Source organism: Peromyscus leucopus, chromosome 11 (assembly GCF_004664715.2).
Source record: "Peromyscus leucopus breed LL Stock chromosome 11, UCI_PerLeu_2.1, whole genome shotgun sequence".
Taxonomy (NCBI): domain Eukaryota; kingdom Metazoa; phylum Chordata; class Mammalia; order Rodentia; family Cricetidae; genus Peromyscus; species Peromyscus leucopus.
In genome coordinates, this window is record NC_051072.1 from 55,351,498 (window position 1) to 55,423,586 (window position 72,089).

The 72,089-nt window shown below is 47.9% G+C and overlaps 1 protein-coding gene across 1 annotated transcript; it reads left to right on the forward strand.

Annotated features, from left to right (window-relative positions):
* Positions 1-7,831: 7,831 nt before the first annotated feature.
* Thbs4 (thrombospondin 4) lies at positions 7,832-54,940 on the forward strand. The gene is given in 25 exon segments (XM_028892871.2): positions 7,832-8,048; positions 12,144-12,347; positions 25,481-25,728; positions 27,892-28,000; positions 28,603-28,685; positions 29,002-29,065; positions 29,300-29,493; positions 30,873-31,010; positions 33,829-33,897; positions 36,624-36,776; positions 40,872-40,976; positions 41,699-41,806; positions 42,059-42,218; positions 43,906-44,024; positions 45,564-45,616; positions 48,260-48,453; positions 49,379-49,557; positions 50,746-50,794; positions 50,876-51,064; positions 51,604-51,749; positions 52,124-52,198; positions 52,463-52,569; positions 54,033-54,172; positions 54,704-54,729; positions 54,731-54,940. Coding segments are annotated over 25 exon segments (3,036 nt in total). The 5' UTR covers positions 7,832-7,960; the 3' UTR covers positions 54,767-54,940.
* The last annotated feature ends 17,149 nt before the right edge of the window (positions 54,941-72,089 follow it).

Here is a 72,089-nt window from a genome sequence, read left to right on the forward strand (position 1 = left end):
TTCTCAAGCCTCCCATCTGTGTTTTATGACACTATAAACCTCTAAGGAAAATAAAGACCATTTGCCAGAGATCCACCTGGATGTGCCAGCAGTGGCTGTGGAGGCTGGCAGCTTCTGGCTGATGTGTTAACACAGTCTGTTTCCTTCTCCCTTCCCAATGGACTCCACCTCGTATAACAGGGAATATAAACCCGGGAGTGTCACTTTCTCCTTTTGTGGAAGAAAAGTCATGAATGTGACGATGAATCCCTGCTAGAAAATACGGCCTGTGTGGAAATCTCAATAGCTCATCCTGACCTATAACACTGTGTAATGGCTGGAGCATTTCTGGGTCTTCCTCTGGACTTCCCAATGATGGAGATAATGAACTCCCAGGTGGGGACTGCTACAGTCTGCTACACAGACAGCCGTCACTCACGTGCAGTTGACATTGCACAGGGATGACAGGCACCATGACATTTTTTTCATTATAAGAAAACATAAATATCAAATTTCTTAGGCCACCCAATGCTGCTGATCGTACTTTTAGCATCCCTTGATGGAGAGGCACCTCGTGTGAGCTGCCCCCTCTCGAAGTTCTACTCCACCTATATCGACATTGTCATCCGTCTTTCAGTCCCTGCCCCAGAGCCTCGGTCCACCTCAAAGGCTAGCCTCCGGACAGACAGTGGCCCTGGCTGCCCCCACTTCTGACTCTTCATCCTCAGTTCTCACACAGCAGATCTCTGCCCCTCCCCACCTCCCCGCCTCACAGTATGCCATCAAGCTGTTTTTTACAACCGAAAAATTAATTCAGTTTTAATTTTTATTCATTGTTTGTTTGTTTGGTGCTAGGGGTGGAGCCTGGGGCCTCATGCATGCCGAGCGTACACGCCTCTGTGACCTAGCTTTCCCCCAGCCCTACCCAGAAATATGTGTACTCCATCTCTTGCTTGACTACTCTACGGTACCTCCCTGACACAACTTTCCAGCTTTCTCTTGCAGTTTTTGTTACACTTGCTGCTTCTTTTCCAGATCTTATGGTGTTGGGGAATCTGCAGCATCCCCCGTAATCCTAATCTTGATTTACACACTCATCTTAAGTGATCTTATCCATACTTACAGCTTTAATGGCTGTCTGTAAATTACTGAGACCCAAACCTACAACCTCCCTCCTTAGTCACAGACCCACGGCACTGAACGCCTTCATAGACACCGCCTCATGAGCATGGTAAGAATTCCTTAAGCTCAACATGGCAAAGTCCAATTACCTCCCTGGCTTAGTGAATGGCACCCAGGCCAGAAACCCAGACAGTTTCTACACATCTCCCTCCATGGTCTTTATGTGACAAGCATTCCCTTTGCTTACAAGGGTCTCCCCTACTTTGTGGCCTGGAGGATGCATCCTTCATAGGAAAAGTCAACTCTTTGGGGGAATACTTTCCCAACTCTCTCCATCTACAGGTTGCCTTCTCCCAGGTCCCTCCTTGTTTCTTATGACACATCTCCCCTGTAGCCCGTGTATTCTTTGTATCACCTGTTTACCTGAATAGGCCATGAGCTACAGAATGGAGATTGTGCCCCATTCATCATTGAGTGTCTGTTGTCTCACAGTGTTTGGCACATTCTTAAAGAATGTTGACGTAAGTTGAGTGAATTACTGAATAGACACACAGTAATTATTTTCTGGGTAATTGATTACGTTAGCATTAATGAAAATAAGTTAGCATTCCATGCTCAATTGGCAAACACTCATTTGAACACAATACTTTCATCAATTACAGGGTAGCAAAATGCATGTAACTTTCAATGTAGAGTTAGAAAAATACTTATGTCCTCTAGAGCTATAGAGTGGCCATTTGTAGATAGCAGCACCAATCTTCCTATTGACAGTTAGCTCCTAAAATCTCTCATGTGTTAGTTCCTTTAGTTAGGCTAAAAATATCCATAAAAACTCATGTTGACAATCGACGTAATACAATACAATACAACTTCTACCCTAGTTGAACCTCAACACAATCACAACAAATGATACCAAATTCTGGACTCCTCTACTTCCATTGATGCATATTTGAGCCGAGTGTGGTAGTACACACCTGTAATCCTAACACTTGAGGGGAGGAGACAAAAGGATCTAGTGTAGGAGCATCCTCAGCTCCTAACAAACCAGGACCATCCTAAGCTACATGATCCTGTCTCAAAGTTTGAGCCGACTATCATTTCACTCCCTACTGCCATTCCCTGACACATTTCTTAACAAAAATATTCAGAAACCTGGCACTGAACTTGGGCTTTCCTTGCACTGTTTATTGCTACCATTAGATCCTGCAGAACTCACCACATGGATGGATTCATGGTGGTCTAATGAGGGAGAGAACTAATTTAAGAAATGTTAGTTGTCAAAACTCTCCGGACTTTGAGTTCAGTGAGCATATTTATTAACTGAATAGATGTGCTCACAGTGGCATCGTAGGCTATTTTTCTAAGGCGTTTTACACACAATTTAGTAAAGCATATTAAAGAAGCTTAATGACAAGCTTTTGTAGAGTCCACCAAGACCCCCAGTGAGATTGAAAATGAGTGATTTTACACTCTTCTGTCCATGTTTCCCTAATCTTCAGTGCTTAATTGCTATAACAAAGCATCTTCTAAATTTTGGAGAAAAAAAAAATCCATGTTTAATTGCATACTAATCAAAAGCTCTCTCCTTCATTTGATGGACCATTATTTGTGCTAAATAGTTTCTAGAAAAGCTATTTTCCCATCATTTCATCAAGGCCCCTCCTTTAACATTCAACTGAACAGGAGTTCGGCATCCACACACCCCAGAGCTGTGGTATGAATGTCAGGTTGTAGCAGAATGTAAACCGTATTAGATTTTATCCATTTTTGCATTAGTAACTCCCATTTATAATCCATTCAAGAATTCAAGTAGAAATCTGCATGAGTAACGGTAACTTTCTACATACATCCATGAACAAATGTGTATAAAACATATGCTTAGCTGTGTCAAACAGTGAAACAGAGTAATCTTCCCTCTTCTGAAGCAGTGTAGCTACCCTACGGGAGAAGGCTTTCATCCCCATGTCAATGTCAAGGTCAACGCTGATGCCACATAACTTTGGCTGAGATGTGTGGGGAGCAGAGAAAGTCCTGAGTAAACGTATGTTATTGACAAGGACCCCAATGCCTCAGACCCATGAGGATTGACAAAGCTTTCCTCTGTTCCATATGCCAATGTTGACTGAGTGTACAGAGCATCAACCACACCTTCCTCCTCCAGAATGTTTACAGCCTGAGACTAGACTCTTACAGAGATCTCCTATGAGATTACATAACCCCTCCTCCTCCTGTGCTGAGGTCCCCAATCGTTGCATAGTAGGTGGCCTCCATCATACTGAGCACGGCCCACACACTCCCAGTCCCCACCCCCCACCTTGCGCACACATGTTCGTGTGTGTGTGTGTGTGTGTGTGTGTGTGTGTGTGTGTGTGTGTTACCCCAGTCAGATTTTCAGGACCAAGCTATGCAGGATACAATGGAAATGTTTATAGCTCGCTTGGTGAGGTTTTCAGGAAGAGCAGCATGGGCTCCCTTGCTGGTCTAGAAGTAATTCAAGTAGGCAGGAAAGGGAGAACAGCTGTGGGGATATTTGGTGACGAGGCGAATGATCTTTAGGATGGGTTCCCATATCTGGGCCTGCACTGCGCACACCTGGAACCTCTATCACTGAAGGGTGGATCACTTTTTTATGAATCTGCCTAGATGCAGAGCTAAATGAAGGGAAGTTGTAGAGTTAGAAGCTGTCAGTGAACATCAAAACTGAGTCGTGTGCATCATAGCATACTGTGGGGAAGGAAAGAAGTGTACACCAGTGATCCTTTGCCATGGTAGCCCTGAATAACAACCTACTCACCATCGACGGCTGGTAAAGATAAGTGGTTGGTACTCACTTGTGGGGTTGGCTGGACAGCTGTGCTGACTTTGCCTGAACCCATTCATCTGTCTGAGTCAGCACTCAGCAGATCTTGGCTAGCTCAGCCTAACGTGATGCCACCCCATGTCACTCATCCTCTACAAGGCTGGTGCAGGTAAAAGCCGAGGTGCTGGAGCGAGCAAACACAACCATGCAGCACTCTGTGGGCCTCACTGCAGGGCTTTTGCTAAAGTCCTACCGACAAGCCAGCCATTTCTCTAAACGACTGCGCACACACATGGAAGGCTAGCAACGCCATAGCTGTTGTCCAAGGTTACAGTGTTTGGAAAGAGAAATCAATGCAAGGATCTATCATCATTAAGTATAGGACACTGTAATTGGAACCGTGCTTTCAAAAATAATGAGATGACCCTCAGGAGCTCAGAGCCTGATGTTGGGGAAATTAAACAAATAAATCCAGACGCTATTAAAATAATAGGATAAAACTCAGTGTAAGTACAACCACAGATTTACACACACACACACACACACACACACACACACACACACACACACAACTTTAAATGTAGGCACTGCATGTAAGAGAAAACAAGTACTAATTTCCAGTTGTATCCATTTTCCTGAATTTCATTATTTCATTTTCCTTTCTAGATGAGTAAGACCCCATTGTGTATATGTAGCCCGCCCGCTTCCTGTTGTTGGGTGTCTAGTCTGGTTCCATTCTGGCGATGGTGAACAGCGCATTGGCAAACACAGAGGCATAGGCTTCCACCTTCCCCACATCCTCAGAAGCCTTCGTTGTCAAATCTTCTTGATGACGGCCTTTCTGACTAGGGTGAGATGGAGTCTAAAGACATTTTTAATCTGTGTTTCTGTGAGGATTAAGAATATTAAACGCTTTTTCAATCATCTATTGGCCATGTATGCTTTTTCTTTCAAGTTGTCTGTTCAGTTTATTGGCCTATTTATTGATTGGGTGATGATGATGATGATGATGATGTGTGTGTGTGTGAGTGAAAGAGAGGGGGAGAGAGAGAGAGAGAGAGAGAGAGAGAGAGAGAGAGAGAGAGAGAGAGAGAGAATATATTTAATTCTTACAGTTCTCTTTATATCCTAGATATTAGCCCCTGTTGATGTGCGGTTGACCAACATTCGCCCCATTTTGTAATCTGTTTCTTCACTCCGGTGGTTGTGTCCTTTGCTGGGTGGTAGCTTTTGAATTCCATGTCATCCCCTTTGTCCATTCTCTGGGCTGTGCCATAGAGTCCTTTTCACCAAGTCCCTGCCCGTGCCTCTATTCCAAAGAGATTTTATTGATATTCTTCTCCGGCAGTTTCTAGCCTTACACTGAGGTCTCCAGTCCACTTTGGGACCACAAGTATTTTAACAAAGAGACACAGGCGTGAAACTGATTCACTCTTTTGCCTCCCTTACCATAGATTTTTTAATTTGACACATTTTGTTATAATCAAACTTCCTTTTGATTATGACAGCATGAAGAGAAACTTCCCAAGACCCCTCAGTGCTTAGCTTCCTGGAGGTGCAGGCTCTCTAGAAGCAAACTTAGATTATTTTGTTTGGCTAGTAGGAAGTCCTTTGAGTCTTTCATTTCTCCATTGTCTCTACAGTCAAGTTCAATCAAAATGTATTGTGTGCTCACATGCGCAAGCTGTTTTCCGAGGAACTTGCTAGGAATAGATTTCTAAAAGACAGCTCAACACACTGAGAAACACTATCAACATTCTAATAAATTACGGTTTAGTAATTCTTACTCTCGTGAGAAAAGCAGAGAGTGCTCCAAATGTTTCAACAGGACAGACTTAGTTTAGGGAAACGGCTAATGAAGGAAGGACTGAGATGCCGAACAGGGACCCACGGGCAGTGGCTGCGGAGAGAATTGCCACAGGACATAATCCAGGTCTTGGGTGGATCTGATCTACAAGAACCGCAGTGAAGGTGCAGTCATTGTGTCGGAGAGATGGAAACTCTCTTGGTTCTACCTCCACCTTCTTATTGCTCTCTAGCTTCCCATCTTCCCCAGACTCTGCCCAGCCTGCAGAGGAACGGCATTTGATGTGACCGGAGACATGTGACACACTGAATGAAAACTCACAGGGGAGTCTGTGACCCTTGCTCCTCCTTGACTCACTTAGGGAGTGGTCCTGTTTTGTATCAGAACAAGTTATGATGCTATATACTATAATAATTGTTCCTTTCGCTGCTTTTTTTTTTGAGGCAGTCTATTATTATATAGTTCATGCTAGCCTTGCTCAGTCTGATTTCAAACTTATGATTCTCCTGTCTCAGCCCTCTGAGTCCCTGGAATTACAGTACCATTATAAGCTTTGTTACTTATGATTTGGGTGCCCTGAAGCCACCTAATTTGTGTATGTGTGTGTGTGTGTGTGTGTGTGTGTGTGTGTGTGTGTGTAAACCTCCTAAAGGAGATTGTACTACACTCAACAAGCTGAAAGCCACTGAATATTGACTTTTAAACTTGTAAATATTCATACACTTGCTTCAGGAAGACTTACTCTGAACTCATTGTATAAAGCACATAAAAGCACAGGTGTTTTGTTTAAAGCATAGGCTGGAGCCCTGGTCCCCCTCTAACCTTGAGGCGCAGTTTGGAGACCTGAAAATCCAAAATCCGATCCATCTCATCATTTAGAGTCACGTTGCTTAGGAACACATGAACACCCCTTTTGTGTGTCTTCAGTTCTAATTGGTAGGCATATGGTGACCCATTCCACCTGGTACCACTAGATAATACAGCATTAAAGGAAGCCCAGACAGACCGCTAGTAGACCCCAAAGAGAAGGCTGCTAGAAGGAGAGCTCAGATCTCCGGGTTATTGGCTGTAAACACAATCAGAAGTGGTGAGGGATTACTCTGGCAAGTTTGGGAATAGAATGGTGGGTTAACCACCCAGTTGGTGGTAGATAACTTCTACAAATGGAGTTCTTGGAAACAAATGAGCTAGGACTGGAAATACTCTGCAGGGCCCTCTGCATTGGTGGGGATTGTTACATGGGGAATATTTTTACCACCGCTTTTCAAATGTTTTTCCCTTTAGTTAATCCATGTCATCCTCTGAAGGCTCTGCCTGGGCAGAAAAGGGGCTGTTCAGTTGTCCGTCCTCCGACCCCCACACCTTCAAGTGGAAACGGAGGGGGGTACTGCGCTGCCGGAGGTGGGTGTGCAGCCCCTTTACAGAGTGGCCTGAAGTAAATCATCCCGGAGCACAAAACCACCATCCTAGGCATAGCTGTCGGCACGGATGCCTTGAGATTTGTTTATTTCCAGCCACCACCACCACCCAAAAAAAACACTTTCCACCGGTCACTCTTTGTGTCTCAAAACTTGATGGGGGGAAAACATCCATCATTTCAAGTACTCAAGAAAAGACTGTAGAAATGCACAAATCCATCGCTCTCCGGACCACGGGATGCAGGATTGTGGGGGATTCAGCGGACAAGATCAGTTGGAAAAGCAATCAGACTTTAGACACAAGTCCAAGTGATGTTTCTCTAGAAAATCATAAAAAAGTAAGGGAGGAAAGAGTCGAGGTGCCCAAGGCTAGGGGACCAGGGGACCCTCCTCCTCCGTTTTGTCCCTCTCTGCCCACCCTCTGCACCCTATCCTCTCCTTCGCAGCCCCCCCCCCTTTCTCAGTACGACCCAGTGTCCACCCACCCCTTTCCACTGTCCACCTCACTCCACCAGCCTTTCCCTCTGTGGCCCCCGCTCCCGGTTCCCGCCGCCCCCGCTCTTCCCGGCAAATGGGGGATCCTGGCCAAGGGGGCCGCCCTGACTCGGTCCTCCCCCGCCCTCCCCTCCCCACCCCCCCTCGGGCGGACGGCTGGACCATAAAGCGCGGGCTGCGGCCAGCGGAGTCCAGCAGCCAGCGCCCCACCGACGGCTGCGCACCGCCCCGCCCGCCACCTGCGCCGCTCGCCGCCCCTGGCCCCGCGGACAGCACCCTGCCCCGGGCAGAGCCACGCCGCTGTCGCCCGCACAGCCCTCGGGGAGCAGAAGAGTCACCATGCCGGCCCCACGCGCCGCCGCCTTCCTCCTGCTGCACCTGGTCCTGCAGCCGTGGCAGCGGGCGGGCGCCCAGGCCACCCCCCAGGGTAAGTGGCCTCCCCGGGTCCCCCTCTGCACCTAGCCCGCCGCCGTCCCGAGATCGCCTAGGGGGCCCGGTTTTGCGTGCGCTGCTCTGTCTGCCTGGGCGCTCCTGCGGCCTCGCCCAGCACCCCGCAGTAACTCTTGGGCCCCGAATGGAAGTACATCGTGATTGGAAGGGATGATGAAAGTCTAGAATTTTCTCCAATTCCATTACCCAGCCATGGGTCTAATTAAACTTAAGTTGGGAGGATGCAAACTTATTTTCATCATTTACTGCAGAATGTGCCACACGGTCCTTGGTCCTCTGGCGGGGCATGAAATCCTAAGTTGTCTGCAGACCAGCGTCTGTCCCCTGCGGCCTCTTCTCTCCAGTGAGCCCCGGCACTAAGTGACCCCCTGAGCAAAGTGGCTTTGATCCACTGCTGTGCTTACTCCTTACACTCAAAGGCGAACTTTCCCCCAGGGGGTAGTGTGATTTCTTGAGTCTTTCCAGAAATTGGTCTTTTTCTATGAAGAGGTAAAAAAAAAAAATTCAAGAATTTGACAGGGAGTAGAAATAGCTTTCATGCAGAAAGCACTTAAGCTTAAGCAAATTATCTTGTAAAGACCACAAGGAAGAGATTACTCCCGACAGGAAGGATCCCGGGACTCTGACGGTCTATGCCTTCTTCTTGGCACTAGGCGCCCGGGTGGTTTCACTATGTATGGACCGAGAAGGAGGAAAGCTGGGAGGAACGCACAGGTGGAGTGAAAATTATCCTTCCCGAAGCTGAGCGAAGCTGCCTGTGCAGGCAATCTGTGCTCCCCACCACAGCAGCCACCCGGTTTACCGAGTAGTCCAACCAGAATCACCCTACTATTTTTAGTTTGGGTTGGAATATCGGGATCCTATGGCCTCAGTACACATGGTGGCCTGTTTCTAGGAAGATGGAAAAGGGCGTTTAAAAAAAAAAAAACTATTCGAAAGTTTTATTTTGAGAGGGAGGTTATTTTTCTGTTATATAATATTCTGTTATATAAATTCTTGACACTGTTCACACTGCTTGGTGGTGTGCCCCTTAGCCCTGGCAGTTCTGTGGAGACTGAGCTGAGGCGCTATGACCTAAATTATCAGGTTAACTTAGTTGCCGTAGAGGATCTGATTAAGTCAAGTTTCTGGTAGATTCTTTTATAGAGTTATCAAGTCGGCAATCATCAGCTCAACTGGATAATTCACTTATCTCCGTTTCCCTCTCAGCTGGGCTGCTAGAACTAAATTAGCAGGTTTTCAATTTCCACGCTCATTGGGAAGCAGTCGTTTCCCCTCCAACGGTAGAGGCTTATGATTGGATCCTGGTACTTTTACTCAAGTGTAATAGCATTAATAGGAAATGGTAGCATCTCATTTCCTTCTCAAAATACTCCGAAGTCGTTACTAACTCACCCCAGCTCAGCCTCTGGAGAGAGCCGTGAATGAACCACACAGATTGAAGCACTCAAGTCCAGAGCCAGTTAAATCACAGGCGTGATCAAACTCGAAGCCAGGATCGAGCACCAGGTGTTTAGTTTGGAATACAGTTCTCATACTTTGAGTGTATGTGTCTTTCTTGAAGATGCCTTATCTAAAATGGAGTTTTCAAACACATTACTTTATTTCAACCTTACCCCCACCCCATTGGTGGGAAGGATACGTTTTCAGTTCTTCAGAAATTAAAAACCGTGATTTCCCTTTTGAAATATATACTCAGCAATTGTTTTCATAGTTTGGGCCACTGTAAGGATACATTAGATATTTTACTTTTCAACACATCTAGTATTAAATTCGCTATTACATGAGGTCTTCTGGGGAAGAGAAACAGCATCGATCCGGGCTGGAGAGACGGCTCAGCGGTTAAAGAGCACTGACTGCTCTTCCAGAGGTCCTGAGTTCGATTCCCAGTAACCACATGGTGGCTCTCAACCATCTATAGTGGGATCTGATGCCCTCTTCCGCCATAAAGGTGCACATGCAGATAGAGCAGTCATATATACAAAATAAATATATAAAATATTTTTTAAAAAAAAAACAAACAGCATAGATCCATCTTGGAAACAGATTATTAAAAAGAATAGACATTCTTGAGTAGCTAGGGTTTTTCCTGTTTGTCTTAGAAATTTTATTCATTTTTTAGTACAAAGCAATACTTGTTCATTATAAAAAATGATTTACCAGAATTGCAAGAAAATAAAGAAACAAAAAAGCCTTTTACAACCTAGAAATAGCTAGTTTTAATGTAAAGATTTTGTTGAATCATCCTTTGTTTCAAATCTTTGTCTAAACAAATAAATTACTAAAAATAGCATGTTGTACACACACACACACACACATATAATTTTGTGACTTTTTAAACTTTATCATAAACATTTCTCTATATCTTCATGAATTTAGATACATTTCAAAAATATGGACCAAAATGAATTTAGTCGGTTTTGTAATATAGGACGCTAACGCTGTCTCTGGTATTTTGATATCATACTTAGTATCCTATTGGACAGTTGAAGTGGTGTGGTTGGCTTGGATTGGCACCAGCCATTGCTCTAACAATGAAGTCCATGAACATTTGAGGTGCCGTGGCAAAGCGCTCAGCCAGGAGGGCTTCAGTATTGCCAACCTGTTCTTTCTAGTTTCACCTAATTTCTCCCACAGCAGAAGCTGGAGAATCACCACTGATGGGAACTGTCATGGTACCGAAGTCCTTTACTGTCTTATCTATTATTCCATTCCAATAAATTCCAGTAAGTAGAATTGCTAGGTCAAGGGATATTTGGGTTTCAGAGTCTTGGATATTGTTATTTAAACTTCCTTCAGAACGCTTCTACTAATTTGGCCTGAAGGTATGGCTCACAGAGCTTGGCTACCATGTACAAGGCCATGGGTTTTTACTGATTTAAACCTTAATGAGCAGACCATGAAAGAACTCCCTGACCGCTCACCCACAGTGTTAGGTATTACTGTATTCTTAATTTGTCCAATTTGATAGTAAAGTAGTATTATTTAAATTAGCAATTCTTTCATCACTAAATGAGCACATGGACACTTATCTATATACCTGTCAGCCATTTGTGATTCTTTTTCTGTAAATTGCATGGTTTCCTGTTAGGATGCTTATCATCTTGCAGATTCGTAAGATCTCTTTATAAGTCATCAATGTGACCTTTTTAGCAATCAGATTATTGTAACCCAGAGATAGCTCCAGGTGCTGAAGTTCCCAGCCAGCCAGGGAATTGTTCAAGCATTATTTGTGCAAACCAGTAAACATTCAGTGTGAGTACCAGTATCGCCCACCATCAGCTTCGCACTGGACAGTCGTGGCTCTGGACACACCCTCTCACACTTCACTGAGTCCCAGGAAGCTTTTCCGGAAAGCGCTGCCTACTGAGGAAGAAGCCATTTACGGTTGTACAAATGCAGATTTTTACTTTGTAGACCAACTCCATCCCTCTGCATGCTGTCCAGTCAAATAAACCACACACATCACTTTTTTGCTTCCTCGATGGGATGATTTTTTTTTTAACAGAAATCTTAGAGAACTGTACAGGCTCTCACAAAAGTGTCGGGTTGTGTTGTGATTGGCACTCTCTCTACTACGGCACACGTGCATTCTGCCTCTTCCCCTGTCATTTGTCACGGACCCGGAAAACGCACTTAGCTCTGGCCCAACAGGTGCGTCAAGGACCCTGTAAGTGCAATTCACTGCTCGAGGATGTGACCAAAGCATTGAGCGGCCGCTCTCATCCATCCCGGCTTGTGCTTTAAGCCTTTAGTACTTTTCCTCCTAGTGATCGTCTTCAGAGCCACTTGCTCAGCCAAATCCAATTTTGTGTTTGCAAATCTAGTCTTCTCTTTAGGGCTATACCAAGTTAAGTCATAAATCCTGTGCTGTATTTCTTCTGCTCCAAATGTCCGGCCACTATGAAAGTCAAGGAAGAACTGATGAATTTGACCATGTAGGGGGAAAAGGCAGCAAGATCACGTCCCATGATTTGGTAGCTTATTGTCAAACGCCCCTCCTCAACAATAGGAGGCATTGGCCCCACAGTCAGCCTTTCAGTGACCACCAGCTTCCCTCTCCTCTCTCCAGTCTTGGACCTTCTGCCGTCCCCCGGTCAGAGACTGAACCCAGGTGCCCTGCAGCCAGTCCTGACAGATCCCACCCTGCACGAGATCTACCTGATCTCCACCTTCAAGCTGCAGAGTAAGAGCTCGGCCACCATCTTTGGCCTTTACTCCTCCAGTGACAACAGCAAATACTTCGAATTCACTGTGATGGGACGCTTGAACAAAGGTAAGCCAACTCACGGGGTGTTCGCCAAGTGCCCCTTCTAGCCTAGGATTTGGGGTCTACTTCAGGTGGCTCCTGTTGCTTGCTTCCTTTCTGATGCCCTAGTCTTATGGGGCACTCACCTGCATGATGGTGGCTGAGAGAGGAAAAGGAAGAATTGCTTGTGACCAATATACCCCTTTTGTTACTGTATTACTTGCACAGTAGGTTTCATCCTGGCATTAACATACATGTATGGAATGTGTTTTCACTGACGTCACCGCCACATTGCCCTCTCTTGACCCCCACCGTTCCCCCTTCCTCTTGCCAACGAGTCCTCCTGCTTCCATGTTTTGAGGGGTTTGTTTGTTGTAAGTCATTAGAATTAGTTACAGGAACCTGGGTGATGGGGTTATGTAGAGGAGCATGGGCCACTTGCCTGTGGCTACACCCTGAAGAACTGTCTCCCCCTCCCCCAGCCACCATTAGCTCTGACCACCTACAGATCCTCGGGGAAGTGTTGGGTCTTTGGGAACCCTTCTCCAGCCTATGGCAGAGTGTTGATAGGCTCAGTCTTATGCAGATCTTATTAAAGGAATCACAGTTCCTGGGAGTGTGAAAGTGCAGTGACCCAGCCGTGCCTGGGGGGTAGCACTCCACAGCACCCCGCCCCTTCCTGCGACTCTCGCATTATTTCTGTTTCGTGTCCAAGATGCCTTCTGACATGGTTCCCTCCTCACGTTATTCTGAATCCAGTTCAGAAATGGATGAGACCAGGACAATGACACATGGCTCTTATCATCCTCGGCTATCACTAGTGTGTAGAGTAGGTAGCTTAAACGGCAGGCATTTATTTCTCATAGTTGTAGAGACTGGGAAGTCTGAAGTCAAATTCCAGGCAGGTGTGCTTGTCTTACACAATCATCTTTTCACTGTGTCTTCACAAGGCGGAGACAGGGCAAGCTCTCCTCTGTCTCTTCTTGTAACTGCATGAATCCTCCAATGAGGGTCCCACCCTCAGGACCTGATCTCAGCTTACTAACTCCCCAAGTCTCCACCTCCAAATGCCGTCGTATTGGAGATTAAGACTTCAGTGGATTAAGGTGAGACCACCTCACTCTTCCTGGGTTCGCTCGGATGCCATGGCTGAGGAGACGGAACTCCCAGCTGGGGGAGGGGGTGTTTTGCTGGTCTTACAGGAGCCCCGCACACCTCAAGTGACAGGGAAGAATGAACAATTTTCAGCCTGATTCACCTCAGTGCGCACATGTATCTCACTGCGGTCTGGCATGTTTCCCTGTCAAAGGGAGTTTCTATTGACACTGAGAAAGGTCTCCCAGAGGAAAAGGTTGTGGATTTTCACCCTCTTCCTTTTCACCCAAGCCCCGGGGACAACACCTGGTCCTGTTTATTAAGGAATGTGACAGACACATATTTTGCTGGCTGCTTTGTGCATTTCTAAACAAAAGGGACTGGGTTTTATATTTGTTTCAGCTTGCTTTATGAGTAGACCCTTCTTAGTGTTTCAGAGTGTCTCTTAGTTGTATTCATGCTTGAACTCTTAAAACTGAGGGCTAAGGAAAGTCTTTGCTTGCACAGACTGGGAGAGTTTAAGCAGAAAGGGGTGGGCTGTAACCCTTTTTTTAAAGCTAACTTTTTGCTCCTCTCTTCCCTTCTCCCACACACCCTTCCATGGGCTTCCTTGGTCTGCCCCTGGGTGAGTTTCAGGGTGATGTGAGATTTCAGGTAACGGAGTCTGGGACATGATAAGCAGATAGGTCAGCCCTTCCTGCCCTTTTTCCCTGTTCCCTTCCACGCTAAGAGGTAACTTAGCCCACCTCTTTGCCTCCCATGAGCCAGCTCCATTAGCCTCACATCAACAACTGAACTTGTTGCTGGCTTTGCAGCTATTTCGGGAAAGACCTTTCTTCCTGCTCAGTTCAGCAGAACGAAAGGTGCTCTTAGCTTTCCCTACACCCGCATCTCTCCCGCTGCTTCTAAGATGGCCAGGCTGTGTGGATCATCATGCCAGGGGACACAGGAAGCCACCCCTCCAGAACTGACTCTTCCCATTTACTCTCAAAGCCAAAGAAACACTAGATCCATGGCACAGACAGAAATGAGTGGAGGGCTTGTTACTGTTTCCTCTGAAGAGACACCAGCGATACCATGCAGCTGTAAGTTCCAGATGGTCAAACGTTTTAGCGAAAAGACGAGGTAGCTGATTAAAACCTCCTCTTATTCGTTTTCCAGTGTGGCAGATTGAACCTAAGGTCTCACGTGTGTTAAGCAAGCACCGTGCCAATAAGCTCCATTCCAGCCCTCCTCTTACGGTGTGGACGTTAAATGTTCCTTAGAGGCTCACGTGCTAAAGCGTGTGTCACTGGAAGAGTATTACATGGGGCTGAGGAAGTCGGGTCACTGGGGGCGTTCCCTGGAAGGGGACATGGGGACTCCGGGACTTCTGTTTTTCTCTCTTTTATGGCTGCCACAAAGGGATTAATTTTTGCCCCACCGTGTGCTGCCCATAACGGTGTTGTGCCCATGGACCTCTACAGCTGTGAGCCAAAATAGATGTTCTTCTTTTGAGTTGTTGACTTCAGGAATTTTGTCACAGCAAAGGAAAGCTGACTGGCACACCTCCTCACCCTCCTGCCTGTTAAAAAAAGATAAGTGATTCTTAGAAAAATATGAGCAAAAACAACAACAACAAAAAAGTTCTGAGAGAATCCAGAAATGAGAACTCTCAGAAAGCAAAGAGGTATTATATGAGTATTAAAGCTTGGAGAGTTAAAGGACGCATCTAGAATTGTTTCTCTAGAACAACGGGGAAAGTGCACATATTTTCCATCACTGCCAAAGTGATGCAAAGTTCTGGGAAGGAGCAGCCGTCGTAATGAACTGCACAGTAGAGGAGAATCAGTGAGTCCCTCCAGTCCAAGGAGAAGAGGTGGCGTGTGGCTGTGACCTCTCAGTGGGCAGTGTGATGGTAGCCTTGCGGACATAGTTTATGGATGCACGGGAGAATGATCTCCCTGCGTGGTGATCTCCAGGCATACCTCAGCTGGCTGAGGCTCAGCTGGCCTCCTTTTCTGTTAGTTTGCAAAGCAAACAGTGCCATGCTCGGAAGAAATTGAAATGCATTTCTACTGACTTAAAACACCTGAGTAGGAAATGAAACCCCCCTCCTCCTCCAGTGGACCTGAGTGAGTTTTAGCCAGGTATGGAAACAACTGCTCAGATGGTATTGAGGAACAGGACTAGGTCCTCTTCCTAGATGAACTCCTGGACTAACCCGAAGTTCGTGTGACTAAGGATGACTGCAGAAGAGCTCGTCAGTGAGCCCTTCACCCCAGTTCTCTCCCTCTCCAAATCACCCCACCCACTGCCATTTCACTACTGCTCACAAAGTAGTTTGGGTCAAGGTACACCCAACCACAGAGACCTGTAGTGGCCCCCACTCCAAAATGAATAAGGTGGAATTGTCTTGCCTTTCCAGGCTCTACACTGTAGGGTCTAAACACAACCCTCAACTACACTCCCCAATTTGTGCCTCACTGCGGGATTCTCTGCAGCCTGTGCTTCAGCTGGAAAGAGCAGCCATCACACTCGGGGCCCTCTCTTGCTGTCTTTCTTTCTCTGTTCTTCTGCCCTCTGCTCTTCCCACTACATGTCCTGCACCATCTCCCCATCCCAAAATCTTATACATTGAAGACCCTTCTAAAAACCATCTCATGGGTTCCTTTATATGACTTTATGCTTTCCGACCAACAGAGGTACTGATTGTACACTGCTTAGTACTGCTTAGTACTTTAATTGCTCGCAAGTCTCTCCAGTAGGTTATGAGCTCTTTCTCGGCAGAGCTAAGACACCCCTTCCCTGTTTTTGTACTAACATGTCCCTTTGTATATATTACAGCAGGACTGGGAAGGTAAAACTGATTCCATATGTGCAAGCTGAATAAAATAAATGGTGACACACCATTTTGTGGAAATTATGGAATTACAGTGTCTGGTACATGTAAATTGCTTGAAACAAATATTTAATGATTGCACGTGGGAGAACTTTTGCATACAAGAAGATACAGGTAGTGTTTCTGGTACAAATGACCTGTCAAGTTCTTAGTCACACAGGTGGTGAGATCTTTCTATAAATGAGTATTTTATAGAAACCATGTGCTTGGATATATTGAAGCCATTCTGGTATCTGACATGGAGACAATTTTCTTGTTAGCATCCCAGATTTGGGTCCTGGTTAAAATCCTGCCAACTGGTCACCATGGCATCTGTGTAACCGTCAGCACAGTTATCATCTTCTACAGCAAGGGTGATAATAGTCATCTCAGAATGACCCCCAAAATGGAAGTGTGTGCTGAACCCCATTAGCCTATGGGGTTCAATAAAAAAAAGCTTCAGGTTCTTAAATAGGGATGGATGGGTGGGTGGATGGATGGGTGGATGGATGGATGGGTGGATGGGTGGATGGGTGGATGGGTGGGTGGGTGGATGGATGGATGGGTGGATGGGTGGATGGATGGATGGGTAGATGGGTGGATGGGTGGATGGATGGATGGGTGGATGGGTGGATGGATGGATGGTGGATGGGTGGGTGGATGGATGGATGGATGGATGGATGGTGGATGGGTGGGTGGATGGATGGGGGAATGAATGAATGGTTGGGACAGATGTCTGCTATTTAGCCAACCATCTTCCAAAGACAACATCTTGCCTTGCTGAAACCTTTCCTGTGAGAGAAAGACAATGGAAAGAATCGTTCCCTTGGTCTTCATTTGGCTTCACCCAGAGCAACTTGATGGTGTTGAAATGAAAGGTACCCCGGGAAGCTGCTACCGTGACTAGAGTCAATCATACTCCTCAGCCTAAGGATAGGAAGGATCCAGTGGCTCAGGGTAGAAGTTCTGAAACCTGCAGGCTAAAGACAAGTCCAGCATGAGGGAGGGAGGAAGAGAACTTTAGAAAGCAGCATTCCAGACCCAGGAATGAATGGGGGGAAATGGGAGGTTTTAAATGCTAGTGATAACTGCCCTGGACTTGTCACAATATGCCAAGACTGGAAAAGGCCTAACACTCATTGTCCCTTTTACATTTCAAAACATGTCTGAGTTCAGTTTTAGCATGGCCACATGCAAAAGGTAGAAGATTTAAGAGGAAAAAAAAAAACCTTTACAAAACTAAAATAATTAGAAAAGGCTAAAATTTAACTGGGTTGATATTATTGATTTGCACATTGAATCGAAAGGCAGTATTTGTGCTATGTTCAGAACAAAGAAGAAGAAGGAAGGGATAAGCCCAATGTCAGGAAACATTATTCAAGATTAACAGATGTCTGAGATCAGCTGAAGTTGGCTTTTTTGCTTCTGTCTTACTCAGCAGAAATGTTCTTCAAACAGTCGAGAATGGTTAAAACTGATTTAAACAAACAAAACACACACACACACACACACACACACACACACACCATCCATCCTGGACATGCGGGCGCATGCCAACCATACCAGCTCTTCTGTAAGCTGAGACAGGAGGATCAAAAATGAGTTCAAAGCCAGCATGGGCTACAGAGTGAGTCACAGGCTAGCCTGGGCTCTTTAGTGAAACCCTGTCTCAAAATAAAAAGTAGAAACGAGGGCTGGAGATGAAGCTCATGGTGGGATGCTTTCCTAGCCTGGGCTCAGCTCCCAGCACCACCAACAAACGACTCTGAGAAAGGGGGAGTCGTTGCTCCCATTGCTGTGCTCCCATTGCTGTGCTCCCATGGCTGTGCTCCCATGGCTGTGCTCCCATGGCTGTGCTCCCGTCGCTGTGCTCCCATGGCTGTGCTCCCGTCGCTGTGCTCCCATTGCTGTGCGCCCCCTGGTGGCCCTGCCAGCATCCAGTGTGTAGTTCTAATCCAATGGTCACACAGCCAGCCAGCCCTGTTTAAACTGAATGAGTCACAAAACAAAACCGAAACTCCTGACTCTGGAAAAGGGACCGGCGGTAACAAGGGAAGTTGACAGGTGGGAGGTGGGACAGGCAGTAATCAGAATACATGGGTGCACTGAGTCCTGAGCAGAATAACAGTCCCCTCAACAAACTTAGTTGTCCATATCCAGGCTGGCTACATATTGGGGTATTCAGTAAAGAAAGTGGTAGCGTAGCCACTGTTGCTAATGTTTAGACATCACAGGAAGCAGACTGGAGTATGCTCTTCCTTTTACAAAAAAGATCCTAAAAGCCTCAGACTGATGAGCTTTAGAACAATCCTTGACATTTTCTATTATTATTATTCATGTACTTTAGGGTTGCCTAGAAAACAAATCTGGGGTTTTAAAACACAAAACAGGGCTGGCAAGGATAAGACATGGTGAGCTTTCTCTTTTTTACAACAATTTCCAAGGTGAGAGCTCAAATAGGCATTGTGAGGATGCCATAGCTTGACTTTAGAAGAAAAATTCATAAAGTCTCTCATTTGCTTTTCCAAACGATATAAAAAGGAATATGCCAGAAGACAACTGGGTTAGATAAACCACCTTACAGCCAAGAATCAACACAGTGCCTTAAGTAACAATAGTACTTTATTGCATAAAGCAGGGAAGCAGAATTGAATACATTGAATGCCATCAACATTTGCCAGACGGCACAGTGGCCACGGTCAATCAGATTAAATTGAATAAGTACAAGCGTAAATCTGTTCTCTGGGAGTGAAAAGTGAATTGTCGACTGCAGAATTTGAGAGAGCTGACCAAAGCGTCCTCCTCGACATCACTGGATGCTGAGCACCACACTGGATACATAATAGAGGTGCAAAACATTTGCTGAATGAAGGATCTGTCAGATACTGTGATGCAACTTTTTAAAATTTTCTTTCTTTATTATTTTATGCATATGAATGTTTTGCTTGCATGCATGTCTATGCACCATGTATGTACACGTCCATGCACAATTTGCATGCCTGGTGCCCGTGGAGGCCAAAAGAGGGAGTTGGATTCTCTGGAACTAAAATTACAGACAGTTGTGACCCAACATGTGGGTGCTAGGAATTGAACCCAGGTCCTCTGGAAGGGCAGCCATTGTTCTGAGCCATCTCTCTAGACCTGTAACTATTTTTAAAAGGCTTTTAAGACTTTGGTTTTCCAGCTGGGCAGTGGTGGTGGACACCTTTAATCCCAGCACTTGGGAGGCAGAGGCAGGCAGATCTCTGTGAGTTCAAGGCCAACCTGGGCTACAGAGTGAGTTCCAGGAAAGGCGCAAAGCTACACAGAGAAACCCTGTCTCAAAAAAAACAAAAAACAAAACAAAACAAAAAAAAACTTTGGTTTTCCTTAATGTATATTTGTGGCTGGACTACTTGAATTAATAGAGCCACATCCATGCTGCTGCATTTCATCTTGGACACTGTCCAATCAGAGCCTCCCTCAAGAAGAGAAGCATCTGTTTAGGACACACACACACACACACACACACACACACACACACACACACACACACACTTTTTTAAAATCATGTCCAAGTTGAAAAGTTAAAGGAAATAGAAAAATAAAGGAGCCAGACAGAAGACAGGAGAGATGTGAAAATGTTTGAAGAAAATTGTTTGACATGGGGATCAGACTAAACTTGTTCTGGCCCTGAAAAATAAGATTAGAACCCACCGGGTGGGACTTACTCGCTCTGTACTAGGAAAATTGTGGCGAGCTATCCAAAAGCTACGTGCATTTCTCTGGGAAGTAATGAGTTCCCTGTGGCCAGAACTGTACCAGTGGCAGCTGCACTTTTATTGAAGGGATTTGTCAAGAGAGAGATGAAGTGGATGAGTTGTCCTGTTAATATTCTGAGATTGTGCAGATCTAGGAAGGGCCGCAGGCTGCTGAAGCCATTGCTTTGTAACTGTCCTAGAGCACGACCTTTGGGCTCTGTGCCCCTCACAACTTTGTCACTGACGAGTACTATCATGACTCTCATAACCTTTCAGAATAACTCCCTCCTCCGGCACTTTGCATAATCGCCGGGCCTCCCTCTCCCTAGTGGTTTCTCTGTCTTCCCTCTACCCACCCTCTGTAAACCTTACATATGTGAAAACTGATCTAAAGAGCCTTTTGAAACAGGGCTGCATTTGCCATGGTCACACAGAGAATTGTTAGGAAAAAGTTACTTGGTGTAGCTGAAGATTTCTCTGGTCCTGCCCAGCCCCACAGACCCCGCAGCTGCTTATAAAATAATCACTCAAAAGCTTGTATTAATTAGCCGGGCGGTGATGGAGCACGCCTTTAATCTCAGCACTGGGAGGCAGAGGCAGGCAGATCTCTGTGAGTTCGAGGCCAGCCTGGTCTACCAAGTGAGTTCCAGGAAAGGCGCAAAGCTACACAGAGAAACCCTGTCTTGAAAAACCAAAAAAAAAAAAAAAAAAAAAAAAAAAAAGCTTGTATTAATTAAAACTGCTTGATCATTAGCTCAGGCTAACTACTGTCTAGCTCTTACACTTAAACTCAGCCCATTTCTGTTCATCTATATGTCGCCACGTTTTCCATGGCTTTACCTGTGTGCCATTACATGCTGCTCCCTGGATGGCAGGCTGGTGTCTACTGACTCAGCCTTCCACTTTCCACAATTCTCCTTGTCTGTTTATCCTACCTATACTTCCTGCCTGGCTACTGGCCAGTCAGCATTTTATTTATCAACCAATCAGAGCGACACAATCACAGCCTACAGAAAGACATTCCCCATCAATTTGGTGATTTCCTTTTGTATGGAACGCCAAAGTATAGAAGTTACCATGACCGTTACATAGCCCGTTAAAAATAAATCAGCAAAGACAAACAGGAGTTCTACCATGGAGGACGATGATAGCGAGGAGCCGTCTTTAAAATGTGTAATGACTTTAAAAGATGACCCAAGCTGCCAACGATGGTTTTCATCTGAGACTTCAAAGTACTGAGGAGTAAGGTCATTTGCTGTTTATGCTGCCTCCCCGAGCGCCTGCAGACCAGGTCGCTCTCGACTCCTCTGCCCAGGCCCACAAGATCCTATCATGTCTAGGTTTTTAAAGCTGGCACTCAGCCTCATTACTTTAAAAGTCGGTAAGCGACAGCATTTTTTACTACAAGGTCCATTTCTTCAAAAGCACTTTTTTGAACAATTCCTTCCCAAATGTAGCAGAACTTCAAATCCTTCTCTCTTAGGCTTGGTTCGATGGTTTTGTTTTCCTTACAAGCCACAGAAATGGCATCTCATCAGGCTGTGTCACCTGGTACACAGGCAAGCAAACATAAGCTCGTGTCGTCAGATCAGGCCCCAGACTGTGACGGTCACAAACAGACTAAGCTTAGACAGCAGAGTCCTCCACATTTTTTAGGAGGTGTGATTGTGGGTGACAGCAAACAGCTGTCCGGATCCTTTCAGATACGGAGAATATGAAGAAGAAATAGACTTGGCCGTGTGGAAAGAAATTAAGGTGATGGTCAGACTGGGGCCTGTCCTGGGATAAGGAGTTTAGAATTAACCAGAAACCACTAGGCAGCTATTGGAGGGCTTCATCTGCTCATCACTGTGCTTGCTTTAGAAAGGCAAGACCTGGGCTGGAGAGGTGGCTCAGTGGTTATGAGCACTTATTCTCACAGAGGCCCTGGATTCTGTTCTCAGCATCCAACTGGCAGCTCTCAACTGTCCCTAGCTCGAGTTTGAGGCCATCTGACACCCTCTTCTGACCTCTGCCTACACCACACACAAATGTAACACACATAACATACATCCCTGCAAAGCCTTCATACAAATATATATAAAAATTATTAAACATACAAATAGGCAAGAATTCTGATCAGAAGGATCAGAAAACGCAGGCTTCCCATCCCCAAACTGTTCAAAATGGACCAATGCTGAGGGGGTGAGGCAGAGGTCTCACAGAGGAACTCAGAGAAACAGCAGATAGCGGCGGCAGAGGCCACTTGCCACAGGGGCATCTGTCGGCCTCCTTCCAGGCCAGCCTCGCGGTGTCCTTTGCATCAGACCACACGATTAGTGAACACCAGGCTGGCTTGCTGGGCCTGGGAGCTGCTGGAGCTGCAGCTGGAGAAACAGAACTGGACCCAGGAAACATTCCCCAGAGCACTGACCGGGCAGAGGTGTGGTGTTCTGGGGTCAGGGGCTGGCTTCCGGATGCCGGGAGCGCTGAGAAGAGGGAGCATCTGTGTTCTCTGCCTCCGGGGATGTCAGGAGGCACCCACCCAGAGGCTGCAGGGTCTCTGGGGACAAAACTCACGACTGCTTTGAGGGTCTCTGTGACTGATGAGGACAAGATGGCTTTCTCAGCACACATCTGATTGCCTTCTGGGGTGGGCTAAGGGCTCAGAAGATATGATATAAAAGTATGGAGGCAGGGAAGTGAGGAGGGAAGTGAGGAATTTGCCATAAAAGAGAAAAATGAAAAATGAAAGTCATAAGAAACAAAAATTATTGGATCAGAATGAAGAATGGTAAATGTCAAGGCACTCGATTTTTCTAACAGACACTGTGAAAGTTTCAACACACACACACACACACATACACACACACATACACACACATACACACACACATACACATACACACACATAAACACACACACATACACACACATACACACACATACACATACACACACACATAAACACACACACATACACACACATACACATACACACACATACACACACACATACACACACACATACACACACACATAAACACACACACATACACACACACATACACACACACACATACACACACACATACACACACACACATACACACACACATACACACACACACACACACACACACACACACAGCCTCCTCTCCCCCTTCATCACAAGTCCTAGGCACTTGGGGAAATATGTCATTTGTGAGACGTTGGTGCATAGGCACAGAAAACACAAGACTTCGGAATACAGCGCTCGTTCAGGAGGGTCTGAGCACACAGGCAGGGTTTGCTGTGGGCTAGGACTGGGAAGGGCCACTCTGCCAGCTTTTATGTGGAAAGCTTTAAATGAAGTCATTTAATTGTTCTTTGAAAGTTCGTATTCACAGCATCTACCCCACGGGGTACTGTTTATAAAACCCATCTCAGCCAGTCAGTTGTGAAAATAAACCATGACCCGTGTGCGCTGCAGGGATCTGTGAAAAGTGGCATTGTGCCCAAATGATGTTCCCTTTGAAATCCAGAGAAATCTTAGTTTGGGGAGGAAAGTCAAGAGTATTGGTTTTAACTCTGTGTTTGAAACGAATGACTATCTTCTTAAGCCGTGAATACAGGGAGACGTGTTGGTTTTAACTCGAGTGATGGTGTGTTGGCTAAAAGTGTGTATGACCTAATTCAAGTTTAATAGACAGATGGTATTTTTATTGGCTTGTAAAATGCCAGGTAGTTGCAAACTGTTCTAAGTAGTAAAGTAATTGGGGTTTAAAAAAAATTGAAGAGGTGCTTACGTTTGCTCTTAATTTCTTCCTCTCTTAGTTACTGTATATAGCTCCAGCTCCCAGCCATGCAGCCAGTACTTTAAACTTGTGATAAAGTTCCTAGTAGATAAAGAGGTAAAGATTCTGTTGCAGACAAGATTAGAAATCAAACTTCATTCTTTTCTCAGGGGGAATGACTCAACACCACTAATCCCCAAACTCAAGAGGAAAGAGAGAGAAGGTCGAGAGAAGGGACGGAGAATGTCTCCTCATGTATTTTACAGTCACCATCTAATGTCTCCTCACACGATGTTTATTGCATTTATTAAGCCTTATCAATACTTCAGGAAAGTTAGCATTGAGCTGCCATGGAAGGTCCAGGTCTTACAAGTTCTTCTCTGACAGGATGCACATAGCGGTGACCACACGGACATAAGAAAGCTCTGTCAGACCCCTGCCCTCCCCATCTGTATGTCACAGAACAGGATGCCAGTTCTGTCCCTCTCCCCACACAGCTGTCAAACAGAAAAGCAAAGCTAGCAGAGTTGGGAGGAGGCAAGACGTTGGACCTAGAAAGTGTACTGTGGGCAAAGCCTTAAAATATACCATTTTCTTTGGCAGCATGGCGACACAACAGTTCGTTGGCTAGCTGGCCTCTGTGGCAGCTCTAGGTTGGCATTTCCAGGCTGCTGAGGAGGCACTTGAGGAAAGACACACATATCAACAGCAACAGAGGTTTAAATATGTGTGCTAGCTTCCAGTTTCCAATTTTTAATACAAATGTATTGCATTTGGGGATGTGTGTGTGTGTGTGTGTGTGTGTGTGTGTGTGTGTGTGTGTGTGCCTGAAAGTATCTTGGCAGGTTCATCAAGCCCTTGGAAACAAATCATTTTGGTCTTTCTAGCAAAACTGAGCCAACGACTTCCACTCACAAACGGTTGGCTTTCGGGATCAGATTTTAGTTCAGGTCCTAATACATCCGCGGCAACAATGGCGTCAAAAAGCAGAGCTAAAAGCCAGAAAATTTTAATTCCCTGAGTCCTTAGTTGGTGTGTATAATAAAGACAGAGAGCTTTGCACCTGAGGGGACAGAAAACAAGGTCATGGTCGTGAGTCTCTTTTCTAGACTGTGAGGGATGGGTTGATGAGGGACAGAGCTGCATCGAAAACGTGGTGTGAAATATGCTTACAAGGCCCCAGCTGTGCCCTGGAGCGTACCGCACTGGGGCTCTGATTTCAGTCCGTCAGCTTACAATGACCTGAGCGAGCTCCTCCCTTGTCTAAGCTGCACTTGCTGCCCCAATGCTTACGCTAGTTTCATAGCGTTGCCCTCCGAAATTAAAGCAACTGAGAACAGCACTCACCATCCCGATGTGCTCAGGGGTACTCGTGCTTGGTGAATGCATGCCTTTAAGGGATGTTCACGAATTTTATCTGACTTTTGGATGGGGGAGGCTCTGTCTATTCATTAGAGTTGTGTTTATTTCTGGATGTGCTAGCATTCTATGTTTTTCCATCTTCACAAAACATCCCCAGGAGGAAGGTAGGTCACCTAATAGTACTGTGTCATACCAAGGATAGTAGCTGGCACACAAAAGGTAATAAACCAACATTTGTGGTTACAACCCACGTTGTTTCCAGTGGCCCAGCCCTGTGACCAGAAGGTCGCGTAGCCCAGAACAACCTTCCTTCCTCTCATTATGTCTTTGCTCCATTTTTGGCTCCAGCCATCCTCCGTTACCTGAAGGATGATGGGAAGATCCATTTGGTGGTTTTCAACAACTTGCAGCTGGCTGATGGGAGGCGCCACAGGATTCTCCTGAGACTGAGCAATTTGCAGAGAGGGGCTGGCTCCATAGAACTCTACCTGGACTGTGCCCAGGTGGATTCCATGCACAACCTCCCCAGAGCCTTTTCTGGCCTTACCCAGAACCCGGAGTCCATTGAACTGAGGACATTCCAGAGGAAGCCACAGGTAGGAACCCACAAACAATTCTCCAAGATGGAAAATGGGCTTCCATGGCCTCAGGTACAAAGGCCTATGGTAAAGAAGATGTATTAGCTCATTGCTGTCGGCCCAATGCTGTGTATTAGAGTCACTTGGGGAATTGCAAAACATTTGTTAGCTACCCGCCACCACCCAAGACAAATTAAATCAGAATCTGAAGCTCTGGTGACTAGGCATCAATATTTTTAAAAAATTCATATTTTATAGGAAATCAAAATTGAGAACTTCTGTTTCTAGTTAAATAAATAGGTTCTTTGGAGTTGGCTTTTCAAACAATTGTAAAGTTTAAAAGGAGTAGCTAAAATTAAGTAAATTATCTTTGTCTAGTAGGATCATGTATTTTCACTCCTTTTTAAATGTTGTTATTTACTATTTTAATGCAAATAACAAAGAACGGTTGAGAACTGCCAAGCACAAGAAGCATTTCCCCCACACACAGATACTGGCAAACCATTTGCTAGCAAAGATGAGTTTAAGGACGCCTCTGTTTCAATGAAGTCTCAAAAAATTCCCATCAACCCTGTCTTCTCTTTATGCCATGTTGGTGGGAGATTTCCAATGTCCTGTCACCGAACCTGCCATGGAAACCGCCACGTTTCTTTTCGCTTTGTTTACTGTGAGATGCTGTGATTCCTATGAAGAACTGGGGGTAGTTTTTGTCCTTTGTGATCATTTATATCTGGTCACAGCTCTCGAGTTTCATCTGGTAGAGGAAGGAGCGTCAGCATCAATGCTGTGGTCTCCTGGGCCTCCACGCTCGTTCTCCACTTCTGTGTGGTTGGTTTATTATATGTGCTTTAGTCTCAAGCTGTCTATGCCCACCCTACAAGGAGGAGGGGAGAAGCGATGGTTTCCATCACTAGCAGGAAGGACTTTGGTGTCGTTTTAGGATGGTGATACGGAAACTCTAAAACTGACCTTAGCTCTCTTGTCAGTGTGTGCTGGGAAGCAGTGTTAAGCAGAAATTCCAAGAAAGTTGAAATCTAGGGGGCATTTGGGTTTTGTTTTGATTTTTGGGAAGTTATAAAGAGATTTTTTAAAATTCATATAGAGGTGGCAACTAGTGGCTAGAAAGAAAGGATTGACTTAATTTACAAGGGGCCCAAATCACCCAACAGTGAATGACAGCCAGAAGTTCTACCACTGAGCATCTTAGAAGTTGATGTCTATAATCAAATCAGATGCTAAAGTCAGGGCTCAGCACCACAGGTCACCACAGGCTATACTCTGAATTTTCCCAAAAGTCCGGCCTTCTTAGACCGTCCCAGGGACCTTAGAACCCTGGTCCTCATGGCCACAAACTATCAGTTAGTCAGAAAACTGACTTGTTGTAGACATCTAGGAACCATAGAAATCAGAACTACCTGAAATCCTGCCTCCGTGGACCACCCAGTCTGACATCCAACACAAAACTTGTTGCTGGGTTGAATAAATCTGGACAAACTTTAAAGTCAGAATTCCTCTGAAGATGCTTAATTTCCAAAATGACGATGATCGTGTCACATTAGAAGCTAACATGGACTTTCTGTCATCATATCGATGAGCACAAGAAAGAGTCAGGAGACTGACTTTGTGACCATCAAGGAGAGACCGACAAAAGAAACGAGACAACACAGTGACAAGTTCCTGATGATCACAGAATATAACACAGGGTGACAAGTACCTGATGATCACAAAATATAACATTACTCATTCCTGTGGCCCAAGAAAATCAGAAGCTTGTTGTAACAACCTGGAGCCAAGGCACCCTAAGAGCAACACTGCTTCAAACTGAATCATTATTTTACTGTAATCTAAATTCCATAAGCAAAATCCAGGCAGTCCTTGAGAGAGGTTCCTGCCACAGAATAGCGTGTTTACTGTGATGGAAAACACCTGTTCAGATGCCAGGGTTTGCCTAGGCAACTGGCTACTTTCATATTTGCTTCGGTCCAAAAGGTGGGACACACAGGCTCAAGGACAAATGGGAACCTACAGAGATTACGTAAGCGCCTGTGTCCAAGCACACGGGGCTGCTCTGTTCTGGAAAGGGTGGCTCTGCAAGCACATTGGCTTTTGAACAGCGGCGGTGATCTCCGGTATGCATGCCGTGGTTTGATTTTTTTTTTATTTTATTTTTCCTCCTCCTAGGACTTCTTGGAAGAGCTGAAGCTGGTGGTGCGGGGCTCGCTGTTCCAGGTGGCCAGCCTACAAGACTGTTTCCTGCAGCAGAGCGAACCCTTGGCCGCCACAAGCACAGGTGTGAGCTCTTGGGCCGCGAGCACACGCTCATCAACACAGACACATGTCAAGGCTCCCAGAGGGGCTGGGTCCCCGAACCCAGATATTTGTTGGCAGCACAGCGGCCCCAGAGAATGCATCTGTACAAACCAGGCTCTTGGACGAAGCCCAGACCAAGGGATCTTTTCACTGCCTTTTATTTTTATAACTCACAAATTTGGACTAAGTAACTAGCAGCATTCGTCGCATTATTTTGTTAGACGAATTAGATAAATTACCCTAAGCTGAATTTGGATACTGCTGGGTGTTTAATAATCTCATCATAGTGATTGTCTAGGGAGCCATTTCATTCTGAATCACTTAGAAATAAATGACTGTCATCAACCGGACATGGAGGTGCATGACTGTATTCCCAGCACTCAGGAGGCTGAGGCAGGAGGATTGCCAGTTTGACCCCAGCTTGGGCTATACAGTAAGTCCCTGTCTCAGAAAGGCCATGGACTAGAGAGATGTAACTTAGTGACAGAGTGCTTACAGAGCATGTCCCAGGCCCTTGATCCTTAGTCCTGCAGAACCAAGTGACACTGGCTGAATGTTCCTTACCTTTGGCTGTTCCTACAGGAGACTTCAATCGACAGTTCTTGGGTCAGATGACACAGTTAAACCAACTCCTTGGAGAGGTGAAGGATCTGCTGAGGCAGCAGGTGAGGAACAGAGCCCATGGCTAGTCAAGCCTGAGCATTATGACGGAACCTTCTCTGCTGGCGGGAGGAGGGGCAGGCCCGCACAGGCAGGGAGGGACTTAGCCCGGAGCCACACCTCACATAGCACACACAGCCCACCAGCCCGAGGGGAAAAGGGGGGCATGCTTGCCGTGAGCCTCCATGGCCAAGGCAGTGGGGGAGCCATCACAGGCTCCTTGAGTGCTGTGGCAACCTTTCTTGGACGGTCATACAAGGATGCTTTCATTTTGGTTTATATCAAGTATTCCTTTGCAATCTTTTCCTTCTGTTTCTAAAGGTCAAGGAAACGTCGTTTTTGCGAAACACTATTGCTGAATGCCAGGCTTGTGGTAAGCCCTTCTGTGGTGACCGGCTCGTTCTGGGTGGGGCAGGGCAGACTCACTGAGGATCTGAAGCGAGGTCCCATGACGGCGGCTTCTGGTCATTCTGCACAAGAATTGATGTGGGGGCGGGGACGGGGAGGGAGGGCAGTTCATGAGGAAAGCCAAATGTCATTTTTTTTTTTTATCCTACATATTCCGGATGAGTTAATAAACCTCCGGATGGAACTGGTCTTGCTTTCCAGGTCCTCTCAGTTTTCAGGTCCCCAACTCCAAACACACTGGTGCCCATAGCTCCTCCAGCACCCCCAACTCGCCCGCCACGCCGGTGTGACTCCAGCCCTTGCTTCCGAGGCGTCCGATGCACAGACACCAGGGATGGCTTCCAGTGCGGACCCTGCCCGGATGGTTACACGGGCAACGGCATCACCTGTTCTGATGTGGATGAGGTAACGCTCGGCTGGACAGACGAGGGCTCTCCGGGCCTCTTCCTCGCCCCTCTGGAGGAAGAGGCCATGCTGTGGACTTGGGGCCGCCTGAGTTGTCCTCGAGCTCCAAAGAACTGCTTCCTTGTGGGTGCTCGGAGTCCCTGAGGCCAGTGAGTGGCAGCAGGAAGGCGCAGCACAACGGTGGCCATGGCTGTTACTTTTCTCTGTGTTCCTAGCTTTTTCGCTTGGCCACCTCGCTACGTTGCTGTGCTTTCTACTTCCCGCTCCGACGTCTGTGTTGATCGTTTCTCTGAAGTAATCTCTATGAGAAATGTGCTCATGTGGGGAGTAAGACTCGGTATAAGGGTCCTTGGGCCAGAAGTTCCAGCTTCCTTTGGGTTTTTTAAAATAAAAGAGCAGAGGGAATCTCACACCAAGCAGCTCTGTTAGGGAGGCTTGCGCCTAGCCCAAGCACCCACCGATGAAGTCAATGGGGGCATGCAGGCGGTACAGGCAGAGCTTTAAACGGAAGCTAGAAGGACCGTCATCCAGCCCCGAGTCTGGTCAAGTAACGGTGTCCATAGCTGGTAGCAAAGCTGCCCCAAAATGTGCCTTTCCCTGTACCAGCAAGAAGAAGGCTGAACAGAGAAGTTGAGGGGAGACACCTCTCATGGGGGCCCTGCAGGCTAATGTCGGCTTGGCCGTCCAGCTCCCCCAGCAGGATGAGGTTAGGCTGGTCTCTAGGAATCCCTGAGCTGGAGACGTGATACCGCACATGTTCTACAGAACTGTATCTGGTTTTCATCTGTGAGCTGGAATTTTCCTCCTTTTTGAACAGACAGGAAATGCTCATGTTTTTTACATTAGTTAACTTTAAAAAAAAAATAGATATCAGAACCCATCTTGTAGGCAGCATCTTTTAGGTGGCCTTAGAATAGTCCTGGACTGGACAGGGCAGAGAGGCAGGCCCTCACTGAAGGATGCTGTCCAGCTGTAGAAATTCCTGCCCTGCCTCAGTTTTCCCAAAGTCTTTCTATGAAAGGGTCTCAGATGCCCTAGGAGTCATTTGAAAGCCCCCTGGCAATGGGTGCAGAGACACAGGACTTTCAAAGAGAATTGTTGGAATGCTGGGGGGCTTGTCACACGCAGAGGCAGACTGGTTAAAGACTATTTTGATGTTGACAAAGCATTGTCTGTAACACAGTGAACAGAGCAACCCAAACTTAATGAATCAGGGATTCAACGCGTCACTATGGAATTGAAATTTTTAATTTCCTTTTGTCATTTTATTTTTTGCCCCCAGAATGTAAAGGAACAAATTAGCATTTGCAAATAGACTATGGAAAGTTCCAAGTTATTTTCCCCCGTGGAACTAAAGACTGAACATTTTCTTTCCCCAGTGCAAATACCATCCCTGCTATCCAGGTGTGCGCTGTGTGAACTTGGCTCCAGGCTACAGATGTGAGGCCTGCCCAGTAGGGTTCACGGGGCCCATGGTGCAGGGGGTTGGAGTCAACTTTGCTAAGACAAACAAGCAGGTGAGCGGAAATGGTGGCTTTATTCCTTTTTCCTTTCAGACAATCCCCCGGGTTCTCAGCATAACCCCTTACCACCTTGAGCAGCCAGGGCCTGGCGGCAGACCGTGGTATACGGTGAGCCAACAGGGAAGATGTTTGACTCATTTCTGAGGGCCTATGTCCCTAAAGTCTAGAAAGACGAAGCTGTTAAAGCTGAGGTAATAGAGCGTTGCTAGGAAAGCAGTAAATGTGGGAGAGCAGATGTGCAGTGTGATTTCAAACTTACTTTGTTGATAGCCTTTGGACATCTTGTCCTGCGGAATAAATTGAGAACCGGAGAGGCAAATAAAAGCTCCGGGAAATTAGATCACTTTACAGAGTCGTTGTTGCCAATCAGAAGCCGTTTTAAGATGAGAGGGTTTGAAGAGCGGAGAGAATCCCCCGAGGAAGCCTACCCTTTTTCTTACATAAGCTATAAATTGCCAGAAAGCACCTCAGTACGGCACGACAGTCTCCATTTATCTCCAAATGTTCTACTATATCTGGTCATTATTTAACTGACTGACTGTGAAGTACTTTTTGATGTTTTCAGCCCTTAGAAGTGGTTGGTCTATAGATATGCTTTACTGCCTTAGGGAAATGATTAGCTTTGGAGAAGGGCAAGGGGTCATTATTTCCTTGGTGCTTATCACAGGCTTCTGGAGGGCATCGTTTTTCAGGCTAGAAAAAGAAAGCAAACTGGACATAGAAACGGCAAGGAGCCGAGAGGATAATGAGCCGAGATCTGCTTCTCCTCCAAGAACAAAACCTCTCAGACCAAGCCAAGGAGAGGAGACAAAGTGCCATATAACATGCTCAATATAAGCTAGTGAAGGACACTTCCCAATATATACATGAATATGAAATACACACACACACACACACACACACACATGAATCCCTAACCCTAACTGTGTGTGTGTATGAAAGAGTCACTTTGATAAAAATTTTATGATAAAATTTAATGAATCGCCAGGTTCAGTAGAAATCAAAGAAGGCAGTGTTTCCAGGGCTGTAGAGGGATGTCAGTGATCCATCAGCTCACGGACGTGAGGAACGAGGGATCAATGTGTACGCAAGTACAGCAGCCATGAGCTTTAACAGACCTAGTCCGTCTGCATTTATCCAGTGTGAAGCGAGGACCCCTGGAGAACGTCCCTCTCCAAGACAGAGGTGGAAAAGAATCAGTAGCTCAAATGAGCAAGAGCATTTGACATCAGCTTCGGGACATGGTTGACAACGGAGAAAATTGACTACCACGCAGTCCAGCACCAAGTTTACACTATTTACAGTTAGAAAAACTCCAAGTCCGGGAAACCAGTAAAACAGCTATTAGTAGAAAACATGGCTGTTAGCATAAATCATAGCTATGAGCATAAAACCTTCCTGAAGCAGTAACATCCAGAACAGTGGCCAAAGACACACAAGTGCCCAACATCAGGACCGGTGGAATTTTGCTGACAGGCGAAATCAGGGCTACTATGAAGAAACTGTGATGAGGAAAACAGGATAAACATAAAATGAATATAAAGGGTCAGTGCTGTGATTAAAGAGAAGGGTACTGTTAGGGGAAAACAGACAAGTGTAAAGGGTATCCAGATAAAACTATTGTCAATGTGTGTATACGTAGTTTCAAGGCTGACGGCTCTGCACTGGACAGTCACTCATGGGGCCCATGCCTGGGAGAAGCAATTCTCCTTCTCCCAGTGGTCAGCAGTGGCCTGTAGTTCTTTGTCCAGGGGTAGGGCCCCACGGAACTTCCTCCCTTCCACGTTAATACAGCCATTGCTGTTGCTATTGCTGCTGATCTGATCTTGTTTATGCAGCCGTTTCTAGGAGAAACTGTTTCCACAGAAGACTTCCTAGTATTCTGCCTATTACCATGTTTCCATCCCCTCTCCTCAAATTTCTCTGAGCCGTAGACACAGGAGTTATTTATGTATACTTATGCATATACATACATATATATGCTTGTAACAAATGCAATCAAAGAAAAAGAGGCCATCAACTTGAGTAAGGGAAGGGTTCAAGGGAAGGAACCTTAGAGGGGGGAGGGAGGAAAGGGAGGGGAAGTGATGTAATTCTATTTACATCAAAAACATTTAAAAATATATAAACAAAAAGCTCAATAAAAATCTTTTTTTAGGAAAGGGAAAAAGGGTATTACCAATTAAAAGTATAACCACTGAACTTAATAGCTCAATAGGGCACACATGTATGAAAATGTCACAATGAAACGCATTATTATGCATAATTAATATATATTTAAAAAGAGTTTTTTTAAAACTCAGTCAATGGGTGGAACAGGTTAGACACCACTAACTTGCAGTTTATTAGCTGAGAGATGACCCTGAGAACACATCTCGGGATTTGGCAAAGACACCCGAAACGAGTGAGAGAAACTTTTGTGAGAACGCTCATGCTTTATCTGATGGTAGATCCAAAGAAGGACTAGAAATAACAAAAATGGAGAGAAGCTGAGAACTTTCCAGAACTGAAGAAAGACAGGAATCCTCAGAAGCACGTTGGGTATCGAGCGGGAAAGGAAGGGGTTTCCTGATGTAAGGTTATGGAGCAGATAAGTTACGCATGTCATCTTCCCTGAATGGCTTTAAACTTTGTGAGGACAGTTAACATCTGCAGTTAGATTAAGTGCGCATGCCTAGAGAGCTAAAGTCCTCCTCCCTCGACACCCTACCTGAAATTCCGTGTCTTCACCTAAACATGGCAAGACAGGAAAATCCATTTGCCTCTCTGTTTAAGCATCAGGTCTGAGATGTCTTTGAACTTTTATGCCTAGGTGTGCACTGATGTCGATGAGTGTCGAAATGGAGCATGTGTTCTGAATTCTGTTTGCATCAACACTTTGGTAAGTATTTCTCAAAGCTTTTCTATCACAGCAGAGCCAGGTTCAGAAGCAGGTGTGTGTGTGTGTGTGTGTGTGTGTGTGTGTGTGTGTGTGTGTGTGTGTGTAGATCATAACTCCAAACACGCAGACAGTATGCATGTATAACATTTGATTGGTAGAGTGAGGACAAAAGTCTGTGCTGGAAGCATGTTTACTGTGGTAGTTATTTTATAATTCATTTTTATATTAAAAAGCCAAGTTCTTTGCCCTTTGTCAATTTTTTCTGTTCTTCGATAATTATCTTGCCATCTAAATTTGTTCCTGTTCTCATCACTTTGAAAAAAGTTACTAGTCGAAAACACAGTTAAGGAAGGAAAAGCTCCTTTGGGCTCCTAGTCCACTGTGGCAGAGACAAAGGCTCTTCCGTAGCGTGGGGCAGCTGGTCACTCTGTGCCCACAGGCAATCAGCAAAGATAGAATGATGGTCCTCAAGGAGCTCTCTCCTCTTGCCCTGTTACTGGATGGCACCCCCTGAAGCTCAGGCTGGGGCTTCCTTCCTTAGTTAAACCTTTCTGGAAATGCCTCACACTATCCACCAAGAGCTGGGTCTCTTAGGGGATTCCAAATCCAGTGAAATTGATGGGGAAACTCAACATCGTCCCCAACTGAAGAGCCTACTAGGTTCTGTTAATGGTTCAGTGTTTTATTGGTGACTACGAGATCATCAAACAGTAGTTCTTCTTCTTCTTCTTCTTCTTCTTCTTCTCCTCCTCCTCCTCCTCCTCCTCCTCCTCCTCCTTCTTCTTCTTCTTTTGAAGAAACCTTTTCAAAAAGCCATTTACATGAAATTTAAATGCTTAGCACTTAGGGAAGTCTGTAATTTAAATACTCCAACATAGGCTTTATTTCTGGAAGTTTCTATTCACTGTGTGAAGATGAAAGATGGAACAGAGGACAATAACAACGAAAGAAGTTCTGATTCTTCTCAGTCACCACAACTTTTAGGAAAAGACTTGTTTCTAACTCACCATAATTCTCTGGGAAACCTGTTTAACTCCCATCTCATTTCTTTGCGAATAAAAGCCCTTTATAAATATCATCACATCCTTTAATTCTCAGAAGAGCCCTATAAGTAGGCAGTAGAATGTGGTGCCCAGTTTGTGGATTAAAAGACTGCGGCACAGGGATGTTGCATAATTAGGTAGAGGCCACACATCTCCTTAGGTCTCCAGGAGCCTGAGGCATTCACCATTATGCTATGACCACTTGGGAACATAATGGTGCTTACAATTTTAGCCTTTTTCAAGGACAAAGCTTGTCTGCAGAAATAGATTTGGAAAACCTTGGTATAAAGGTAATTATAGAAGCCACCCAGAGAGAGGAAAAGCAGACAGTGGATAGAACTCCAGAGAACCCCAAGATGAAGGAGTAGGCAAGAGGAAAAGAGCAGAGGCCATGAAAAGGAAGGCATTGGCAGCATGTCCAAGGAACTAACAGATTATTTTAAAAATCCCTGGCAAAGAGCATTGGCATTGCCAGTCAAGCGTGACTAAAATCATCCAGCTGTAAATCAGCCAATGAGTTAAGCTTTGTGGATGAAACACTCTGAGGTAGTGTCGTGCAAGTGTGGGGACCCATACTCAACAAGTGGGGTATAAACATTCAAAACAAAAGTGGGAAGGCCACATCTGTAATACCAGCCCTCAGGGGGCTGAAGCAGCAAGTTCACCCCAAGTTCAAGACCGGATCTGTGATACCTGGTGGGCTCCAGACAAGCCTGGACTATAAAGTGATACTTTGCCTAAAAACAAAGCAAAGAAAGGTCATTACAATGAGGTGATAGCTGTGCTGTATAAATTAACTGTGGTGATTATTTCACAGTGTAGGTATCATCTCACTGAATAGTTTAAGTATGCACAACTTCTGGGCCAGTGAGAGGGCTGGGCAGGTAAAGGTGCTTGCTGCCAAGCCTAGCATCCTGTGTTCAATTCCTGGGGCCTACCTGAAAGGAGAAAATTGACTCCCACAAGTTGTCCTTTGACTTCCACACACACTTCATGGCACCTGTACCCACCCTATGTTCCCCTCCACAAAAAAAACCCACGAATGTGTATATATATATATACATATATATATATACATATATACATACACACACACATATATATATATAATTTTATTTGCTAGTTGAATCTCAATAAAACGGAAAACATCTAATGAGCAAAAACACTTTGAGGGGCTGAAAAATGGCTCAGGGGTTAAGAGCACTTGCTGCTCCCACAGAGGACCAGGGTTCAGTTCCCAGCATCCACACAGAGGCTAACAATCTGCAGCTCCAGTTCCAGAGGCCCTGACACCCTCTTCTGGCCTCTGGAACTGGAGAGCACCAGGCACACCTGTGGTGTACATGCAAATATGCAGGCTAAATATTCACACACGTGAAATAAATCAATGAATATTTAACTCCCAGGACCTTGCTGCAACCTGCAGCCTCCCACCCCCACCCCCGCGCCCCAATACCATCCTGCCTTCTCCACCGTCAGTCCTGGCTCTCTAATGCCTGTGTGTCCGGTTGCAGCTTCCCGCCTGGTGGCACGTTCGCCGACATGCCCAGGAGGTTATGAGACACGCATGGGCACAGAGAGCCAAAGAACTGTGGGTCGTTAGGCTCGGTCCTCGAACCCCCGAGTGCAGACAGACGGCCTTTGCCCGGCTCTGGCTTACCATCTCATCTTTGCCCCTGGTAGGGATCGTATCGCTGCGGACCTTGCAAACCGGGGTACACTGGTGACCAGACCCGGGGGTGTAAGACTGAAAGAAACTGCAGGAACCCGGAGCTGAACCCCTGCAGCGTGAACGCGCAGTGCATTGAGGAGAGGCAGGGGGATGTAACCTGTGTGGTAAGCTCCTGGTTCGCTTGACCGTTTTTTCCTCTTCTTTTTTAAGCACACCCCCCCCCCGCCCCGGCCCCCCCCCCGCCCCCCTGCCCGTTTCTACTCTCTTCAGGGTCAAAGTGTGCCAAAACTTAAACGTAGCCCAGACCAGCACAGACTATAACTGGCTCAGTGAGGTTCCTGAGCGACGGTCTGAGGAACATCCGACCTTGATCTCTCCCTTTCTCTACCTCTTGGCTGAGCAGCAGCCAGCCACTTGGGTACCTGGATGGTGGAAGCCCCCCCACCCCATGGGACACCAACTCCCTATGGCCTTCTGTGGAAGTTTTGCCTAAAATGCCAACAGCTGAGAGGTGGGAGAGCCTCCCTCCCCTCCTGCCCCGTCCCTGTTTGTACTTTATGGCGTATCCATTGTTATTCATAACTGTCCTCACCTTGAGTTGTCCAGTGTTAATGTGACCTCAAACTCTGGGGCTGAGTGGGAGTGTAGAGACAGAAACTGGGAAATCTGTCACCCACGGGTGGGTGGCGCCTTCTCTGTGGCCCTTGAGACCCTGCTCAGGCACAGCTCAGTAAATGGTCAGCCTCTATCCATTCCCAGCTCTGGTTTCCTGCTCTGACCTGAGCCCTCTTTAAAGAAACCTCTTCCCATCAACCAATCCCAAAGCCAGGACCAGAGTCCTCAGGGAGCTCAGGCACTAGCATCTCGGCGGCCTTGGGTAGCTAGCTCACTTCTTTCTCTGTTCTGGGGCTCCAGGCACACGGTAGGAAAGCTTCCGTCTGTGGTCCCGTGACCATGGTGAGCCCCTCTGAGCAGAGTAAAAATTTCCCCTCCAGGGACAGGGGCAGGTGTGGTGGCACCCCTGTAATGCCAGCACTTGGGGGGGAGGGTAGAGGCAGGCCGATCTCTGTGAGTTTAAGGCCAGCCTGGTGGTCTACACACACTCTGTGTCAGAGTTCGTTCCAGGCCAGCCACAGTGAGACCCTGGTTTTTTTTTTTTGTTTGTTTGTTTTTGTTTTTGTTTTTGTTTTTGTTTTTGTTTTTAAATCCACATCACATTCCTCAAACTTACACTTCTTTATCTTTCTGGCTGGAAACTTTTTCTCAGTCATTTTATCACTTTTCAAATTAGAAAATAAGAAAAAAAATTAAGTGTAATAAAGTCAGCCTTTCACGGCAGTACCAGTCTTCTAGAGCAAGGTCTAGAGAATGTGATGTGTCGGAGAGAGAAAAAGAACTAAGCTTTCCCCCAATCCTGATGGTTGGGCATGTTATTACATACTTATACCTTTTTTAAAGTCACTGAAAGGCAAGTATATATCTGTGCTTAAATTCTCATTTTCTGCGAGCAAATTGATGGCTACTCCTCTGGGATGGTGGGTGATGGGGCTCTTAATATGTTTTTGAATTTGTAATAAGGCACAGCGACAGATGGTAAAGAATTAATAAACTCGGTGTGACTACTAAAATAATTTAATCTGCCAGAAAATGGCTCATTAAAAATGTATTTGTTCCTAGAGGAAATTTTTTCCTCATTAAAATGAGCGGAGGACCGGACCCACAGCTGAACTTTCTGGGCCTTGCGCTGCGGAAGCCCTTGAGTGGGACGGGGCTCTGGGGAGGGGGCTTTGGGGTGGGGGGATAGGGGTGACTCAGGCTGTACAGGGAGAGCAGAGGAGAGGGACAGGTAGGCAGGGGCGCCGGGGCGTTACTGGCTGGAAAACACCTCACTGCTATTGAGAAGCCAGGAAATTTCCCTGAGAGTTGTTCCTTGCTGCTGGTCCTGGCTCCAGCTTTCTTCTCTCCTGTCAGCTCTGGTCCCAGTCTGCTTTTCCGCCCCTGCTTTGCTGGCTCCCAGGCTTTCTGAGTGCTGTCTCCTCTCTTTCTCTTCCTCTTCCTGTCCTTCCCCGCCCCACCTGCCCCCACGACCATGACCACCTCCCTCATCCCTCCCCCCCACCTTCTCTCACCCCTAACCCCAACCCCCACACCCCGCACCAGAGCTGGTTCTCAGGCCCCACCTCACACCCGAGAGAGCTTCTCAGAAGGGTTCCCTCTATCTTGGTGAATCACCATCCTGTCTCCGGGGCACCTTGGACATGCAAGGGAGAAGAACTCCAAGGTGTGCATTAACCAAATGCAAGGGGTCAAAGTCAGAAGGGGACAGGCTTGAGGTTAATGCTCCCACCTCTGAGAGCTTGGGCAACTCTGAGAGCTTGGGCTGACCCGGGTTGAGCTCGTGTGACTCTTGCATAAAAGGGACAATGTTGACCTTGCAGTGTCTTCTCAAGGACTGGAGAAAATGGCTGGGGAAAACCACTTTAGAAAAACTGTTGGCAGATAAGTCAGAGAAATAACTCAGCAGGTAAAGGTACCCTCTACCAACCACCAAACACACACACACACACACACACACACACACACACACACACACATACACTTTTAATCTTCCTTCCTTTCATGCAACATTGTAAATGTAATTTTAAAGACTGAAATAAAATTGTTACTTCCCACTTGAACTGCTGGTAGTGAGGATTGCTGTTGGCTTTCTGGGCAGCAGGGTGCTCTAGGGGACGTATCGGAGGGAGACGTACACAGAGCCGGTGATGACCACACCAGTGGGGACCACCTCTGTTTAAAGAAAGGGGTGTGACTAGAGATAAAGTACCTTAAAGTTTCCCTCTTTGGGTGGAAATTGACCCAAAAGAACTAATTACGATATAAGACTGTGGCTGGAAAGTGATAAATGTTGCAGCCACCCTCTCACTCAGCCTTTATTTCAGGGGGAGGAGATGAATTGGACAGTCAGGTGGACACTTTGATCACAACCCCAAATTAGGAACACCTTAGGAACTGGAAAGATGGCTCAGCTGTTAAGAGCACTTGCTGTTCTTTCAGAAGACCTGAGTTAAATTTTCAGTACCCCTGTGTGGCTCACAACTCGCTGTAACTACAGTTCCAGGGGATCCAACACCCTCTTCTGGCCTCTAAGGGCACCTGCACATACATGGTACACATCTGTCCTCTCAGGAGGACACCTACACACATTATATTGATAATAAATGTCTGAACCCAGTATGCCATGAGCTAACCGAGTGCACCCAGAAGGACAAAGGTACTGAAATGATTTGAGGCAACATTGTCAGCCATATCAAAGCTGTTAGAAGTCTGACAACCCCAAGTAGAAAATAAATTGAGTCAACCGAGGTACGTCCTCTGCAACTTTATCTCTAATAGATCTGTGGCCACTAAAAAGAATACCATGGATATCTATGAAGAGACACAGAGAGAACGCCAAAAGAAAATGTCACCCTATTTTTTAAGTTGCAGAAGAGTCTATACACCTAAATGTGTGCAGCCAACTGAACGAGCAGACCAAAGAGAAGGACTGTGTCTCGGCTTGGCTATGCACAGACCATCTCTGAGTGTGTACATGAGAGTGGGTTGCCTTTGCTTGTCTGAGCCATGGGAACAGGAGCCATAGAGAGCGTTCCCTATCCATCTCCCTTTGAGCCTTCGGAGTTGAGAATCATTGTCTATTCCCGCACAACTATAAATTGTTTTGCATTTTTCTTGTTTTGTTAGTTTGTGTGGGGGTGTTTTGCATGCACACAAATGAGACCAGGAGTTTTCCTTTATTCCTCCTTGCCATCTCTTTTTGAGGCAGAGTATCTACAGAATCTGGAGCTCACTGATTGCACCAGACTATCCGGCCAGCAGCCCCTAGGGAGGCTCAGGAATCATGGACATGAGCTGCTGTGCCCAGCCTTTTTTCCATGGGTGCTGGGGACCCAAAATCAGGTCCTCATGCTTGTCCAATAAGCACCTTACTAAGAATGAGGCATCTTTTCAGCCCTGGTTTGGTTTGTGGAGGACAGAACCTCAGATAGCCCAGACTGGCTTTTAACTCACTGTTTATCGAGGATGACCTTGAACAGAGTCTAATGCTTAGCACACTGAATTGTTAAATCTCACCCACCCAGGATGTGAGGCTCCTGGATCTTCCCCCTGGGGACCCTCACACAGGAGCAGAGACCAAATTGGTCACCTGCCACTTGGGGGCTGTTTTCCCAAACCTCTAACGGACTCTCCCTTTGCAGTGTGGTGTTGGTTGGGCTGGTGACGGCTACGTCTGTGGAAAGGATGTGGACATTGACAGTTACCCTGATGAAGAACTGCCGTGCTCTGCTAGAAATTGCAAGAAGGTAAGGAGAACAAGCAGGGGAAAAAAAAAATACCCTGTGGATGTTCAAAGCCATGTCTTACATGGCTTTGGGAAGGATTCTACTGGTGCCACCTAAAAATGTTAAAGTAGCCGCATTGTAGCTGTGTGGCCGCTACACAAGTGTGTGGGTTCACACGGATCCGTGGAATGTAGACACAGAGGCATCTTAGGAATGAATCTAACCTATCATGGCTGCACGTGGTCCAGCCTCGAAGGACTGAAGCACTCTTCCCTTCCCTAGGGCATATTTATTTACTCCTTTTTACAGTTTAGATAGTTAATTTCCATACCTTCAAAGCAACCCACAAGGAGCTCCCAGAGACCAAATGCCAGGTGCAAATTACTTGAATTATCAGGTACCTCGGTTTTCCGGGTTTCCTGGACCAAGTTTTGCATAGGCCTTTGATCGTTGGGGGACTCTCTGATCCTTGACTCTCAGACAAGATTCACATAGGGCGATAAGAGAAACAAAAGGTAAGAGGAACCAAAGGTGTGGTTGAACAAAGGAAGGATGAGGGCTAGGTGCTGCTCTCTGGAACCAGGCCAGGAGCTCAGCAGGAATGCACTACACTGCATCTCAAACAAAGCAAAGAAAACGGCCACTAGCTAAGTCAGGCAGCCACACTCAGTCTGGAGGTCAGAAATACTTTTTGACATGAGACAGATGGCTAGGACGTGACTCTGAGCTGTTTCCGCCATCAGGATAACTGCAAGTATGTGCCAAACTCTGGCCAAGAAGATGCAGATGGAGACGGCATCGGAGATGCCTGTGATGAGGATGCTGATGGAGATGGGATCCTGAATGAGCAGGTACCAGCTTGGTGGGGAGAGTGTGCACACTGCAGCACCCCGGGAAGGGATTGTGGAGGAGAGCCTGCGAAGCCAGCCACTGAGATGAACCATCTCAGACTTTAGTCTCCATGCCCATGTTCCCACAGCACTGCAGCTTGTCCTGCGAGTGTCACGTGTGCTTAAAATATAAAACAGACAGACCTGGGCAGCCACCGCAGCGAGACAGGCATAAGTAAGTCTGAGTAAGTGTCCCACCTTCTTGCCATTTAGGACAACTGTGTCCTGACTCACAATATAGACCAAAGGAACAGTGATAAAGATATCTTCGGGGATGCCTGTGACAACTGCCGGACTGTCCTGAATAATGACCAGAGGGACACTGATGGAGATGGAAAAGGGGATGCCTGTGATGACGACATGGACGGAGATGGTAGGTGTGCTTTGCTCAGCCCTTCATTTCCTTTGTCCTTTCGACCTCACCAAGAATGGAGACAGACATGCTGACTCGGGAACTCCCCCTCTAGCGGACTCTCTGACCTAGGTCTGGTGGCCCAGTTACCCTAGATGTTTCTGCTACGTTATACTATTGGCAGGAACTCAGAGAGAGCACCTTCTACTAGTGTCTTGTCAGGGCGGTGTCTACAGGGCCTCTGCCTTCCTGGCTCCTCCCCCACCCCAACCCACTGCTCAGTTTAGGAGAGACCTGGGAATGGAGAACTGAGTAAGGTCTGTTGTGGAATATTACTTTAACTATGTAAAGATGTGTTACATTTGTTTATGCTGCATCGTTTAACTATGTAAAGATGTGCTGCATCTGTTTCAGCTTGCCTGCCTGAGGCACCTGATTGGTCTAATAAAAAGCTGAATGGCCAACAGCTAGGCAGAAAGGGATGGGGGGCTGGCGGGCAGAGAGAATACGTAGGAGGAGGAATCTAGGTTCCTGAGAGAAGAAAGAAAGAGGGAGAAAGAAAGGGAGACATCCAGGGCCAGACAGACAGACATGGAGGAAGTGGGACAGTAGGACATACAGAATGAAAGGCAAAAAGCCCTGAGGTAAAACGTAGACAAAGAAAAACAGGTTAATGTAAGTTCTAAGAGCTAGTGGGACAAGTCTAAACTAAGGCCAAACATTCATGGCAAATAATAAGTCTCCGTGTCGTGATTTGGGGGCTGGAGATCCAAGAAAGCAAGCTACAAGGATCAGATGCTATACCGTGGGGACAGGCTCCTCCTGAATGCTGACCAGGAAGATGTGCCCAGCCCCTGCCTGCTCTGGGCAGGGCTGGTGGTTGTACTGCCAAGCTCTGGGACTCTACCACAGGGGAGATTGAGGTCCCATGCCATGTGAGGTCCCATGCCATGGGCAGCTCTGAAGCCTCATGGAGCTTGAGGAAGGACATTTTTATTCAATATGATGTCCATAGCATATGACAAACAACTATCATTAAAAGGCAGCCTAGGATCTGAGTTTCTGAAAACATACCGCACCATTGGAAGAACCTCCTTTTAAAAATGCTACCCTCTCAAACACACACATTCACTCCTCCAGAATATACGTACCTCTCTCCTAAAGCATAGGCCTACCTGAGCTTAAGTGACAATGTCACTGCGATGGTATGCTGATAAACCAGTCGATAAAGTACCCCTAACCTGTAGCATGTGTTCATTTCTACAATCTTATTCTCTTCACTGTTGATTTCAAATGTCATCGAACATGAAACTGGGAGACAGGGATTCAATAGGCCCAGGCTCAGCTCCTATATACCACTGCCCAAAGGTCTTTTTGTCTCCAATCAAATTTAGACACTTACAAGGTCCTCCTTTGCTGAGTCAGCCCACCCAGTCATCATGGCCTCCTTCTCCAGATGCTGCCATAACCCTTAACATCTTAGACAAACTAGAGTTCACTGGATAGCTGCCTTAGAGAGCTGTTCATATCTGAGTGTCACAGAAGCCTTGCCTTGAGGTCACCTCCAGATACTACTAAGGACGGCAATGTAACAATGGCCCCGCGGGAATAAGTGACCACAGCCTGGCCTCTCAGCAGCTAGAAGTCTCTATGTTCCACCCTTTCCTATGGCAGTCTCCCCACCCATGGTAGCATTCTTTTCTTGCAGGAATAAAAAACATTTTAGACAACTGTCCCAGAGTTCCCAACCGTGACCAGCGGGATCGGGATAGTGATGGTGTCGGAGATGCTTGTGATAGCTGTCCTGACGTCAGTAACCCTAACCAGGTAAGACAGAGTTCACATGGTGGATTGAACTCCTGCACGTAAAGATTCCCTAACGAAGGCTGGAGAGATGGCTCAGAGGTTAAGAGCACTGACTGTCCTTCCAGAGGTCCTGAGTTCAATTCCCAGCAACCACCTGATGGCTCACAACCATCTGTAGTGAGATCTGGCACCATCTTCTGGCCTGCAGGCATACATGCAGACAGAACGCTGTATACATAATAAATTAATTAATTAATTTAAAAAAAAAAAAAGATTCCCTAACAATCAACATCTGGAAAAACCCAGGCAAGCTGTTGGCCGTTCTTTGCTGTGGTATCACAGCTCCAGGGGAGAGATGACATAGTTAGGCCTGAGAATGATGGGAGGAAAATGATCCACACGAGATCCTTACTGACAGCCATGCTAGTTAAGCCAGTGAACGGTTTCAAGTCCTTTTTTACTGATGGCCCGACCAAGAGCAGGCTTGTGCCTCTGAAAAGTCTCTTGGTGCCCAAGCTCAGGGATACAGAGTTTTGAAAGGCAAAAACCACAAAGACTATAATTATTATGTCAAAGTTAGATGAGGGTCAGAGTCACCTTGAAACAATCCATTCATGGCAGAGCATAGTAATTATTTTAGATAAAACATGCCAGTTATTTTTTCACTCATATTTTTTCTAGTTATTTTAGTTTAATTTGGTTTATACATCTGGACCCTGGTCAAGGACGTGGAAATCCCAAATGTGTGGCCAAGGCAGGTGTGCCTGTTGAGAGAAGGTTCCGGGGAGAGGGCTGAGAACTGTCTAAGCAAACACAAAATGGAATCAGAACAAGATGGCACCACCTGATGAGTCGGGATGGGGACTGGTGAGGCCCTTGGGAATCACCTCACAGCCGCACAACACTGATGACATTAGCAACATAAGCTTAATGAGGCCCAAACACGTTTCTGCTGTCAGAGAAACTAGAAAGATGGACATGAGCCTAATCGCACGCCCCCTTAGTTACTAAGTCTGCGTGTGGATGTTGCAGATTAAGTTCAGTAAGTGATACGTTGTTTCTCTGCCCATACACCTGCTGCTTGGATCCTTGGGTGTGGTGAGCAGTCTGTCTCTGAAGCCCAGAAGAGAGTCCTTGTTACCCACTGTGCCTCACTCCTCATCCTGTTCTCAACTCCAAAGTGCCGAGGCAACCCAGAGTCAGTGTGCTATTTGACCCATGCCTGTGGCTGGCTCCCTCCCGATCCAGTCAGTGCACCCAGTCTCGGCTAGCCACTGTGCCGCCCAGAGCCCTTCCCAAGCAGCTCATCTGGTGTGTGGGCAGCCCCTCCACGAAGCTTGGTATTTTAAAAGGCTTTTTTGGAAAATTCAGCATTGTGCCCACACCAATAGGGTGGCGTCCTTTTGCAGCTTTTTGGAGCACTCTAGCTCCCAAGAAACAATTCCTGAACCCCAGTGTTGATGGGCCAGGCTCACCTTCTCGGGAACAGTCCATACATGGCAGCCCCCCTTTCCCCCTCCCCTCCCCGCGGTAAATTAACACGTTTTGCTCTCTTTGCAGTCGGACGTGGATAATGATCTGGTTGGGGACTCCTGCGACACCAACCAGGACAGGTATGGCATGCCTCCCAGCTGCAGGGAAACAGGTGGAAGATCTGGGGGGAGTGGGGATCTGCTGGCATTGCGCTCCAGGATCCCTGGATGAATCGGGTTGCCGGGAGACGGTGGTTCCACCTTTGGTCCAGGCCATTGTATCTCCCACAAAGTACTGTGCAGGGTGGCTTCAGCTCCGCCCAGCACCTGAGCTCTTCTGCGAAAGAGATGTAACACCATGGAGCCTTGCAGGAGGGCTTTGGAGTAAGGCAGCCAGGTGCCGTTCATGGCCGAATCTCTCTGTGCCTCCTGAAAATGGGAGCGACTGTAGATATGTAGCCCGTGGGCTGGTATGGAATTGACGTAATCCAGGGAAAGTGCGTTTGGTGGTTTCTGTCATATAGTTAGCACTCAGTAGACGTTAGCCCTTTTATTATCACATCAGGAAAGGTTCATCATCGCTCCAAACAGAGGAGCTGGTTGCGATCACTGCCGTTTTATATTGTCCTTGGTGCCTTTTCTATTTCATTGAGAGGAATTATTCTGTGGAGAGCATTCTGCCATGCTTCCTAGCCCAACATGGAGTCTGACATGAAGACCGGGGAGAGCTGGGGACAGAGCTTAATGATAAAACATTCACCTAGCATGTGCAAAGCCAGGAGTGGGTTCCTCAGCACCACTACAGAAGAAACAGAAAAAGGATGAGGACGGAGTAGGTGCTGGAGTCGGGGGGGGGGGGGGCACACAGGAAAAGCACAGCCAAGTGCCACTCAGCCCTAGGTGGCTGCACTCCCGGGCACTGGCCCTTCCTCTCCTTGGGACCTTGGGGGATTTGCATTAATTTACTGTGGATTTAACTAGGGTCTTGTCCCTGCTAGCCAAGCACTCTACCACCTAGCTAGAGTTCATCCCCCTGCCCCCATGGGTGATTCTTGGAAAGGTGGTCAGGACAGGTCTAAGATTCCCCAAAGTCAACGCAGGACAGCACATGGTTCTTCTACTAACTGGACCGCAGACTCAGTTGGTTGCCTTACAGAGTCAGACCCCTCCCAACCCCCGCCTTGCTCAGGACGGCTCCTGCAAGGTCCCGTCTTCTTCATGCCCTGTCCTTCCCGCCGCCCTGTGCCTCCCAGCCAAGTGAACTCCAATGTTCCCTCAATCTCTCAGAAGCTATTGCTTCATCAGAACAGTAGAGACAATTGCCACACCTTCTCAGCTAAGAGAAAACTCAAAGTAAGACAGGGGAAGGGCCAGCTCAGGGCCATCCCTTGGGCAACTCCTGGAGGACGGTGGCTGTCATGGGACCACAGCACAGGCGAGCCTGACCGTGACACAGCCTGACACTGGCTGTCTGTTTCTCAGAGCAGAAGGTAGACGGGCGCCCTGACAACTAAATGATGTGTCGTGTGCATCGAGAATGTTCCCAGTGGTGGGTCATCGTGTACTCCGATTACCATCTATAGAAATTTCTAAAATAGCCTATCCCGCCAGCCTCTAGATATATGCCTAAAATAAATGACTCATGCTGCCATATTTTAATTCCCATGAACTTGAGCCACACCGGGAGGGGGCTAGGAACTGCTTGTTTCTCCAGAGAGGCGGTGGGGCTGGGGCAGGGCTCTGTGCTTGGTGCTGATCCAGCCGGCTCCCTCTTGTGCCATGAGAAGTGCAGAAATTCGGCTTTCTCAGCTTCAGTATTCCAATGTCCACGTTGAACTCACTCCTCTGGGGCCCTTCTGCCCTCTGTATGAAAAGAAGAGCTTCCCTCTGTGTCTTCCCCTAGAGAGTATAATAGCATTTTCTAAGCCAGGCAGGCCAGGCTTTGAGTGGAGCAGAGGGAGAAGAGAAGCCATGCCGAGCCCTAGTGGCCATGGAAGGTTCCAGAAGACTCGGATGGTCCTCCCGGAGACAGAGCAGTTGTACTACTTACCCCCGAGGCTGCTACCCCCTCCACACCCCACACCCCCCGCCACTGTAGCCCTTCATCCTGGAAAGAAGAAAGGTCAGATGGACAGAGAGTGAGCTTCCTGGGTTACAACCACTTCTGGGGGAAAAATGGCCCTCTTCTCCACCACCCTCCCCATGGCATTCAGGTCTGAGTCCTCATGGGTCACCATATGGGAATCATGAACATCAACGTAGCAGAAAACACCGAGGGCTTGACCCTAGAGCCGGGGGCTTAGGGTGGGCTTCTTACAGGTGCTAAAAATGGAAACACTCGGTCTCCAAGCTGCCCTTCGGGGCAGGCCCTGTGTTTGTCGCTGTTTTATAGATGAAGACTGTGCACCTCTCAGGTCCAGCGCCGTGCCTGAGGTCACGGCTCACCGATGCCTGAGCAAGGACTCACATGTGCCTCCACGTCGCTTGCTGTCACACGTACATTCACACCCCCTCGGAGAGAGGTGTCACCCAGCAGTCCTTAGAGACGACAGCAGCCCGGGTCACACGGCACAGAAATAGACTCTTATCTTCAAACAGGAAGGGCTGTCTTCTTTCAGGAGACTTGGGGAAGCGGGGAGTTGTTTCTGAGGCCGCCTTATCAAAGGAAGGTCTGATAGGGTCTGATAAAAAACCCAGCCTGCTGACAGCCCACCCAGACGCCTGCCTGCCTGCCTGGGCGCGGAGGCTTCGGGCTCTGCTAATCCGCAACCTTTCCTTCTACAGTGATGGAGACGGCCACCAGGACAGCACAGACAACTGCCCCACCGTCATTAACAGTGCCCAGCTGGACACTGACAAGGACGGGATTGGCGATGAGTGTGACGATGACGATGATAATGATGGCATCCCAGACCTGGTGCCCCCGGGCCCAGACAACTGCCGCCTGGTTCCCAACCCAGCCCAGGAAGACAGTAACAGTAAGCATGCTCAGCCCAGGGCTGGTGGGACACACACACACACACACCTCTAAGATTCCCTGCAGCCACGTGAAGGGATGCATACTTCCCCAGGGCATCCTCAGCTTTCCCGCACCCCCGCCAGCTTCTGCTTCGGATCCAGCTGGTGTAGACGGCAGACATCTGGTAGACAGCAGGCTGCAAGTTGGGCAGAGCTGATCAGCCTTGCTGCTTCCTGAGCTGGGCTGGGCTGAGATCCCATAGAACGGGACACAGCCACACGCCGCAGCTTGGTCCCCGAAGGCCCTCAGGGCAGCTCTGGGCCTGCTTGCTTCCGGCCCCGGGAGTCAGGAAAGGGGTCATACAGAGAGGGACGCACAAACTCACATACCTGTGGGGACCGGGTAGGTAGGGAGCCACGTGCACCAGGCCAGATGTGAAATGGCATGGGTGGACAAGGCTCATCCTAGCCAAGCAAATGCAGTGTCTAAGCTGTCTGGCTGTGAGCAGAATGCACCTAGACGCCACCTTCAGCTTAGGGGACACCAAAGTTGGTCTTAAAGATACGCTGGTGATAATCATTCCTGGGCTGGTGCACATGTTAGACGTTTGCTCCGTGTAAGGTCAAGCTTAAGATCTAGCTACCAGGCGGTGAGCCGAACTGTGTGTCAGAACTTTCTGGGAAAGAGTGGGGGCAACCTTTGAGACTGATGTTACCGGAAACTCCAGGTGGCTTCTGAGTGGCCTGATTGGCTATCACGAGGCTCCGGGATGGGGCCCAGTCGACTCAGCAAAAGCAGGCCCTCTCCTGACTCTAAAAAAGCCCTGGCCTGGCGTGGGAGCTGGGGCGTTTCCGTCTCCTGCCCGGCCCCTTCTCTGCGGAGGAGGTGGGCCTCAGCATCATTTCGCTTCCTTGTATCCCTGACTCCTCCCTTCACCCACTCAGATGATGGAGTAGGGGACATCTGTGAAGCAGACTTCGACCAGGACCAGGTCATCGATCGCATTGACGTCTGCCCCGAGAACGCAGAGATCACCCTGACTGACTTTAGGGCCTACCAGACTGTGGTCCTGGACCCTGAAGGGGATGCCCAGATCGACCCCAACTGGGTGGTCCTGAACCAGGTACACGGTACATGTTGTCAGCAGTTCCACTCAGGCTTTCTTTTTTTCTTTTGTTTTTCGAGACAGGGTTTCTCTGTGTAGTTTTGGTGCCTGTCCTGGATCTCGCTCTGTAGCCCAGGCTGACCTCGAACTCACAGAGATCCGCCTGGCTCTGCCTCCTGAGTGCTGGGATTTAAAGGCGTGCGCCACCGCCGCCCAGTTCCACTCAGCCTTCTATCTAGGACATCCTGGGAGTGGTAGCATGTGGAGGGCATTGACCACCACATGGCTCTACTCTCTGGGCACATGCCCCTCCTGGTGGCCTTGTGGCACTATGCTTTCACAGAAGATGGAATTGACTCTCCCTAAAACGTTTGTGGTTGCTCCGGTGCATTTCAGCAAGTGGCTGAGATGGCTGAGCCTCGGCCATGTGACCCATAAGCCATGTTCCTCGTCTCTCCAATAGACTGCCGCTGCAGGTGCCCCTGCCTGTGCCACCGAAGAGGGCACAGGGCTAGTGGGGTTTCCAGAGTCACAGAGCACATCCATCGGTCCTAGTTTCATGGGGTGGCTGTGACAAAATACTCTGACCAAAGACACTAAGGGGAGAAAGAGTCTATTTTCCCTCACCATTCCGAGTCGTAGTCCAGTGTTGTAGGGAAGTCAAGGCAGGGAACTTGGAGTAGCTAGTCACATCACATCCGTAGTCAAGAGCTGAGAGAAATGCATGCATGCCTGGTACTCCGCTCCCCTCCCCACCCTGTAGGCCTAGACCAAAGCCAGCAAATGGTGCTACCCACAGAAGGCTGAGTCTTCCCACAGCAACTAACATAATAGATAATTCCCCCACAGATATGTGCACAGGAACCTAACCTGGACAGTCCATCATCGTTTCTCTTCCCAGGTGACTGTGTGTTGTGTTAAGTACGGACACTACCACAAAGGTCCATTAGGATGTGGGTTGTATGCTCCTACCTGGCTCAGGGCTTATTAAATCAGCTTATTGACAGTGTAGCAGAGTCAACCCTGAGCTTTCTTTAAGCCTTCTTGCCACACATGCGCCTCCTTTAAGTAGATATTTATATAAATATATAACAACGGGTCAGATTACTGGACTGTACACCGTCACTTTGGTGCCTGAGGTCCCGGGCGGTCCCCAGTTCTCTCTGCCCCCTCAAGGTTGTCTGAACTCCTTTCCCTCTCTCCCAGGGCATGGAAATTGTGCAGACCATGAACAGTGACCCCGGCCTAGCAGTGGGTACGTCCTGAGCCTCTGCCCATGTGTTCAGAACTCTGCAGCTGCTCGCGTGGCTTCTCCTAATTGCATCTGACTCCGCAGGGTACACGGCATTTAATGGCGTTGACTTTGAAGGGACCTTCCACGTAAACACCCAGACAGATGACGACTATGCCGGCTTTATTTTTTGGCTACCAAGACAGCTCCAGCTTCTATATGTGGAAGCAGACAGAGCAGACGTACTCAGGCCACACCGTTCCGCGCAGTCGCAGAGCCGGGCATTCAGCTCAGGTATTGGTGGTCTGAGTCCCATGCCTGCCTTTCTTCTAGGCCCCTCACCTTCCTTTAAAGTTAGAGTTCCCAGAAAGGCACTAAGTCAGTCTGAGAAATGGACACAGTCATGCTGCTGCTGGCTCAGGGACCCTAAGATGACGGCTTTCTTTCCCTCCATTGAACTAGCTACATTCCAACCTGGGTGGCTTTCGTGCCGGAAGGGTCAGGCTGAGTGGGGTCCAAGAGGTGGAGGTTTAGCAGTGGTTCTCAACCCTCCCAACGCTGCGACCTCGAATGCGGTTCCACATGGTGTGGTGACCCCCCAACCATAACATTATTTTCGTTGCTACTCCATAACTGTTATTTTGCTACTGTTGTGGATCGTAATATAAATATTTTTGGAGAGAGCGGTTAGAGGTGGGGGGTCACGGCCCACAGGTTGAGAACCACTGGTTGAAGGCCTGCTTCTGGCCAACCCTGTGAGAAGTTGGCCAATGTATTTAATCAAAGGGATGGACTGGATGGGAACGGCCGGCTACCTCTGCCACACCTGCTAGGACAGGAGGCGTACTGCTGCAGCCAGACATTCGTTGGGGGCCCTCGGTGGGCCAACAGGCAGAGCCATGGACTTGCATCAGGAAAAGGTGGAGTGAAGAGCACAGGACTATCCACTGCTGACTCCCGCAGGGCTGGGGCCAGCTCAGTAGAAATGACATTTCAAGTTTATGCTTCTTGCCGGCATAAAAACTGCAGGCTGGCGGGCTGGAGAGATGGCTCAGAGGTTAAGAGCACTGGCTGTTCTTCCAGAGGTCCTGAGTTCAATTCCCAGCAAACCACATGGTGGCTCACAACCATCTACAATGAGATTCTGGCGCCCTCTTCTGGCCTGCAGGCAAAACACTCCACTGTATACATAATAAATAAAAAAAAAAAACTTTAAAAATAAAAAATAAATAAATAAATAAATAAAATAAAAAAACTGCAGGAGGCTGGCAACGAACGTGGATTCACCTCCATGTGGACCCCAGACCCCTGAAGCGTGTCCTGCCCTAACGTCTTGCCCGTGTCTTCGTCCAGGCTGTCAAGTCTAAAAACTGGCCCAGGGAGCATCTCCGCAACTCCCTGTGGCACACGGGGGACACCAGCGACCAGGTCAGGCTGCTGTGAAGGACTCCAGGAACGTGGGCTGGAAAGACAAGGTGTCGTACCGCTGGTTCCTTCAACACAGGCCCCAGGTGGGCTACATCAGGTAGGCTGAGGGCCCTCCTGCCGTGGCGGGAGGGGAGCCCCCCAGGCCGCTCTACAGACCACAGCCTCCACTTCCCTGAGCTGCGCCGACCTCTGACAGTCCTCAGGGCAGGGCTCCCAGAAGAGAGGTGGGGTGCAGACACTGGGCTTAACTGTTCCGGACAACAGACCCAAGCTGCAGAGCGAAGGTACTTCACGGGGAGGCTGTGGCCTTGGGTGTGCTCTTCGGACCGTGTGAGAGTAGGACCTGATGAGTGGGACAAGATGCAGCGGAGGTGATAGCCAGACGTCCCCAAGACTCCTCCAGGCCCAGTGATCCCTCCTCACGCACAGTCCACTCCGATGCAGAGTTCTTACAGTCTGTCCCTGCTGCTGGGTCATAAGTTCCAAAGGGCACATCTGTGGTTTGCCTGGCATGCACTGTGCACAGCAGAAACTGTCATCCATCACGTGACTGATGTGATGGCCTTATTTCTTTATAGAACTTTTTTTTTTTAAACTCGTCTTGGGAGTCACGGTGGCTCAGAGCTGTGTCTTTGAAATGCGGTCCGTCTTCATGCCCTAGACTTGCAAAGCTAGTGTGCTGTAGTGAGTGGACATATGGATGACTGTTTCCTAGCCAGGGCAGGAAGGTACCGGGGTGTCTGGTGCACCTAAGGAGAACAAAGTGGTGAGAGCCAATTCACGTCCTGGTCCTTGGTGGACTTGTGTCGATGTTTCTGTTCACTCACAGGAAGAGCAGGCTTGATCATGCTCTTACCTGATTGCAGCTCAATATGCCTCTTTCGTCCCAAAAAGAAATCACAGAAAATATGACCTATATATATATAATTTTAGAAAGATCATCCTGAATCCTAAAACGGCAAAGAAATGAGAATTGATCGCTATACAACAAAATAGGAAATGTCTGGGCACGGTTACACCAGAGGACAAAGGAAAGAGCCATTGGGAGCTATGCCTAGAATCACCTGAAGGTGGTGTTCAAACACAGAGTATTGTGGAGGAGAATTAAATATTAACAATGGCGTTCTCAATACTGATCTGGGGACCAATTCTTAATTTCCGAACAACACAAGTGCTCCGGCATTTCTCAGTTTACCCTGGGAAATTGAGCTTAACATGAAGTCAGGGTAGAGATGGATGCTCAGAGCTAAAACACAGTTCCCTCGCCCGGACCCAACTCACTGACCAGTTCCACACCTCCCCGAGTGTCCTGGGGACACTCCACAAGGGTCTGGACAAGGACAAGCTTTGACTATTCACTCGGGGATATTGTAAGACATGTAGGGGCCTCTGGCACTCACTGCTACCATGACAACTGAAATTACCCCGGCAGCTGCCTAAAGCTGCTCATGGGGTGCTGTCTCGGTGAGAACTGAGGCGCTGAGGGTCCATGCAGTGAAATCAGTGAGACCTGAGGAAGAGCAGGAGTTCTTCACAGCATCCAAACATAATAACTCACAAGACAGTGAAGCCATAAAACCTCTTGTCTGTGATGTCAGGCTATTTTTAACGCACCAGCAAGGACCTGTCAAGGTACCTGATACCATGCTGGACCTGTGTAAGACAAGTTAGGGAGACATGGACACTTGGTTCGTGTCCCGGGGAACTTCTGATCTCAGTGGGGAGGGACCAGCTAGGGTCAGTGGAAAATAACACGCCTGAATAAAGAGGCAAGCACGTAAGTCAGCTGTGGAACCCGTCCTCCACTATGGGCACCTACCTGTGCTGTCTGCAGGGTGCGTTTTTACGAAGGCTCGGAGTTGGTGGCTGACTCTGGGGTCACCATAGACACCACCATGCGCGGAGGCCGACTTGGTGTGTTCTGCTTCTCTCAAGAAAACATCATCTGGTCCAACCTCAAGTACCGCTGCAATGGTAACCTTCCCACCCGTTTACCTCTCAACAGGGCTGGGAGGGGGCTGGGAGAGACCCAGAGAAGCCGCATCTTATTTCTGTAGCACACACCCTTCCCGAAGCCTGGAGTGCTCATTAAAACCTGATCTTTCCCTGCATAGCATGAGCGAAAGGCAGAGCCAGGCTTTCCCGTTTCCCAGATGTGAAAATTGAAACCCATAGAGTTTAAACTGCATGGTTTAGAGTGAGGGGTTCAGTGCGAAATGTATTCAGTTTAATTTACAGGCCGCCTTTCTTTTCATACGGCTCAAACATAATCACAGCCTGAAAAGGCACTCTGCTGGCTAATTTTCCTCAGGCCTATGAATAAGCACTGCTGGCTTGAAACCAGCAACGTGTGTACAAGGCAGCCTGAGTAGAAAATGGCTGCGAGCCTGTGGGAGTCTTGGGCGGGCCGACAGTGCCCCCTAGAGGCGGCCTGGCAGCCTGCGGCGGGCCACGACGGCAGGGTGGGAGGACCCTCCCTGACCACCACCCGGGTTCTCATTGCAGACACCATACCAGATGACTTCCAGGAAGTTCCAGACCCAGAGTTTCGACCGCTTGGATAATTAAGCCAAAGAAGAAATCTCACAACTGCTTTCTCAAACACTAAAAACATTACCTTTTTTTTTTTTTTTAAAACTTCCCGTAATTCTCTTTATATTACTGTGGCTTTTCTTTTACCAGCCCAAATACACTAGAACTTTTTATACAGATGTGGAAATAAAGAAGACTATTTCTAATAACCACGGCGCTCAGTCGTACCTGATGTGAGCGCAGGCTTTGGTGGTGTGTGTTGTTTACCTGGGAAATCCTTGGTAAACTGATGGAGTTGTTTTTGTGGCCTGCTTCTTTTCTTCCTTTTTCTCTTGAGTGCGGAGTGTGTACCACTGAGATGTGTGTGAATGGGACAACCAGGCCAAAGGTCTTTTCTGGGGTGACCCTATGTAGTACCACACTAAAACTGTTTTCTGCTCACCAAGGAACCTCCTCATTCTGGGACAGGGAGTCTCCGGGCCACCCTCCCTAGTCTTCCAGAGGTCACAGTTGAGGAACTGGAAGGAGATTTGCCCTGGTATAGAGACGCCCCTCACCCTTTCTGTCTCCACCTTCCACAGACACTTACATATTTGGCTCCCCCCAATGTCCTGTGAGTCCAATGAGAAAAAGGATCTTGTCATTGTAGTCAGGGTCCCACAGCAGCAGGCATGAAATCAGTAGCCAAACAAACATTTGCTGGGTCAATAAATGGCTGCCTCTTAAGCAACAAGAATAATAGGGGCTGGGCGGTGGTGGTGCACGCCTTTAATCCCAGCACTCGGGAGGCAGAGGCAGCGGATCTCTGTGAGTTCGAGGCCAGCCTGGTCTCCAAAGCGAGTCCAGGAAAGGCGCAAAGCTATACAGAGAAAACCCTGTCTTGAAAAACCAAAAAAAAAAAAAAGAAGAATAGGGGTGTAAATGGGTCGAGTGAGCCCTCCTACAACCCCAAGGGCACTCGAAATCTGTGCCAGTTGCTGTGTGTACAGGGCAGATGCTCGCCTCATCTAGCCAGCTGTCCTTACTTTCCAGTTATCAGTCAAAGATATACAAACATTTACAAATCCCGTAGAAATTTAATTCCAAAAAGGTTTGACAACTTATTCTTTTATTCTTTTATTTTTTTAGATGGGGTCTCATGTAGACCAAACTGGCCTCAAGTTCTCTGTATGTCCAAAGATAACCATGGGCTTTTGGTCCTCTTGCCTCTACCTCCTGAGTGAAGGCTTACAAGCAAATGTCATGTTGTCTGGTTTCATATCATGCTGAGTATGATGCTGAGTAGCTCTACTAACTGAGCTACACCCTGACTCAACAATATAGTTTCCATTTCCATAATTCCCTAGAATATCTTAAACGACACATTATAAACATCCATTCCAGTTTTACCAGGGCTCCAGTATTCAGGGTGTCTAATAGTGACCAGTGTGAACTATGCTGGATTTAGGGCCATATTCCCTAGAGGTAGAGCCAAGAAAGATGTGTAGCTTGTAAGTCAGGACATCCCCCTGGGAGGGAAGGGAACCTGATGGCTGAGACATTACCTTTCCACCTCCCTCATTTACAGCTCACACAAAGGTAGTTTCTGAGCCTCCAGGTCCTTCAAGAGCCCCAAGGCACTCTCCATTTTCCACTCCGTTATATAGGTAGATTATACCTGTATAGTATTTGGATGATTCTTCTCTGGACCTCTTGGTGTTTCACTAGGCACCGTGAGGAAGGTTACAGATCCTCTTCTGGAGAAATATTTTTGATCACTGAAGTCTACCAAGTCGTGTTCACAAAATCCAGTCATCTACCAGGCAGGTGTCTTGGCTGATCAGATCTGGAGAGTCCAGGGTTCACCTTTTCACATCCTCCGGCTCTTACATTGTCCCATCCCCTGGTCTGTGAGGCTCCCTCAGCCTTGGTTCGGGGTGGGGAGTGATAGAGATGTCTCATTTAGAACTGAGCGTTCGACGGTCACTTATTCTCAGTGCTTTGTACAGTTCTGAATCTGCTTTAACGACTGCCCGCTACAGCACAGCAGCTATGGGATAAGAACAAATACTGGCAGTTTGTCAACACGTCAATTTAGCAAAACGACCATAGGCTCCCCATAGAGCCTGTGAACTCCTGAGCCATGGCTTTTGACCAGGTTTACAGTCCTCGGCATGGATTCCCTCCTGTGAAGAGGCCTCAGATCCAATCAGAAAGCAGCTGCTTACCCGCTAACCTTCATTCCCTGTTCCAGCGGAACACTTCGCATGTCAGGTTGGGTGAGATCACTAACGTCTTTTTCCCCCAGAAGCCTGCACGGTGTCTGCATGGCACCGTGAAGGCAAACGGACAGGATGTTTTCAGGTCAGTTCCGGCTCCATTCCTCTAAGAATCCTCCTCCAAATCCAGCTTGATGTGAATGGCTCCCCGAGTGGAAGCGGACATAACCACTCACCCACTACATGAATTCCTTGCGATGCTTTTCCTCTCCTGATTGCTTCTGTTACTTGGAGTGTAGGAGACGTCACTATAAGGGAAAGCCCGTGCCTGGGTGAAATGGTACAGAACCAATGGGAGAGCCCTTGGGCAGAGAGGACACACCAGGGTATCAGGAGCAGGCCCAGCGCACAGGAGTCAGCAAAGAAAGGGATGCTAAGACCTCCTGCTTTTGCCCAAGAAGGACAGGAAGCCCTTCCTTCTTCCCCGAGGGCATTAGCCTGTTTCACAAACATAAGTGAATGCCTGCAACTCCACTTTCGAGGTGAGCTATAGAGTCAAGGAGGATGGTAGAAGTATAGAAGATCATTATTATTTAAATTCCTTTAAGCATTATTTTATGGTCCAAATTAGGGCGCCAACAGGGACATAAGTAACTAAATTAATATAAATAAACAAAAATTAAGTCTGATCCAGAAGTAAGGCAGCTTGGGACCTAGGATGTGGCTGGTAACATGAGTTGAAAGGAGGCAAGGTGCTGTGTAGAGCCACGTGTGGGGTCCTAGCCACCGTGGCCTTTACCGGAGTAAGTTTTACTTGTTTGACCTGGTCTTGTGTGTGTCATCCCGTGCGCAGTGAACAGACAATCCTGTCAGGCTGACGACATGCGGATGCCCATTATAAGGAAGCAAAGGTCAATTAGGGTCATCTTGGTCACCCATGTTCCACATAACACAGCCCGAGGTTGCATCAGCCTCCAGCCAGGTGGTTGCCCCATCTCCTCCTCTGCCTGTCTGGCCTGCCTCATGGATAGAAGCTTCATGGATAGAGTACTGCTTCTCTCTTCAGACTAAGTTCTTTCATGGGTGGAAAAAACGCTTATGCTAAGGCCACCTGAACCATGACCAAAATAAACCTTTCCTCTTTGCAAACAGATCATCTCATACACGTTATTACAATAAAGGAACAGTGAAAAACACAGGAGCAGCAGGACAGAGGATCAGAGGGACATAGGTCCACAGATCCCTCCTGACATGATCATGGTCACACCTAGCCCCATACTTTGAAGCTAATAAACCATGTAGGGACCTCAAGTCTGTTTGAACTGTGTAATCTTCTTTTATTTACTTCCCCAAGCCCCCAAATGTCCCCCCCCTTATGGGCTTATTTTGGGGTACACAAAAGTCAGAAGAGGTTCAGGTCACTGATTCATCCACCACAGCATGGCTGGAGTGAGAAGCCTGGGTCTACTCCCATCCAAGTGGAACAGTTGAACTCGGGAAAACATGAGGAGGAAGGAGCCACTGTCTCCAAGGGTGGCTCCCACATCTGAACGACCTCAGAGGCCAATTGTCTCAGTTACTTTTCTGTTGCTGGGATAAAACATCGTGACAGGGGTCACTTAGAGAAGAAAATATTTAATTTGGGGGTTCAAGGTTCCAGGAAGTTAGAGTCCATGACCATCAAGGCAGGGAGCACAGCTTCAGGCGGGTAGGCAGGCAGCACTGGAGCAGCAGCTGAGAGCTTACATCCTGATCCACAAGCGTGAGGCGGAGAGAGCTAACTATTAATGGCATGGCTTTGGAAACCTAAAAGCCCACCCAGCTCCAAAGGTGTCACTAGGGGCCCTGGCCTGTCCATCTTCCAGTCACCAGAGGCAGAAGCAGACAGTCTCAGATCCAGGTACAGAGAGGGGAGCCTTCAAAGCACACCTGCCATTCCAGATGGACCCTCTGAACTTATGTTATTATTACAAAAAAATAAGAAGAGGAGGAGGAGGAGGAGGAGGAGGAGGAGGAGAGAAGGAGGAGAAGAAGAAGAAGAAGAAGAAGAAGAAGAAGAAGAAGAAGAAGAAGAAGAAGAAGAAGAAGAAGAAGAAGAAAGAAGAAGGGATGAGCACAAAGTCAAGGAAGAGCAAGAGGCTGGGTTTGGATCAGGTTGTAGAGTTCTTACCCAACATGCACAGTGCTCTGGGTTTGATCTCTAGCATCACATAATCTGGGCATGGCAGCACACACCTGTAACTGCACCACTTGGGAGCGAGAGAAAGAGGATCAGAAATCCAAGGTCATCTTCTACATTGCAAGATGAAGGCCAGCATGGAATACAAGAGCCCTATCTCAACAACTGATTAATTCAATAACTAATTAGAAAAACCAATGAGTGGCAGAATATCAGCTCAGGAAAGCGTAAGTGTGGGGTTGGAGAGATAGCTCAGCAGTTAAGAATACATTCTGCCCTTGTAGGGACTCTGAGGTCAGTTCAAGGAACCCAAGTCTGGTGGTTCACAACCAATTGTAACTCCAGCTCCAAGGGGTCCTATGCTCTCTTCTGGACTCTCACATGTAAGAACTACACACACACACACACGCACACACACACACACAAGTATAGATGTAACTAAAATAAAATAATGCATACCTTTAACATGTCCAAGTTGAGATTCACACGAGGGAGACTGAAAACAAACCTATTTCAGAGTCACTTGACTGAAGTTGTGGCTTCCTAAGGCCTGGGACCTTGGCCTTAGCTTCTCACCTGCAGGAGCACTCAGGGCAGGGGCTGTTTCTGAAATCTACAGTATGATTGGCACTGGGGCAAGATGGATGGGAGTGGGTTTAGGGAGGAAGGGCTATGATATTGACCTGTACTTCCAGCCAGTCAGTGGCGACCAGACCAGGAAAGAGAGTGGTAGACAGGAGCCAGAGGGCTACATAACCTTCAAAGGCCCGCCCGAGTCAGGGCATTTCACATTCGAACCATAAGACACGACAGAAGCCCACTGTTGAGAGCAAATATGTCCACAAGGAGGAGTGGTCCAGCCAAGTGTAAACATCTGTCACCACATTTGGAGAGTTTTCCTAGACAGCTGTTCATTTGTTGCATATTTTATAGTGCTCGCCAGAGTGGAAAGTAGCAGATACCTAGTGTCTAGGAAAAGCGTGTGGAAGGAGTAATTTAATTGGAAAAGTTTTCAGTCAACTTGTTTTTTATTGTTTGTTTGGAGACAAGGTTTTGCTATGTAGCCCAGGCTAGCCTTGAACTCACACACCCCCCTCTTCTATCCCCCAGTGCTGGGGTATGCCTAGGTGGTAATCAGTTTATTTTCCATATGATATTGTCAACCATTCCCATCCACTCTCACCCTCTCCAACAAATTCAGTGGGTTGCTGCATGAGAAAACAACCCTCCAGTGTCCCTTAGTCCTGGGTTTTTCTGAACGCCCTGAAGGATAAGGATTGGGACGTGAACAGCTCCATATGCTCCCAACCCCCACCCCCTCTAAATAAAGTATATTGAACAGGCTGGTGAAATGACCCAGCACTGAAAAGTGCTTGTTGCACAAGCCTGATGATGTGAGTTCAAGCCCAGAAACCCCTGGTGAAAGCAAAGACTCACCAGACACACCATAGCGTGTGTGTGCGCGCACACACACCACCATGGCATGTATTTGCTGCACACATATCATGCCATGTATATTTTGCACATACATACACACAATAGATAGGTAGGTAGATAGATGTTAGATAGATGGATGGATAGATAGATAGATAGATAGATAGATAGATAGATAGATAGATAGATAGATAGATGATAGATGGATGGATAGATGACAAATAGAATTGTTTGTGGACTTGTAAAGACCCACAGCATCAAGTCACCAAGAGGTTGCCAGTGCATAGCTCTTTGCATGTGATCCACTAGGGGCAGCAAGGCTCTAAAAATAGCCTTGTTCTCAACCAGCTGCTCTTCAAAGGTAATATTTTTTAATTTGTAGGCAAATTAACAGGTTTCCTTCTGGTCATTTCATATGAGTTTATTTCGGAGTGAGCCTTTCTCTGCTCCTCCCTCTCCCCCATCTCCCGAGCCTTGTTCCTTCTACTCCCGAACCCCCTTTTCTATACCACAGTCACCCTGTGAACGTTCCTTACGCGGAGAGTAAGAAGGATGGAGTTTATAAAACGATTTCTCTGGACTCATGGCAATGGACACATTCATCTGTCCACTCATCATTCGCTTGCTCGTTCTTTCAAGGCCCACTGAGCAAGCTGCTGTCTGTAAACCAGCACCAGGCCAGGCCTCTGTTCGAGGAGAGCCTTGCTCGCCTCACACTGTCACTTTAGAACTGTGAGCCTTCGAGCCAAGTACCTTACCTTGGTTCCTGGCTCTTGAAAACACGTCCAACCCATGGCCCATGGGCCACACGAAATAGCTGTAAATGCAGTCCAACAAAAAAACTGCAAATTTAAAACAATGGGAGTTCTTTGGTTTGTTTTTTTTGTGGAATTTTTTTTCTCTCCCTCTCTGTTTTGTTTTTGTTTCGGGCTGGTTTTGTTTTGGGTTTTTTTTGTTGTTGTTGTTTTTTTGTTTGTTTGCAATTCGTGTTTTTATGTGTGCGTATGTGTGACTCGGTTATGGGGTTCTCAAAAGTGACCTGTGTTGATGGCTCAGTGGTTAGAGCACTTGTTGCTCTTGCAAAGGTCCCAGGTTTGGTTCTGTTCCTGGCATCTACATGGTGATTCACAACTATCTATAACCCCAGTTCCAGGGAATGCAACACCCTTCTCTGGCCTCCAAGGGTACTGTGCATGGTGTGTAGGCATACAAGCAGTTAAACACTAATTTTTTTTTTTTTAAGTTAGATATACATTTATCTATTGGAAGAACCTGTGTTTACTTAGCTGGGTCCAAATGGGACCTCAGCCTAAAGCTTCCTGCCCCAATCAGTGGGTTTCTGAGAAGCAAATCAAAGCAGCATCCTATCCAGAAGAGATTATTTGACACTAATGGAAAGGGGAAAAAAAAAAAAAAAACCCTAGGCCCAGGTTGGGGGAGGGGCTGCAAACATCTAAAACTTGGGAGATCTCACGATGTCACTTAAGAAAACTCCAAGTCAGCTGGGGCCTTACAGAGGGGTGCAGCTCTCGCCTGGGCCCGTGTGATGCTGCAGAATTCCTAGCCACTACCACAAAACAAATTGAATTTTAAAAAATGTAAAACGAGGATGCTGTGGCCACACTGCGCAGTCCTGTGGAGAGGGCCTGTGTCCTCCATGTGTCCCCATTAAACCCTCGTCCCCACCTTGTTCCTACCTTCTAGGGACCGAGGCTGAGACCTGCTTGCGATGTCAAGGTGTTCTGAGGCCTGGGGATGCCTCAGGCCCTCACTGAGTCCCGCAGCTAGTGCTGTCAGGGCCTGGACTCTAGTCCAGGTATCCCCTTCACTTATCTCCAAGGCCCCTTCACACATAAAGGGGGCCCACAAAGTAGGTAACTGAGGAGACTTGAGAAAGAGGCTGTTGGAGGAAGTTGGGCCTGGAGCTACAGCTCACCTGGTAGGGTTCTTGCCTCATATGCGCGCAGCCCTGGGTTCGATCCCCAGCACCACATACACGCAGGAGAGGTCATAGATTCATATATTCCCAGAACTTGGGAGGTGGAGGCTACAGAGCCATTCGAGGCCAGCTTGAGGAACATGAGTCTCTGCCTTGAAAAATAAAAGAGGTGGGCAGGTTTTAGGAAACAAAAGGAAACATCCTTCCATGTTCCTGGTTTCTTCCCAGGAAGTTCTTTCCCACTTCCTGGAGACGGTCAGAGAGAGATAAGGCCTTTTTAAAGAACCTACCTTGAATGGTTGAGGCTGATTCAAACACACATGCTTTCAAAATCTAAAATTATTCTCTAGTTATAAAAGACATCGACTAGGTATGGAAAGAGTTTTCGCAGCAGGCCTGAGAAGCCGAGTTTTCCTACAGACATTTAGTAGCTAACAGGGCCTGGCGTGTGTAAAGGCTCATCTGCCTTGTCAACCCGATTGAGAATCTCCTAGATGAACGAAACGTAACCTCTGTGAGTGTCTGTGAGGGTGTTTCTAGAGAGGACAAAGGGCCAAGGTGTCCTGAATGCCGGGTGTCAACTGCTCACAGGCTGGAGACCAACAGAAAGAAAAGGGGTTCGAAGTTCACTAGTGTGGGTTCCCCTCTGCTTCCCAAGTACAGTGAGGTGAGCAGCCCCCAGCCCCCACCCCCTGTCCCATGAGCACTCAGGAACTGCAGGGTCTGCTGTCCGTGGCCTGCAGCCTCTGAAACCCCCAAGCCATAAGAAAGTCTCTTCCTCTTTCCAATGGTTTCCTTCACCTGTTTATCATAACCAAACCAAACCAAAACCCAAACGCCAACAAAACAAAACCAACAAAACCCCACAGCTGACACCTGAGAACCTTCAGGCTGCGGAAGGCTTCACGGGGACCCACGCCGCTTCCCAGGCACAGCCCAGCCCTCCTAAAGGCCCAGATGTTTGATGACGGGTCACTATCGTGCCATTCATCACTTACTGATGCCTTGCCACCGGCACCTGCAGAAGCCGCTGTCCACTCAGGCAGCTGCATCCCACTTAAGGTCTCTATTTCTGGATGAAACACTGTGACCAAAGCAACTTGGGGAGGAAAGGGTCTATTCGACTCACACTTCCACAGCACTGTTCATCACTGAAGGAAGTCAGGACAGAAACTCAATCAGGGCAGGAACCTGGAGGCAGGAGCTGATGCAGAGGCCATGGAGGGGTGCTGCTTACTAGCTTGCTCTTCATGGCTCGCTCAGCCTGCTCTCTTACAAAGCCCAAGCCTAGGGGTGACCCCACCCACCATGGTCTGGACCCTCCCCCATCAATCACTAATTAAGAAAATGCCCTCCAGGCTTGCCCACTGCCCCATTTTATGGAGGCATTTTCCCAGCGGAGGCCCCCTAAACTCTGATGACTCCAGCTTGTGTCAGGCTCACGTAAACTAGCCAGCACAGGTACGTACTGGAGGACGGGAGAATCACAAGCCCTGGGCTGGTCCCCTTCAGGACTAAAGAAAGCCGGTCTATGGAGACAGGGCTTTGTGGATACTGTCCTATGTGCCCTCGTTATGGTTAGTCTCCAGCTGCCCTCCAGAGAGTCACCTTCTCCCTCACCCCCCATGTAACGTTCCTCCAAATCCTGAATAATGGAGTTAATTGTATCATATTTGGAGATAGGAGTCCATGTGTCCCAAGTGTCCCAAGCTGGCCTTGAACTCACCAGGAGCTGGTGATGGAATACACGCAGCACTCTGTTTGGTTTATGCAGCCCTGAGGACCAGACTCGGGCCTGGGTGCACACCAGGTTATCGCTCTACCACCCGAGCCTGAAGGAGCTGCATTCAAATCCTTATTTCAGGGTCTGCTTCTCGGGGAAGCTGGTCTCAAGGAAACTACTCACTCAGATTTTGCTTAATCCAGACTTGTGGAATCTCAAATTTGAATGAATTTCTCTCTCTGTGTGTGTGTCTGTCTCTGTCTCTGCCTCTGCCCCCCTGCCCCCATACACACACACACTTTCCAGCATCTTTCTGAAGCAGACACCCTTATCCTTCAGGCAGGCTTCACTCCAGGTGTGGTGACGTACGCCTGCAATCCTAGGGCTTGAGAGCCTGAGGCAGAAAGACTGTGGGTTCCTGGCAGTGACTTGTCTCAAAATAAATAAATAAGTAAACAAACAAACAGGCAAAACAACCTTCAAAAGGGTGACAGAAATTAGTAAGAACAGCTGCTCTAGTTTCATTTCTTGGCGCTGTGACAAAACTGCTTGACAAAAAACTACTTAGGAACGTCGTGGCTCACAGTTCCAGGGTTTAGTCCGTCACTGAGGGGAAGTCAAGACAGGAAGTTGAAATAGACAGTCATGCCCACAGGCAAGAGCAGAGAAAGAATGAAGGCACCACACACGCTTATTTGTGCCCAGCCCCCTCCCTATGGTCTAGAATTCCTTGCCTAGGGGATGGTACTGCCCACAGTGGGCTGGCTCCTCCCAAATAATTAGCATTTGCAATCAAATCAGTCCCCCACAGGCAATGCTCACAGGCAATCTCCCATAAAGTGATGGTTAAAACTCACCATCATGGCAGTTAGAAGTCCCATAAGTCAACACAAACTAGAATACAGAAGTGCAAGCAGCCCTGGGTCTCCGTTTCCCTCGCTTCACCCCACCACCACCACCACACACTGCCCCAGCCTGGGGCCAGTGCCTTTTCTTTTCCCTCCTCCCCCTCCTGTACTTCCATACAGCAAGAAACAGGAGGCAGCTTGTGCCTGCTCTGCATACCCCGCATGGGTTGATGGGTGGCAAGGATGATTCGCCCACTCCTGCCCTCCCTGGTGAAGCCACACTTGGGTGTTTCGCCCTATTTCTGCACACCGGGGAAAGCTGCCAGGAACATGCTCTGCCAGCAGCCTGCTCACACAGAAGTGCATTTCCATTTCATCGAGCACAGCACAGCTGTCACGCCTGCTGGCTGACTGAGGTCTGCTAGGCTCACCATGTGCCACCTGCCCAGAGGCAGATGCAATTCACAGACACTCGGCTTGCCAAAGCCAATCCCTTCTCAGCTCCAGGATCCCCCCCCCCTGCCCCCGCCGCCCCAGAGCCTTCCCAACAGATGTCATCTGCTTTGTGGACACCTAACGTGACAGGGAACCCTTCCCTACCTGAAGCAGCTTGTCTTAGTCATTCCTGGCAGCAGGCATCTTTCACTAAACACTCGCTTTGTGCCAGGCACGATTGAAGTGCTTGATCTGTGTCAAGTCATTTAGTTAGCGCAAAAGCCCCGTGAAATAGTCATCATCACGTGCATTCCCATTTGCCAGGCCGTACAGAGGATGAACGACTTGCCCCAACTCACACAGCAAGCGAAGAAAGACATTGTGAGGAGTAAGATTTTTAAAGCAAGGCAGTCTCCTGCCGGAGTCTTACTGTACTGCCCTGCTTCCCTAGTTGGAGGCAGGACGGTCCATCACATCACTTAGCCTTTTTAGGTCCAATTTTTGAGAGATTGTAATGCCAGCCCAGGCCCCTCTCCGGACCACTGTGCTTACGGACGCAACACTTTGCATGTAACTTGAGGACGTCAGCCAGCTCAGCCGTGGGCCCCGGCTAACACAGGGCGCTTTTGCCTTTGCACAAAAGGCTTTAAGGCTCTTTTCTATGTCTGGGAGAGTTCCTGGTGCTCCTCCGGTCTCTGCTTCTCACGTTCCATAGGAAAGAATGTCCAGGCTCTCAGCAATCACTGACAGGCGTTAAAACGGCAAACGCTCCAAAGCCACGTGCTGGGCAGTCATCCTTGTTTGTGTCTGCTGCTGACGCCGGACCTCCACCTTTAGGGAAGGAATCGCTGGCGCCAGGACAGACTTGTGACCTGGCAATTCACCTGGTAGTATTTACTCTGAGAAACTACTTACATGAAACTAAAAGGTGCACATAGAAAAACAGAGCGAACGTATCTCAGAGTGAGAAGAAAAAGAAGAAGGAGCCAGAGGAGGGGTCAGGAATGAAAAGTCCAGCAAAATAATAGAGCAAGTATAATTAAATACATTCGTCAACCAGCTTAACATAACAAAGCATCTTAAACAACCAAGGCGTTAAAATAAACTTGGGAGTTGGGCAGGGAGGACAAAGACAACATCACGGTGGCACCCAATTGTGAGGCGATGGCGTGGGGATGCTGGGGACTGCCTAGTCCCTTTTTCGTCCATCTCTCCAAAAGACCATAGGTCCAACAATCAGACTAGAAGCAGCTCAGAGGAGAGAAAGAGATCGACAGGCACAGAGACGCAGAGATAGCGAAATGTAATATGTGAAATCTGTCCAGATCACAAAAACAGCAGGCGGCATCGAAGAGGGTGAATTAGGAACAGCCAGATTACAGTTTTGGAGAATTATGGCTGCCAAAACTAATGCATTCAACAGAAACTGTAGAAGATAAAACACACGCATCCATTAATGACCAATACACAACAGCAAAACTGGGAGAGACATTCAGTCTGAGCAGGGTTCACGGGGAGCCAGAGAGCAAGGGATGGATGGAGGACCACAGCGGAGTCTCAGCATCCTTCCACAGTCAGGCAGGGAGGTAGATGTGGGGAACCAAGGAAGCCGTCTCCTGATGGTCACGATGCCCCTTTGATGGTTAAACAGCCTCAAAGCTGCAGTCGGGTTCTTCCTATGGTATCAGAAACTAACCGCCAGGGCTTTTCCCTAATTGCAGCACACGCATGCTAACAAAGGACCTGCGTTCTCAAAAGACCACAAGTGCATCACAGTAGATTTGTATTGCGGATTTAATGCCCACCTCAGGAGCTTTTTAAGAGGACCATGCACTCAGAAGATGGATCTGGTCCAACACGTTTGGAAAGGGAAAGGGGTCACCTGGCTGCCCATCTCAAAAAATATTTCTAGAAATCTCTTTAAAACCCACAATGAAGAACACAGCGGGCTGCTAAAGGCTCCTTTGAATCATCTCCTCTAGTCTCTGGAGTATATTATCTTTTGCTTTGCTAAGTAAAATTCTGCTTATACCATCTCTTGATGGAATTATTTCCTCCAAGAAGACAAAGCCAAGGAAAAACCTTCACTGGGTAACAAATCTAGAAAGCCCAATACCATCCTGATAGGGGTCCACAAAGGGGACAGTTTCCAGAACAGAGTTCACCTGGGCCAGGCAAAGCCATGTGTCCAACCATGCCTGGACAGGAGCCCCTTGAGTTCCACAGGAAAGGGCACCACCTCTCCTCCTGACCACCCTAGTGTGTGGCTCCCAAAATAAAAGTAATGGGTGCTATGAGGGATTTGGCCATACTTTTGGACTGAATACCCCATTGTGATCTTAAATAAATCAATGATTCTATACCCTATAAGGGACGAATCATCATCTGCTAGCTCACCAAGATTCTCCAATTTGATTTTTTATTAATGCCAATAATTACACCTGTTAATATAACAATCATAACTCAAAGACCAGAGACACACACACTTACTGATCACATGATGTATAATCTCCTCGCTCAGGCCTATAAAGGGAGCTCCCCAAGACTGACATTTGACAAGCACACTGGACCACTCATGAGCCTTGCTCTAGAGAAATGCCACAATGCAGGCCCTCAGCCTAGGACTTTGGCTCCAAGTCAGGTGCAGGTTCTCTTTTTGGTGTTACACAGCCCACTTCAAATGGGGAATTCCAGCCTGCCCACCACCCAGACCTACATTTGACAGCTCTGTGCTCAGCGTTCATTAAACTTTCTATCTGGTCCCTCACGGAGCTTCTTGGGTACATCAGCTCTCTAGGCCTGAAGTACAGCCCCTGAACACCGTGGCCTCTATCCCTGTCTTAGCCTTTCCGTAGCCAACGTCTATCTGTGTTATTGTGTGAGGTGCAATGTGTAGTCTGAGAAATCACATCAGTCATTAAGATTGGAGAAAGGAGAAAGAGGCTTGGGTCTCTGTGGCTCTGAGAAACCCCAAGGCAGGGCTTTGGCTGTGATGAGAAAAACCAACAGCCTGATTCCTGGCCTGTCTCCAGGGACCTGGAATGACGTGTGCCTGGGCACAGCTTGTGTAAGCTGGCCCAAGAACCAGCTGGCACCAGTGGAGCACAGAGAGGGTCCCGAGTTTGTTCAGCCAGCTGGCAACATCCCAGCCCTACCCCTCAACCATCTGGAAAATGGAAATAAGACCTCTGCTTGCTACCAGCCTCCGGGGAGTTTTCTCATGAAGCCCCCGCATCCCCAGAGGAGGCGGCCTGCCTTCACACAAGAGGCCCAGCCTCTTTTGCCCTAAATAGCAGAAATGATGCACGAATCAGCGCTTTTTCCAGCTGCTTTGGGCTGTCCTTACATGTCATTTTATGCTCCTTACCCCCAACCCCCAATCGAAGGGAGGCTTCCTGCAGGTTCCCACTCTCTGCTGCCCTGGGCCAGCCTGATCTCTGAAGCAGAAGGTACAATTTCAAATCCAGTGACTCCTGACTGGGGGGGGTGTGCCCATTAGTGTGGGGGCCCCTTCCTTGCTCTAGGGTGTCAAATGGTTCTCAGCCAGGTTGTCTTAGCCTGCACATTCTGACTAGAGATGGGGGGCGGGGTTAGGATGGAGCAGAGCTTCTGCATGCTCAACATGCTTCCCAACCATGCAGATGTCACTGGTCCAAGGGAAACGTGCTAGACAAGACAGCAGGAGGGAATTTTAGCCTCAAATGCATTCACAGAGAAACCTGGGCTCCTGGCCCTAGCTGCTGGGCAACGGCCAAGTGTGTGACGCTCTCCCTAGCTGCTCAGAGCTGCTCGGCAATGGACCGGGAAGCCAGGTCGCTTGACCTGCCCATCATTCTTCGTGGCAGCTCTGGCACACAGCCTGACAGACGAGGTGGCATGTGGCTGGGTATGCAAGCCAGACCCAGCAGTTTACCTTCAGTTGGGGCTCTGGGGTCTGCGGATGAGCACAGCCCAGTCTAGGAATGCACCTGAAAAACATCACTGTGCTCTCTCTCCCTGTGGCTTTCTGTCCCTTCCCTCCCTCCAGCAGGGGCCAGCCAAGCCTCAGGGTGGATGCCTTCCGGTTAATTGCTTTTTTTCCCTGGCTGGGCCTCTAAGCTCATGGAATCTGCCTCTCGTCAGAGGCAGAGCCTCGGCCGACCATCAGCTGAGCACTGAGTGCAGGCTGCAGCTAATCACAGGCACTCATTTTCAGGGTCTCCTTTTTCCTCCATAATTATCACTCTTACATCTCACTTTAGAGTGTTTAGAAAAATGATGAAAACACACTGAAAGAATGGATTCCATAACCCTAGCACTCGGAACTGGAGTCAATGTGTTATGTGCATAGTTGTGGTCTGTATCCAAGTCTACATCGGTTCCGTGACCCCTGACATTAGTGCTGCAGCCAGCCTTGACTGTTGGCGCGGCCCATGTTTGTGGTCTTTGGTACTGGACTCTGTGCTTCTGCCTGCTTCTATCCCGTGTTCCCAGGATCCACCCTAGGATTAGCATACCCTGTCCTGGTTTCTTCAGCTACCTTCTCTGTGCCGTTACAAGGTGCAGATTCAAACACACAACCTGTCACAGCTCACTCTCTCCTCTTGATGAGGACGGTGACCACCCGCAGAAGCTTCTTGTCAAGTGGCCCTGTCTAGGAGTCATACACAAAGGTTTTCAAGAAAATGAGGTAGACACAAAACCCCATTGTCTAGAACAGGAAAGTGTCTCTGAGGCGCATGGCTCCCCCACGGGCCAGAGGTAACGCAGAGATGGGGCCGTCCAGTTCCCCATTTGTGTGAGAATTCCTGCCTTTGGGAGGCGTAAAAATTGCCCGAGTCTCGCCGGGCGGTGGTGGCGCACGCCTTTAATCCCAGCACTCGGGAGGCAGAGCCAGGCGGATCTCTGTGAGTTCGAGGCCAGCCTGGGCTACCAAGTGAGTTCCAGGAAAGGCGCAAAGCTACACAGAGAAACCCTGTCTCAAAAAACCAAAAAAAAAAAAAAAATTGCCCGAGTCTCGATGACAAATCAAAGGATGATTCTACCAAAGTTCACCCTGGGGAACCAATGAGCTTATGATTTATTTACAGAGTGTGGGTGACATTAAGCCAGCCACACTAGAAGGTCTGTGCCAAGCATGGCTGACAGCTCCCTCATGGCTGCACATAGAGATCTCCTCCTATTAGCCTTTCCCAACCTCTAGCACTCACTAGATCCCCAGTCCCCGCCCTGCATCCCACATGACCACCGGTATAGTTAGGGCCAAAGTGTATGCAGATGGCTGAGAGTGGGGCCAGACACTGGTGGGGGGTCCAGTGCGCCTGCCCGCTCCTCCTTCCGCGGGGATGCCAACACTCAACAGCCCCAGCTGAGATGTCGAGCAGGCCCATCTGAGCTGATCTTGGAGGCCGTCTCTCTACTGTGCCTGATGGCGAGGCTCTCTTCCGAGTAATTAGTGAGTGTGGTGTCACCTCCCCTGTGTCCAGCTGCTACATACCCAACATCCTAAAAAATGGTTCTCGGGGCCGATGCGAGAGTTTTACTGCTATACACATCTCCATTAAATGGGGTTAGGAGGAAATAAGCAGACAAAATGTTATTGCAGGATCGTCGTTGCTAGGGTGAAACTGGTGTGCGTGGTATGATGGTTTGGATAGGAAACATCCGCTGTGGGCTCATGTGTTAATGCTTGGTCTCCAACTGATGTGTGCTATTTGGGGAGGTTCTGGAAACTTCAGGAGGTGAGGCATGGCTGGATGAAGTCACAGGGGCCTGCCTTTGAAAGCAATACCTGGTGCCCATACTTTCTTACCCAATCTCTTCTCCCTGTCCCCCACAAAGAGAATAACCTTTTCCACCGGCTCCTACCTCCGTGATGTTTTACCTCACTATGGGATCAGAATGAGCAGAACCAAGTGTGATGGACTCCAAAACCATGGGCTAAAAGAAACCTTGCTCCCTTGTCATCACACTGTGCCAGGCATCCTGTGACAGTGGTGAGCAAGTTAACCCACGATACACATGTTAACTACAACCCAGGTCTAGCTCAGCCTCCAACCAAGCATCGAACCACGCAGTGAAACCACACTGTCCTCTTCAGTACTGTGAGTGGACGGAGTGTCCTCTGTATTCTTAATTTCTATTCTGAAACCATCAGCCACCAATTAAACCCCCTGCTAATGTCGGTTGTCGGGATCCACCTGTGCAGGCTGCAGGGCATGTGAAGTCCCATTGCCGTGGCCCGCTGTCGCCTGTGTCTCCAAGGAGACTGGACGGAGCACGTGTCCTTGTTCATGGTGCTAGAACCTGACCTTGAGACAGTGCACGGCACAACTTTGTCGAAGGAAAGAATGAATTAAAAAAAGGGGTCGGTGGATAGAGTGCTGGCCACACAAGTGTGACGACGGGAGTTCAGATCCAGGCATGGCGGAAAAGCCCTGATGTCGTCCTCTGTCCTCTACATGCACATATGTGACCCTTCGCATGCAAACATGAGTGCGTGCATGCACACCACGCAAAAATGAGAGAAAAATCCCTGAGTTTACTGCATAAAGGACTTTTTTTGTCATTTCATCATACATTGACCTCCTCTGAGGTCTAATGACAGTAAGGTGACGTTTGGTA